The sequence below is a fragment of the Loxodonta africana genome, chromosome 7 (assembly GCF_030014295.1).
Source record: "Loxodonta africana isolate mLoxAfr1 chromosome 7, mLoxAfr1.hap2, whole genome shotgun sequence".
In the NCBI taxonomy this organism is placed as follows: domain Eukaryota; kingdom Metazoa; phylum Chordata; class Mammalia; order Proboscidea; family Elephantidae; genus Loxodonta; species Loxodonta africana.
The window spans coordinates 79,923,944-79,996,032 of NC_087348.1; the positions used below are offsets into that span (position 1 = coordinate 79,923,944).

General features: G+C 38.3%; 3 protein-coding genes and 1 pseudogene across 3 annotated transcripts; all 4 read left to right on the forward strand.

Annotated features, from left to right (window-relative positions):
* Window positions 1-4,342: 4,342 nt before the first annotated feature.
* LOC135231976 (olfactory receptor 52N2-like) lies at window positions 4,343-5,680 on the forward strand. The gene has a single exon (XM_064289219.1). The coding sequence runs from the start codon at window positions 4,343-4,345 to the stop codon at window positions 5,300-5,302; it is 960 nt and encodes a 319-aa protein (XP_064145289.1). The 3' UTR covers window positions 5,303-5,680.
* A 10,790-nt stretch (window positions 5,681-16,470) lies between these two features.
* On the forward strand, window positions 16,471-17,976 carry LOC100655415 (olfactory receptor 52N2-like). The gene has a single exon (XM_003422884.3). It carries the CDS (start codon window positions 16,863-16,865, stop codon window positions 17,820-17,822), a length of 960 nt encoding a protein of 319 aa, XP_003422932.1. The 5' UTR covers window positions 16,471-16,862; the 3' UTR covers window positions 17,823-17,976.
* Window positions 17,977-34,861: 16,885 nt separating this feature from the next.
* On the forward strand, window positions 34,862-36,186 carry LOC100664233 (olfactory receptor 52N2). The gene has a single exon (XM_010602120.3). It carries the CDS (start codon window positions 35,200-35,202, stop codon window positions 36,184-36,186), a length of 987 nt encoding a protein of 328 aa, XP_010600422.3. The 5' UTR covers window positions 34,862-35,199.
* Window positions 36,187-44,585: 8,399 nt separating this feature from the next.
* On the forward strand, window positions 44,586-45,628 carry LOC135231977 (olfactory receptor 52E8-like; annotated as a pseudogene).
* The last annotated feature ends 26,461 nt before the right edge of the window (window positions 45,629-72,089 follow it).

A 72,089-nucleotide genomic window follows, 5' to 3' on the forward strand; every position in this document is an offset into this window, starting at 1 on the left:
TCAATTCTTTACATATTTAGCCTCATTTCACTGGATGGAATTTCAACACAGCGTTGAATAGAAGTAAGAGTTAAATCTTAGGTTTGTTCTGATCTCAGAAAGGATGTTTTCAATATTTTACTAAGTTTAATGCTTCTTGTAGGTTTTTATATACCCTTTACTAAGCCAGGAAACCCCAGTGGGGTAGTGGTTAAGTGCTACAGCTACTAACCAAAAAAGTCGGCAGGTCGAATCCACCAGGCACTGCTTGGAAACCCTACTCTGTCCTATCAGGTCACTATGAGTCACAATCAACTCAAGGCAGGGGGTTTGGGGGTTTTTTTTGGTTTGTTTTTATTAGGCCAGTAGTTTTTGTTGCTGTTGTTATTGGGGTATAATTTACATACAATACAATGCTCAGCTTTCAAGTATTCACTTTAATAAGGTCTGACAATTGGATATGCCTATATAATGCCCCATAAGATAAAGAACATTTCTATCACCATGTAAATTCTCCTAGTGCTTCTATAAGTCGTTACCCTCCCAGAGGCTGTCATTTTATCATGTCTATATTGTTATCACCTTAGATTAGAATGGCCTATTTTTGGACTTCATATAAATGGAATCATAAAATATGTACGTTTTGTTTCTAGGTTCTTTGACTAATATAATATTTTTATATCCATTCATGTTGTTGCATATATAAATAGTTTGTTCCTTATTACTTATGAGTCATAAAGCATTGTATGAATATACCACATATCTTGTTCCATTCTTTGGTTCATTGACAGGTTATATAAGCAATCACGTACAAGTCTTTGTGTGGACAAATATTTTCATTTTTCTTTGCTAAAAACCTAAGAATGGAATTGTGCGTCATAGAGTTGGAGCACGTATAACCTAATAAGAAACTGTTTTACAAAGTGCTCAGACCATTTTATACTCCCAGTAACAAGGCGTTAGAGTTACAGTTCTTGGGGTGTTTTATAATACACTTTCAGTGACTATGTAAAGAATTCTGTTAACATTTGTTCTAAGTTTAGGAGAAATACTCCCAAGTTTGCTATCTGAAATAGCAGAAGCATTTCAAGCATTTTTTTCCCCCCAATCATTTCTGTGTCACACTTCACAGCAAAATATTAAGAAGGGAATATCAGGTAATAAAATATTTGTAAAAATCTATACAAAACTGCTTTGCCACCATCCCCAAACTATAAATAAAAATGTGTTTGTATGTGTGTGTGTGTGTGTGTGTGTTCTTTATTCACACCTGGGAGAAGACATGTAACGTTGTTACTACTACTGCTTTTCTCAAAAGGACCAAAGAATATTTATCCTCTAACCTGAGCCCTCTGGGATATCCATCTGTGGAGGCCCAATCAGCTGTAAGCACTCAAGCCTGGAGAATCCTCAAAGGGTACAGAAATGCTAGGTAGAGTTGAGACTCAATTGTTGTAGAATTCTTGGTGCTGCAGAGTCTCAGTCATGCACAGCAGTCTGGTCTTTGCTGATACTGAGGTAAGGGTGAGCAATTCCCAAAGACTCTTACTTTCCTAAAATGCAAAGCTTTTCTTACAAGAAATACAAGTGCTTGGGATGTAGTTGATGGGAAGCTCAGTATTTCTTTTCTTAACTCCAACCAGAAAAGAGGCCCATTTGTTTGGGGACTAAGAAGGGAAACAGAGTTTCCTTAATAGTGAAATAAATTTAAAACTACCTCATGCTTCACTGGAGATGGAGGAGTCCAGGCAAGAATGGGTGCCAGAGGGAGGATTACAAAAGTTTTTGCCATAATTAAGGGAGCCATGGTGGCACAGTGGTTAAAAGCAACAGTGAGTTACGGCTGCTAACCAAAAAGTCAGCAGTTCATAATCCACCAACCACTCCCTGGAAACTCTACGGGGCACTTCTACTCAGTTCAGTAGGTTCACTATGAGTCAGAATCAACTCGACGGCAATCAGTTGACTGGTTTGCTTAATCAGAGCTGGTTCCAGTAGGATTGTTCTTTGTGGGGAAGGGGAAATTAAGCCAAGGTTAGACTTGAATCCTAGAAGGTGTTGGAAAGAATTCCCAGAAAGAACTTTCCTATAGAAATCCTTCCATACAACTCCCCTGTTGTTGTTGTGTGCCCTAGAGTAGGTTCCTACTCAGAGAAACTCTATATGGCAGAGAATAGAACTGTTCCACAGGGTTTCGCAGGCTGTAATCTTTAGGGTAGCAGATCTCCAGGTCTTTTCTCATGTGTAGCATACAGGTGGGTTCAAACTGCTAAGCTTTCAGTTAGCAGCTGAATATTTAACCACTGTGTCACCAGGGCTCCTCAAAACTTTCCTACTAGCTGCCATACAGCACCTGTGTGAGCGAGTTCAGGGATAGTAATATGGCTATCTCTATAGATGTCTCTTGCTATATAAGGGCTCCCTTATATAAAGCTAAAGACCGACTTTCTTTAACTTTACTCATTTGTCCTATTTTGTTCCTCAGATACTCTTAAGAATAAGCTGTCTCTCCACTTCTTGAAAATTAGATTCTTCCTGTCGCATTGAGACTTGTTTAAGCTATTTATGCAACTATTCCTCAGGGTTAGGGTCAGTGAATGAGAACAACAGATATAGCTTGTGCACGTGGATTTGAAGTCAAAGAAACATGGATTTAAATGTTGGCTCTTGGATCTATCAATTTTTAATTTTTGTGGCCTTATGCATTTTATTGAGTGTTCCTGGGTTTTGATTTCCTATGTATAAAATGAGGACAATAACATATACCCAGAATGTCACTGTAAACTTCAGTACATAAATCAATCCCCAATGAAATATTAGGTTAACGAGGGGAGACAATTTTGTCTGTTTTGTTCACTATTTTATCCTAGAAACTGGAATGGTTCCCAGCACAGGAAAAACCATTAAGAAATACCTGTTAAGTAAATAATATATTATAATATATAACATGCATTGATTACTTAATAGATGGCAGGCATCACTTGAGGGAACTACTTCACATTTAACCATTCTAGCACCTGTAGGTGATATGCAGTATTGTTACTCCCCACTTGAAAGGTGACGAAAATTGTACCAAGAAAGTTTGATACTTGCACAAGCTCATCCAGCTACGTTAGCATTAGAAACAAGATTTAACCCATAAAGTCAGACTGCCCGATAAAACTCTGCTATTATATTTTCAGAGAGAAGGCACTTAGTCATCTAGTTTTCCTTCTTTTGAGTAAAATAAGGAAAGTTTACAAATAGCTTACCCAGTAGCAGAATATATTTGCATCCTTGAGGACCATCTGGGAGGAAAGGTGTAAAGAGAAATATTTTACTGAGGAGGTGAAGGAAAAACTAGTTTTGAGTTTGTTTCTGATTTAATGAGTGTGAACTGATCCTTCAGTTATGTAGTATCACTCTTGGGCCATCCTGAGAGTTTTCTGTAGTGGATGGCCAGATTTAGTTTTATAAGCCAGCTGGGCAGAACCAAGAATTCCTTCACCTCATGATATCCTCAAATTCTGGTCCTTTTCTTCCAGTTTTGTAGTTTGAGTACCCTCTGGCTACCTTAGCAGGAGCAGAACATTAGAAATCGCAGTCCATAGAAACCTGTTGTCTGTGTAGAAGTCAAAAAGCTTAGTTACCTAGAGTTGGAAGGAGGCTTGGAGGGATTAGCAGGATGAGATTTCCCTGAAATTCCTTCTAGAATTAAGGGACTTACACATTTTTTTTCTCTAAAAAATTAGAACATATTTTAACCTTAAAGGAGTCCTAGTGACTAGCATTTACATTCTAAAGTTCACTTCTACATTCTCTCAGTATGATTAGCATCTTCAAATATCATACTACATTTCCCACCTGAAAGTACACAATAGAACTTGAGTGAGAACCTTGCTGAGCAGCTCCATTTGAAATTACACAAACTACCCAAGATAAGTTTGGTGTCATGGGATGCTTTATATTGAAACAGGGTGTGATAGTAATAGCAATAGCAAACAACCACACCAATAATTTCTAATATTTATCAAGTATTCAGTGGATGCTATGCACAGTTCTAGAACTTTATATAATTATCTTATGAATAATTTGGACAACTTACTGAGGTTCACACAATTATTATCCTCACTTTAGATTGAGGAAACTGAGGCATAAGAGGTTAAATGACTTGCCAATTTCACAAACTAGGTAAGAAGCAGTGGCATATGCAGCTAGCAATCTGACTCCAATGACTTAGCCACTGCTCCTCATTTCAAAAGTCTTATGAAAACCACTTTCTCATATTTGGTTTCCAAGCTTTCTACTCATCTTTGAATTATTTTCCTGTCTAGAGATCCATCACTTTTAAAGAATACAATATGCTCTCCTCCTGTCAGCTATTATGTCTGGGGCCGACAGCTCCAGCCTGACCCCAGGGTTCTTTATCTTGAATGGCGTCCCTGGGCTGGAAGCTGCACACATCTGGATCTCCCTGCCATTCTGCTTCATGTACATCATCGCTGTGGTGGGGAACTGTGGGCTCATCTACCTCATCAGCCATGAGGAGGCTCTGCACAGGCCCATGTACTATTTCCTGGCCCTGCTGTCCTTCACTGATGTCACCTTGTGCACCACCACTGTACCCAATATGCTCTGCATATTTTGGTTTGACCTCAAGGAGATTGACTTTAATGCCTTCTTGGCCCAGATGTTTTTTGTACACATGTTGACTGCAATGGAGTCTGGAGTGCTTATGCTCATGGCACTGGACCGCTATGTGGCCATCTGTTACCCCTTGCATTATGCCACCATCCTCACCAACCATGTCATCGTCAAGGCTGGTCTTGCCACCTTTCTGAGGAGTGTGATGCTCATCATGCCATTTACCTTCCTCACCAAGCGCCTGCCCTACTGCTGGGGCAACTTCATTCCTCACACTTATTGTGACCACATGTCTGTGGCCAAAGTGTCCTGTGGCAATTACAAGGCCAATGCTATTTATGGTCTCTTGGCAGCTCTCCTGATTGGGGGTTTTGATATGTTTTGTATCTCAGTGTCTTACATGATGATCCTGAGGACGGTGGTGAGTTTGTCATCTGCAGATACTCGTCACAAGGCCTTCAGCACCTGTACCTCCCACATATGTGCTATTGTCATCACATATGTTCCAGCCTTATTCACTATTTTTACTCACCGTTTTGGGGGACAAAACATTCCCCACCATGTCCATATTATTATTGCTAATCTCTATTTGATGTTGCCTCCTACCCTGAACCCCATTGTTTATGGAGTCAAGACCAAGCAGATCCAGGAAGGAGTTATGAAATTATTTTTTAGGGAGGAAAATGTCTTAATGAAATAAATTGATGATTTAATACCAAAATACAAGGGAAGACAAAGAATACTTTAGAGAAAACTTGTGAGTGTGAAATTAAACCAAAGATGTCTCATTCCAGAAAGCAAGATTTATTGAATATTTTATATTAACTGGATTTTTTTAGTGGCACCCTATCAATGATAAGAAACAATTAAATAAAAGATATGCCACCTGTATTAGAGGAGTTCTCTCTTAAAAAGAATTCCACATTAGTGTAATTTCTAGGTTGTTAGGAAGCAATTGTATTGCTTAGGCTGCTAATATATTTTGCATGTCAAACAAATCTCAAACGTGATGTACATTAGAAAGAAAGTTAAGGATATCCTGATCCTTTGAAGACGTATTCTTGGAGTTAAGTAATTATAAATTAAGGCATCTCAGAGTCTGTGTAAAAAGGTCTTTAAAAGTCATTTGTTTTAGTGACTCCATTTACCACCACTATTCCTTTTGCTGCACAATTTTGTGCACCTTGTTTTAGTTACGTCTATCTAAGTTTTCTTGGCTTTTCAAAATCAAGAATTATATTCATATATTTACATCAGTGTGATCTAAATGAAGAATAGTGGTAAATAGAGTAATGAAAAAATTTTAACAAGTAATTACTCAAAGTTAATTCTGAGAGATTTTTTTAAGGAGATATGGACGATGTCTTATAAATCTTTGCTAAGTGGTGGTAAAAAATAGAAGACATTCACCAGCAAAATCTATGAACATTTTGGTTTGGCTGGCTTTACAGAATTAACCAATTGCTATCCCACTCTGGACAGGTGTAAGGGAAGTATATATTCAGTAAGAGAAGATGACTGAGGAATAAAAACTCAGTGTCATGGGCAGAGAAAGAGGAAAAAAAGGTGATGAACTTATTACCATGGAGTCAATTCCTGCATAGGAACCCTATAGGACAGAGTCGAAGTTCCCCATAGGGTTTCCGAGCTTGTAGTCTTTATGGAGGCAGATTGCCACATCTTTCTCCCACAGATCAGTTGGTGGGTTTCCAAAGGCCACCTTTCAGCTAGCAGTCCAGCATTTAACTACTGCCCACAAGGTTCCAAAAAGTGATAGGAATGGTGGATATATGAGGGAGGATGAGCTGTAGGAAAAGAGAAAGAACAGTTTACTATGCAAAGCTTTGCACCCTTGCAGTGATTTTAGTAGGAACAGGTCTTCTGTTTCTTGCCAAGGTAGCTGAAGTTCTGTGTTAGATGCTTTATAAAGTAAAGTCTTTCAGAGGACTTATTATCAGTGAGTAGTCCCTCTCCCTCTTAAAAAAAAAAAAAAAAAACACTTACTTATGGGTGGAATTTGCTCTTTCTCCAGGCAGAGACTGCACGTTTCCTTTCCTCCACCAGGAATGTCCCATCATTCACCATTCTTTCTTCTTCATCTTAATAATCTTTCTTATCCTTTAGTTGTTAGTTTAAAAGTCATTCATCTCCCCTTGTATTTTTACTGCAGATGATTGCCCACCACAATTCATGTAATGCCTGACTCCTATCTCTTCTGAGAGCAGGAAATAACACTTTTTTGTCTTTTGTTTTGTTCTACTCTAATTCCAATGCCCACAATAGGACCTGGGACTTAGTAGCTATACAATATGTGTTTGATACATGAATGAATGGGTGAATAATCTGCTTTTGTGCTTAGTCAATAAAAAAAAAAAAGTCAATAGGATCCTTAAAATTATTTCAGAAAAAAAATGCTAGACACAGTTGACAAAATTTCTCAACCACACCCCCAAATGCTAAGACAGTCTTATTTATTTCATTGTCCATTAAATCTTAGTTCAATTGTAGAGAAGAGATATTCTCTCCAAAAAGACATCTTTTGCTGTTAAGTAAGTGAAATGTTTATTTTTAAATTACATATTCCTCAAATCTACTCCAACCTTTTGACCATAATTAATCAGTGCAGTAAAATGATACTTTCTACAATAGCTAAAATAAAATAGAATATCTTATCAGCTTTGACAAATTTAGAAACAGAACAACTGGATAGTCACTGGTAAAAATGTAATTCATATATACGAAAATGAATTAGCCTGTATTTTCAAAGTAAGGCAGCCTCACATCACTATTAAAGGTGTCAACTTTTAATCCCCGCTACAAAGGTTTGGACAAGGACATCATGCTTGGTAAAGCAGAAGGTCAGCGAAAAAGAGGAAGACTCTCAATGAGATGGATTGACACAGTGGCTGCAACAATGGGCTCAAGCATAACAAGGATCGTAAGGATGCTGCAGAACTGGGCAATGTTTCGTTCTGTGGTACATAGGGTAGCTTAGTTGGAACAGGCTCGATGGCACCAAACGACAACAGCACAAAGCTTCGGTTCTCAAATTTCCCATTTCTTAGCCATATGACCATTGGCATATTATTTAACCTCTTTGTCTCTCTGGTCCCTAATCTATAAATCAGAGAAGATAATGGTATTTCTCTCATAAGGTGGTTGTGAGAATTACATGAGTAATCCATTTAAAGTTTTTAAAACAATGCCTGGCACATACCGGAACCCCCCCCCCGCCAAAAAAAAAACTAACAACAACTACTAGGTACTGTTATTCTATAAACACAAATTAGAGTTGTGAGTTGTCTAAGCCTCACCAGAAAACCCTGACGGCCTAGTGGTTAAGAGCTATGGCTGCTAACAAAAAAAGCCATAGTTTTGAATCCACCAGGAGCTCCTTGAAAGCTCTATGGGACAGTTCTTCTCTGTCCTGTAGGGTCGCTATGAGTCGGCAGCAATGTTTTTTTTTTTTTTTTTTTTTTTTTGAAGGCTCATCAAATAATTGCCAGAAATACTGTATAGAACTGACTGCCCATTTTTTTGACAGACAACTTTGGGTTTAGTATCATATGCCAACATTCAAGTCTTCTGTTACATTCTTCATATTGCATCTTTCCCATTCTTACACTCCAGTCAAACACCTAGTGTGTGCTGAACGTCCCAATATCGTTACACCCTGAGCTACAGTACAGAGATTTTAGCAGCGCTGTGGAGAATAATCGTCTCCAAACTACGTGCTGCTCTTTCTTTCATGAGCCCAGAATCAACTCTATTATATGCAGAATATAGCATATCTTATAGCAATCACAATCTTACAGCAATATTTGAAATTAAAGCCATTTAGAAAGTAAAAGGCCAGAGCTGACGAATAAGCAAAACAGTTCTACCTTTACTGGTAAACTCTTTTGCAGCTATCCGAGTTTAACTGTTCCTTTTTCTAAGCCTCTCTTCCCATTCCCTGCCAAATGCAAACTCTTCCCCTCTCATGATAACAAAAATGTAAAATCTCTATCAATTGGTTTGAAAAGTTTTTTAAAACAGAAGTGAAACAACTTGGGGAAGTGCATGCTGAGGTATTTTACATAATAGCAATAATATCTTTTTTTTTGAAGCACAGTGGAAAATTCCTTCTATAATTTGACTCCTAAGAGATGTTGATGGCTCAGAGCTAATTTACATTATCCCCAAGTCAGGCACAAGCATTGACCTTGTCCTCTGTAACCAGGCCCTGTTCCCATGCAGCAAAACATGAAGCAGCTAAGAAGCTACATTTGGATCTCTGCTGGGTCCCTATGTAGCCTGAATACTCTGTGCATGCTGATTTCCTATGCTGGTATTGAGGATGGGTTGTTGTTAGTTGCCACTGAATCTGTTCTGACTCATGGCAACCTCACATATAACAGATAATGTTGACAGATTTTATCTGTGACATCTTTATGGGCATTGATATGTTTGAATCCGTTGAAGATGGATAGAGAACTTAAAAAAAAAAAAGCAAGGTAGGGAAACCAGAAGGAAATGATGCTGTATCTGACAAAATAAAAAAATTTAATAGAATCTTTACTAAGATGTCATAAAACTTGCTAATGATGTAGAAATGTAATTTTTTTTCTTCTTTTCAAGAATGTCCTATGCATGATATAAGATAAACAGAGTTTGAGTACTAAAAATACCAAATCTTTATTAAATCAAACATGCATTACTTTCAGTTATTTTACTGAGCATCGAGAATGTATGATCTTTGTGTCTGTGTGGATGTTTGGGTGGTATTACACAATTTGTCCTTTCTGTGATTGCCGTATTTCACTTGACACGATGCCCTCCAGATTCATCTATGTTGTAAGATGTTTCACAGATTCATCATTGCCCTTTATCTCTGAGTAGTATGTCATTGTGTGTATGTACCATAGTTTGTTTATCCATTCATCTATTGATGGGCCAGGTTGTTTCCATCTTTTTGCTATTGTGAATACTGCTGCAATGAACATGGGTATGCATATGTTTATTCATGTTATGGCTCTTATTTCTCTAGAATATATTCCTAGGTGTGGGATTGCTGGATCATATGGTGTGTCTATTTCTAGCTTTTTAAGGAAGTACCATATCATTTTCCACAGTGATTGTACCATTTTACATTCTCACCAGTACTGCATAAATTCCCAATCTTCCTGCAATCTCTTCAATATTTGTTATTTTTTTTTTATTCGTGCCAGTAATGTTGGGGTGTGATGGTATCTCACAGTGGTTTTGATTTGCATTTCTCTAATTGCTAATTGTTAGAGGTCTTGAGTATTTCCTCATGTGGCTGTTAGCCACCTGAATGTCTTCTTTGGTAAAATATCTGTTCATATGCTTTGCCCGTTTTTAAGTTGGTTTGTCTTTTGGTTGTTCAGGTGTTGAAGTATTTTATAGATTTTAAAGATTAGACTCTTGTCAGATATGTCATAGCCAAATTTGTTTTCACGGTCTATAGGTTCTTTTTTTTACTCTTTTGGTGAAGTCTTTTGATGAGCATAAGTGTTTAATTTTGGGGACCTCCCAGTTATTTAGTTTCCCTTCTGGTGTTTGTGCATTGTTAAAAAAAAAAAAAATTAGTTATGGCTTATATACTGTTTATGCCATGTATTAAGGCCCTAGCATTGTCCCTATTTTTTCTTCCATGATCTATATCATTTTAGATTTTATATTCAGGTCTTTGATACATATTGAGTTTGTTTTTGCATACGATGTGAGGTAAGGATCTTGTTTCATTTTTTTACAGATGGACATCCAGCACCATTTGTTAAACAGACTGTCTTTTGCCCATTTAACAGACTTTGGGCCTTTGTCATATATCAACTGCCCATAGATGGATGGGTTTAGGTCTGGGTTCTCAGTTCCGTTCCCTTTGTGGATATGTCTGTTGTTGTACCAGTACCAGACTGTTTTGACAACTGTGGCTGTAAAATAGGTTCTAAGATCAGGTGCTGTGAGGCCTCCTACTTTGTTTTTCTTCTTCAATAATACTTTATTCATCTGGGACCTCTTCCCTTTCCATGCAAGTTGATTTTTTTCTCCATTTCGTTAAAGAAGGCCATTAATATTTGGACCAGGATTGCATTGTATCTGTAAATTGCTTCGGGTAGAATTGACATTTTTCACAATGTTGAGTCTTCCTATCCACGAGCATGGCATGTTTTTCCACTTATGTAGGTCTCTTTTGGTTTCTTGCAGCAGTGTTTTGTAGTTTTGTTTGTATAGGTCTTTTATGTCTCTTGTTAGATTTATTCCTAAGTACTTTATTTCTTGGGGGGTCTACTGTAAATGGTACTGATTTGCTGATTTCCTTTTTACAGTTCTTATTGTCGTTGTAGAGGAATCCTACTGATTTTTTGTATGTTAGTATTATATCCTTCTAATTGCTGAAATCTTCTATTAGTTCCAGTAGCTTTCCTGTGGATGCTTTGGGGTTTTCTGTGTATAAGATCATGTCTGCAAATGCAGATAGTTTAACCTCTTCATTAGCAATTTGGATGCTCTTTATTTCTTTTTCTTGCCTTATCTAAGACTTATAGCACAAGGTTGAATAAGAGTAGTGGTAGAGGGCGTCCTTGTCTGGTACCTGTTCTCAAGGGAAATGTTTTCAGTCTCTCTCCATTGAGAATGATGTTAGCTATTGGTTTCGTATAAAAAAAAAAAAATGGTTTTGTATAAATGCCATTAATTCTGTCAAGGGATTTCCTGTCTATTCCTAGTTTGCTGGGAGTTTTTATCAGGAATGGGTGTTGGACTTTTTCAAATGCCTTTTCTGTGTTGAGATGGTCGTGTGATTCTTTTGTTTTATCTATGTGGTGGATTACACTGATTGATTTGGTAGTCTTGAACTATCCCTGCATACTCAATTGGTCAGAATGTATTAATCTTTGATATGCTGTTGAATTCTACTGGCTAGAATTTTGCTGAAAATTTTTGTATCTATGTTCAGGAGGGATATTGGTCTGTAGTTACATTTTTTGGGGGTGTCTTTTCCTGGTTTTGGTGACAGGGTTATGGTGGCTTCAAAGAATGAACTTGGGAGTATTTCTTCCTTTTCTATGCTCTGAAATAGTTTGAGTAGCATTGGTGTAAGCTCTTATCTGAAAGATTGATAGAATTCTCCCGTGAAGCCATCTGGACCAGAGCTTTTTTGTTGTTGGTGTTGGGAGTTTTTTATTTCCTCTTAAATCTCATTATTTGTTATGGGTCTGTTTAGTTTTTCCACCTCAGTTTATATTAGTTTAGGTAGGTAGTGTGTTTCTAGAAACTTTTTCATTTCCGCTAGGTTTTCATGTTTGTTAGAGTACAATCTTTCATAATATTCTGTTATGATCCTTTTTATCTCAGTTGGATCTGTTGTGATATCACCCATCTCATTTCTTATTCATGTTATTTGCTTCTTCTCCAGTTTTTCTTTTTCATTGGTCAATGGTTTGTTGATTTTTTTTGTTTTCAAAGAACCAACCTTTGGTCTTGTTGATTCAACTGTTTTTCTGATCTCTATTTCATTTATTTCTGCTCAATAGTCTTTATTTTGTCCTTTCTTCTGGTGGTCGTGGGCATCTTTCACTGTTCTCTTTGTATTTGTTCGAGTTGTAGGATTAATGTTTTGATTTTGGCCCTTTCTTTTTTTTTTGATGTGTACATTTACTGCTACAAATTGACCTTTAAGGACTGCTTTTGCTGCCCCGTATGTTTTGGTAAGACGTGTATGCATTCTTATTTGATTCTGTGAATTTCTTTACTCCATCCTTGATTTCTTTTATTACCCAGTAGTTTTTAAGCAAGGTGTTGTTTAGTTTCCATGTATTTGCATTTTTTCTCTGCTATTTCTGTTATTGAGTTCTACTTTTATCGTATTATGATCAGAGAAGATACTTTGCATTATTTCAGTGTTTTGGATTTTGTTAAGGCTTGCTTTGTGGCCTAAAATGTGGTCTATTCTGGAGACTGTTCCGTGTATGTTGGAAATAAATGTATACTTTGCTGTTGTTGGGTGGGGTGTTCTGTATATGTCTATGAGGCTGTGTTGGTTGATTGTGGCATTTAGATCTTCTGTATCTTTATTGAGTTTCTTTCTAGATATTCTTTCCTTCACTGAAAGTGATGTGTTGAAGTCTCCTACTATTATTGTGGAGCTGTCTATTTCTCTTTTCAATGCTGTTAGAGTATGTTTTATGTATTTTGGAGTCCTGTCATTGGATGCATATATATTTATCATGGTTATGTCCTCCTGTGGTATTGACCCTTTAATTATTATATGGTGTCCTTCCATATTCTTTTTAGTGTATTTTGCATTAAAGTCTATTTTACTGGAGATTAATATTGCCACTCCTCTTTTTTGGTTATTGTTTGCTTGGTATATAATTTTTCCATCCTTTGGGTTTCAGTTTTTTTATGTCTCTGTGTCTAAAGTGTGTCTTCTGTAGATAGCATATACATACATCAAGATTTTTTATCGATTCTCCTACTCTCTGTCTCTTTACTGGTACATTTAGGCCATTTATATTCAGTGTAATTTTTGATAGGTATGAGTTTACTGCTGTCATTTGTGTGTGTGTGTGTGTGTGGTGTTAACAGTTTTTTTGTTCTGCTTACTCTTCTGTACTGAGTTCTTTTTGTTTATGTATTTTCTTTTCATCTCTTTCATTATCCTTGATTTTGTGTTTGCCGAATGTTTATCTTTTTTCCTTTTTTTGGTGGGTAGGTTTATTAGGTTTCTTTGTGGTTACCTTAAAATTTACATTTATTTTTCTAAGTTGAAGACAGGCTTTTATTTGTTCGGTATCAACTTGACTTTCTCTCCATACAGAAGCTCTATCTGTACACCATTTATTCCCTCTTTTTTGTTGTGACATTTTCATTTACATATTGACATCTCTAGTTCCCTATTTTCAGTCTTTTAGCTTTGTTTTGTTTCTGTGAATTCCCTATCTGGGTTGCTATCTGCTTGATCTGTCATGTGTCCTAGTCTTGGATTTTTGTTTGATGTTCACTGTTTGTCCAGAGTACTCCCTTTAATATTTCTTTTAATTTTGGTTTTTACATATTTTTAAAATTTGACCTAATTTCATCATCATATCTGATTTTTTGACTGTAAGATTCCCCCCCCCCCATAAGGGTTTTATATATGTCATCCAATTGCCATCTTGCCTGTATGGTTTCTGCTGAGTAATCATAGCTGAGTCTTTTTGGTTCTCCTTTGTAGGTGACTTTTTGTTTATCCCTAGCTGCTCCTAGATTTTTTGCCTTTGATTTTGACTAGTTTGATTATGACATGTCTTGGTGACTTTCTTTTGGAGTCTACCCTGCATGGAGTTTGTTGAGCTTCTTGGATAGATATCTTCTCATTTTTCCTGATATTAAGGAAGTTTTCTGCCAGCAAATCTTCAACAACTCTCTTTGTGTTTTCCATTATCCTCCCCTGTTCTGGAACTCTAATCACATGTAGGTTTTTCCTCTTGATAGTATCCCACATAATTCTTAGGATTTCTTCATTCTTTTTCTGATTTTTCCTCAGGAAGATTGGTGTCAAGGGATTTATCTTCAATCTCACTAATTTTGACTTCCATTGTCTCAGTTTTGCCCCTATGACCTTCTATTGAGTTGTCTAATTCTGAAATTTTATTGTTTGGATTTCTAGTTGTTGCTTTCAATTGGTTCTAGTAGCCTATTTATTCTGTCATTTTTTTCTTGTATTGTTTTCCTGAATTCTTCTATTGCTTTGTCTATGTGTTTCTGGGTTTTATCTTTGTTGTCCCTGATTGCCTTCTTGAACTCTTGGAAGGTTCTGTATAGCTTTTCTAGTTCTTTATCAGGAAACTCTACTGCCTTATCTTTCTCTGGAAAGTTTTCTGATTCTTTATTTTGGCCACTGGCTAGAACCATCTTGTCCTGCTTCTTTATGTGATTTGATATTGACTGTTGTCTCCAAGGCATCAAGAAGTTATTGCATTTATTTACTTTATTTTTGTTTATTTCATCCTGGATTGTTGTTTTGTTTCGATATGTCCAAGTAGGCTCGGTGTGTTTGCTACTCTGGTTGTTAATCTGGCCACATTGAAGCTCTCACTTCCTGTCTCCAGGTTTGGGGAGCAATTACTAGGTGTGTGAGCCCAGGACTCTGTTCACTGTTCTTATGGGGCTGCTGAGGATGTAGGTGGTGCTGTTGGTGAGATGATGTATGTGTCCTGCTGATCACCTGGCTGTGGGTTCTGGGGGTATTCTCCCTGGCCATTCATTGGTTGCTGTGTACACTCTCCCACTTGCTGAATGGTTGTGATAAAGAAGCCTGGGTCATTGCTCAACAAGTGCATGGTGTGGAGGCTCTCAACCTGGGTGGGCAGGGCTATGTGGGGGTGTTTGGAGCAGATACAGGTCTCTGGTTGCAGTCTGGTATAATGTGGAGGTGAGACCCTGTACTGTTGGCTGCCTCCATGTGCCTGGAACAAGTCATGCTCCTGTCTGCTAGAGCACAAAGAGGGGTTAGTGCAGCTAGTCCTTGGACACCCAGTGCTATTGGTTGGAGGGATTGGGGAGCACCACTGGTTCCTAGGCCCCCACTGTGGACAACTGGATGGACTGAGTGGTGACACTGCCCCCTAGGCCCATGGTGTGGGTGAGCAAGTTCCCTTCTTTGGGGACAGGGTGGTGTCAAATGCCACCGATCTGCAGCTTCTACTTGGCTGCTGCAGGTGAAAATGAGTTTAAACTGGAATTCCTGCCCACTTTGTCCTAAGGGTATGCTGTTCCAGGTCGGCAAGCAAAGCACTGGTACAGGTGATCAGCAGAGGTGAAGGACACTGCAAGTCTGTGAGCCCTTGCACCAGTGGCAGAGCTAAAGGGCAGGCATCTCAGACCAGGATGAGAGCTACAGGCTTAGGGAATGGGGCAGTGTCAAATGTCAAAGATCAGAAGCTCCTACTTGGCTGCTGATGGTGAAAATGGGCTTCAGCTGGAAACTCTGCCTGCCTAGTGCCAGTGTGGGTGTGCTGTGTGCAGAAATGGCCAGCAAGGCACTGGCAGGTGTGATCAGAATGGTGGAGGGTGCTTCAAGCCCATGGACCCCTGTGCCAGTGTCTGGGTGAAGGGGTATGCACCTCAAGACCAGGGCTGTGAGTTCCTGACTTAGGGGATGTGGAGGTGTTCAATGCCACTGAACTGAGCTGGAGGGAGAGGGAGGTGAATGAGAGAGAGAGAGAGCTCCTTAGCCTGTGGAGCTCTGTTGGAGGTGTGGGGCTGTGGTACACATGATGGGTTGGCAGCATGCACTTAATTTTCATAGGTCTGGAATCATTCCTGTTTGATTCTGGAGTTGAGTGTTGAGTTGCTCCTTGCTTAGCTGCACCAGGTGGGGTGGGTTTCTGCTTGGGATGCTACTGCTTGTGTCAATATGTCTGCACTGTACAGGTTTGGCCAGCAGGACGGTGGTGATTCAGCAACCTGTAATTCTCCATTTCTGCTGTTTTTGAATTGCCTCTCCTTCCACCTATCACTCAGTCCAATTCTTCAGATTTGTCTTTGTTGCTTAGAGTTTCTAGATTGTCATATGTATCCAATTCTCATTTTTTATTTTTACGTTCTTTGTTGTAAGGGGGACTACAGGAAGCATTAGACTACTCCACCATCTTGGCCCTGCCTCGTAGAATATATGCTCTTGAGCAAGTTATATGAGATATTATTGTCATAGTTTATATGAAACATAAACTTTCTTCATAATCTTTAAAGCAGTACAAAAGTATTAATTTGTGGGTTGCCACTTAAACTGCTGATAATGAGTGGTCATATTCTGGCAATACTCTAATCATATTCATGTGATTTTAGTGACAAGACTTGGGTACAAATATCTGGGGAAAATCTAAGAGGAGAGAGTAGGATTGGCTTATTGGAAGGAAGAAGAAAATTGCAGCCCCAGGCATGTCTTGTTATTGGGATGTGGTGAGTATAAGAGGAATGCTGGGTAGAGGTGTGAAAAGTGAGGATAGTTACTTAGACAAAGTATAAAAGGAGACAACTAGTAGTGTAAAACTCTACTGCTTACTTAATTTTAGAGATTATAGATCAAAGACTCACTTGCTAGAGCTGGAAAAAATCTTAATATCAAAATAAGATGAAAGTACATGACATTTATGAATCTTAATGTCTAAACCAATCCCTTTTACCTGGACTCTACTCTTATCTCTCTCTTTCCCTTCTATGCAGAAAAAAATTGCTGTTAAAGAATGTAAAATGCCCTTTTATCGGTCATTATGTCTGGTGCCAACAGCTCCAGCCTGACCCCAGGGTTCTTTATCTTGAATGGCATCCCTGGACTGGAAACTGCACACATCTGGATCTCCCTGCCATTCTGCTTCATGTACATCATCGCTGTGGTGGGGAACTGTGGGCTCATCTACCTCATCAGCCATGAGGAGGCTCTGCACAGGCCCAGGTACTATTTTTTGGTCCTGCTATCCTTTACTGATGTTACTTCATGCACTACCACTGTACCCAATATGCTCTGCATATTCTGGTTCAACCTCAAGGAGATTGACTTTAACACCTGCTTGGCCCAGATGTTTTTTGTGCACATGTTGACTGGGATGGAGTCTGGGGTGCTCATGCTCATGGCACTGGACCGCTACTTAGCCATCTGCTACCCCTTGCGTTATGCCACCATCCTCACCAACCCTGTCATCGCCAAGGCTGGTCTTGCCACCTTTTTGAGAAGCGTGATATTCATTATGCCGTTCACCTTCCTCACCAAGCGCCTGCAATACTGCCAAGGCAACTTCATTCCTCACACTTACTGTGACCACATGTCTGTGGCCAAAGTGTCCTGTGGCAATTACAAGGCCAATGCTATTTATGGTCTCTTGGCAGCTCTCCTGATTGGGGGCTTTGATATGTGTTGTATCTCAGTGTCTTACACGATGATCCTGAAGACGGTGGTAAGTTTGTCATCAGCAGATGCTGGTCACAAGGCCTTCAGCACCTGTACCTCCCACATATGTGCTATTGTCATCACATATGTTCCAGCCTTATTCACTATTTTTACTCACCGTTTTGGGGGACAAAACATTCCCCACCATGTCCATATCATTATTGCTAATCTCTATTTGATGTTGCCTCCTACCCTGAACCCCATTGTTTATGGAGTCAAGACCAAGCAGATCCAGGAAGGAGTTATGAAATTATTTTTTAGGGAGGAAAATGTCTTGATGAAATAAATTGATGATTTAATACCAAAATACAAGGGAAGACAAAGAATACTTTAGAGAAAACTTGTGAGTGTAAAATTAAACCAAAGATGTCTCATTCCAGAAAGCAAGATTTATTGAATATTTTATATTAACTGGATTTTTTTAGTGGCACCCTATCAATGATAAGAAACAATTAAATAAAAGATATGCCACCTGTATTAGAGGAGTTCTCTTTTAAAAAGAATTCCACATTAGTGTAATTTCTAGGTTGTTAGGAAGCAATTGTATTGCTTAGGCTGCTAATATATTTTGCATGTCAAACAAATCTCAAACGGGATGTACATTAGAAAGAAAGTTAAGGATATCCTGATCCTTTGAAGACGTATTCTTGGAGTTAAGTAATAATAAATTAAGGCATCTCAGAGTCTGTGTAAAAAGGTCTTTAAAAGTCATTTGTTTTAGCGACTCCATTTACCACCACTATTCCCTTTGCTGCACAATTTTGTGCACCTTGTTTTAGTTACGTCTAAGTTTCATTGGCTTTTCAAAATCAAGAATTATATTCATATATTTACATCAGTGTGATCTAAATGAAGAATAGTGGTAAATAGAGTAATGAAAAATTTTTAACAAATAATTACTCAAAGTTAATTCTGAGAAAATTTTTTTAAGGAGATATGGAATAAGTCTTATAAATATTTGCTAAGTGGTGGTAAAAAATAGAAGACATTCACCAGCAAAATCTATGAACATTTTGGTTTGGCTGGCTTTACAGAATTAACCAATTGCTATCCCACTCTGGGCAGGTGTAAGGAAAGTATATATTCAGTAAGAGAAGATGACTGAGGAATAAAAACTCAGTGTCATGGGCAGAGAAAGAGGAAAAAAAGGTGATGAACGTACTACCATGGAGTCAATTCCTGCATAGGAACCCTATAGGACAGAGTCGAACTTCCCCGTAGGGTTTCCAAGGCTGTACTCTTTATGGAGGCAGACTGTCGTATCTTTCTCCTACAGATCAGTTGGTGGGTTTCCAAAGCCCACCTTTCAGTTAGCAGTCCAACATTTAACTACTGTTCCACAAGGTTCCAAAAAGTGATAGGAATGGTGGATATATGAGGGAGGATGAGCTGTAGCAGAAGAGAAAGAACAGTTTACTATGCAAAGCTTTGCACCCTTGCAGTGATTTTAGTAGGAACAGGTCTTCTGTTTCTTGCCAAGGTAGCTGAAGTTCTGCATTAGATGCTTTATAAATTAAAGCCTTTCAGAGGACTTATTATCAGTGAGTACTCCCTCTCCGTCTTAAAAAAAAAAAAAAAAAAAACACTTACTTATGGGTGGAATTTGCTCTTTCTCCAGCCAGAGACTACACGTTTCCTTTCCTCCACCTGGAATGTCCAATCATTCACCACTCTTTCTTCTTCATCTTAAAATCTTTCTTATCCTTTAGTTGTTAGTTTAAAAGTCGTTCATCTCCCTTGCATTTTTACTTCAGATTATTGTCCATCACAATTCATGTAATGCCTGACTCCTATCTCTTCTGAGAGCAGGAAATTATATTTTTTTGTCTTTTGTTTTGTTCTACTCTAATTCCAATGCCCACAATAGTACCTGGGACTTAGTAGCTATACAATATGTGTTTGACACATGAATGAATGGGTGAATAATCTGCTTTTGTGCTTAGTCAATAGGATCCTTAAAATTATTTCAGAAAAAAAATGCTAGACACAGTTAACAAAATTTCTCAACCACACCCCCAAATGCTAAGACAGTCTTATTTATTTCATTGTCCATTAAATCTTAGTTCAATTGTAGAGAAGAGATATTCTGTCCAAAAATCCATCTTTTGCTGTTAAGTAAGTGAAATGTTTATTTTTAAATTTCATATTCCTTATTATACTTCTTTTACACTCAAATCTACTCCAACCTTTTGACCATAATTAATCAGTGCAGTAAAATAATACTTTCTACAATAGCTAAAATAAAATAGGATATCTTACCAGCTTTGGCAAATTTAGAAACAGAACAACTGGGTAGTCACTGGTAAAAATGTAATTCATATATACTGAAATGAATTAGCCTGTATTTTCAAAGTAAGGCAGCCTCATATCACTATCAAAGGTGTCAACTTTTAATCCCCGCTACAAAGGTTCGGAGAAGGACATCATGCTTGGTAAAGTAGACGGTCAGCGAAAAAGAGGAAGACCCTCAATGAGATGGATTGACACAGTGGCTGCAGCAATGGGCTCAAGCATAACAAGGATGGTAAGGATGGTGCAGAACTGGGCAGTGTTTCGTTCTATGGTACATAGGGTCGCTGAGTCGGAACCAGCTTGACGGCACCAAACAACAACAGCACAAAGCTTCAGTTCTCAAATTTACCATTTCTTAGCCATATGACCGTTGGCATATTATTTAACCTTTTTGTCCCTCTGGTTCCTAATCTATAAATCAGAGAAGATAATGGTATTTCTCTCATAAGGTGGTTGTGAGAATTACGTGAGTAATCCATCTAAAGTTTTTAAAACACTGCCTGGCACATACCGGAACCCCCCCCCCAAAAAAAACTAACAACAACTAGGTACTGTTATTCTGTAAACACAAACTAGAGTTGTGAGTTGTCTAAGCCTCACCAGGAAACCCTGAGGTCCTAGTGGTTAAGAGCTTTGGCTGCTAAGAAAAATCCACCAGGCGCTCCTTGAAATCTCTATGGGACAGTTCTTCTCTGTCCTATAGGGTAGCTATGAGTCGGCAGCAATGGTTTTTTGTTTGTTTGTTTTTAAGGCTCATCAAATAATTGCCAGAAATTACTGTATAGAACTGACTGCCCATTTTTTTGACAGACAACTTTGGGTTTACTATCATATGCCAACATTCAAGTCTTCTGTTACATTCCTCATGTTGCATCTTTCCCATTCTTACACTCCAGTCAAACACCAGATGTGTGCTGAACATCCCAATATCGTTACACCCTGAGCTACAGTACAGAGATTTTAGCAGCGCTGTGGAGGATAATCGTCTCCAAACTATGTGCTGCTCTTTCTTTCCTGAGCCCAGAATCAACTCGATTATATGCAGAATATAGCATATCTTATAGCAATCACAATCTTACAGCAATATTTGAAATTAAAGCCATTTAGAAAGTAAAAGGCCAGAGCTGACGAATAAGCAAAACAGTTCTACCTTTACTGGTAAACTCTTGTGCAGCTATCTGAGTTTAACTGTTCCTTCTTCTAAGCCCTTCTTCCCATTCCCTGCCAAATGCAAACTCTCTCCCTCTCATGATAACAAAAATGTAAAATCTCTATCAATTGGTTTGAAAAGTTTTTTAAAACAGAAGTGAAACAACTTGGGGAAGTGCATGCTGAGGTGTTTTTACATAATAGCAATAATATTTTCTTTTTCAAGCACAGTGGAAAATTCCTTCCTATAATTTGACTCCAAAGAGTTGTTGACGGCTCAGAGCTAATTTACATTATCCCCAAGTCAGGCACAAGCATTGACCTTGTCCTCTGTAACCAGGCCCTGTTCCCATGCAGCAAAACATGAAGCAGCTAAGAAGCTACCTTTGGATCTCTGCTGGGTCCCTGTGTAGCCTGAATACTCTGTGCACACTGATTTCCGTGCCCTGTATTTTTCTATAGGATTAAGTAAATCTCATTCTGGATTAAAACCTACTGAATTTTGTGAATTTTTTCGCTAATTCAAACTTCATACCACTGTTGACAGTTATAAAATCTACATTTATAACTACTTAAGTACATCATTGAAAGACATTAGAAAAGTATGCAATTTTTTCTACTAGAAAGGTTGAAGACTGATATATAATGCAGAGCTTTCCGAAATTATGTTGTGATAAAAGTGCTAGCATAACTTAGAGTATCATTTTCTGGTTGCTACTGAGTTGATTTTGACTCCTGGTGACCCCTGTAGGTTGGGCTAGAACTGTGCTGCATAGGATTTTCAATGACTGATCATTTGAAAGCATATTGCCCGGCCTTTCTTCCAAGGTGCTTCTGAGGGGATTCCAACCACCAACCTTTCAGTTAGTGGTTGAGTGCTTATCTGTTTGCTCCACCCAGGGACTCCAAGTTATTATTAGGTCCTGCTCAACCGGTGATTTAGGGCTTTCAATCAGAATGTCAGCTTGAATACATATGTGTATAAAAACCCTACACTAAACACACAGAAACTCTGGTTAACTGTATTTTTGAAACTATAGAGAGCAAAACTAAAAGCAAGAATAGAATCTTGAGATTCTGGGAATAAAAGAGAGAAATCACAGAGGAAAGCAGGAGATGAGAACTCACTGAAGACCCTACTTAATCATATGCTTTCAACATTGGGAATTTATGTGAAATGCTGAGGCATAACATGAAACCTAGAATCTGGACTTATTGCATAGTTTTTGAATGAGAATGAAAATGCTTATGTCCATCAGCTCAAAGACACAGATAAAATTATTCTATTATGATGATTTAAGGAAAGACCAATGTAACACATCTTGCAAAACCAAAAACCAAACAAACAAAACCAAATGCTAAACTCATTGCCGTTGAGTCAATTCTGGCTCATGATGGCCTCATGTGTCACAAAGTAGAACCACACCATAAGGTTTTCTTGGCTGTAATCTTTAGAGAGGAAACCTTGGTTGCATAGTGGTTGAACTAACTTTTCTAACCAAAAGGTCAGCAGTTCAAATATACCACGTGCTCCTTGGAAACCCTATGGGGCAGTTCTACTCTGTCCTGTAGGATTGCTATGAGTTGGAATCAACTCAATGGCAATGGGTGAGGTAAGGTAATCTTTAGGCAACTCCCTGGGTGGTGCAAAGAGTTAAATTTTCAACTACTAGCCATAAGGTTGGCAGTTGAAACCCCCTAAAATTGCCTCAGAAAACAGTCCTGGTGATCTGATTCTAAAAAATCACAGCCTTGAAAAGCTTATGCGTTCTACTCTGGGTCAACTTGGTTCCAGTAACTAACAAAAACAGCACTGCGTCATTAACATAACAAGACAAAAGTTCTTGTTTCCAGACAGGGTCATCATATTCACAGGCACAGGGGTAAAGACTTCAAGATGTGTTTTTAGGGTACACAATTCAACCCATAACAAATAGTAGGTACACCATTAAGATTACAAAATATTTTCTGAATGTTTCAGCTGTTTTTCTCATTTTGGGTGGTACCACCTCAACAAGTGAAGATTCCCAAGCCTTACTCCATCCATGTCATTAAGGTCAACTTTACTTTGAGGAGGCAGTGCTTCCACTGCTGTATTTTGAGTGTCTTCCAACCCAAGGGGCTTATTTTCTGGCACTGTACCAAACAATGTTCCACTGCAATTCACAACGTTTTCACTGGCCAATTTTCTTCTTTGGAAGTAGATTGCCAGGTGCTTATTCCTAGTCTGTCTTAGTCTGGAAGCTCTGTTGAAACCTGTCTACCATAGGTGACCCTACTGGTATTTGAAATACCTGTGTCATAGCTTGCAGCAACACAGCAACACACAAGCCACCACAGTATGAGAAACTGACAGACAAGTGGAAGTAACAAATAGTACGTATATTACTAAGATTATAAGATGCTTTCTAAATGTTTATACCAATTTGTTAATATAGAAACTAAGAAAAGTTTTAGAAAAATAGACATTCTCAACTTCTGTGTCATTTTAGGACCATTTTGGTACTGAAGTCTTCAGCGTATATTTTATATATTATCTCCTGAAATAAGTTGCTTTTTCATTGTAATGAAAAGCTACAATATACATTACTTTGATTCTTGTGAATGTTAGGAGTCAGGAATCAAAATTTGTTTCTCTCATATGATATCCAGTTGACACAACACCACTAACTGAAATAAATGGTATTTCTTCACTGAATAACAGTGCCACTTTTGCAAATTTTCAGTGGATTTATTTTTGGTCACTCCATCCTGTTCCATGTGTCTATTTCCTTCCAGCGTTATACTGTCTTTATTACTATAATTTTATAATAAATGTTAATATTATAAAGTTATAAGATTTTATTTGTCCTTTTCAAAAAACAACACCAGGAGGCGGGGCCAAGATGGTGGACTAGGTGGACTCTACCCCGGATCCCTCTTGCAACAAAGACTCAGAAAAACAAGTGAAATGATCACATACATAACAATCTACAAACCCTGAACAACAAACACAGACTTAGAGATGGAGAACGAACAAATACGGGGAGGCAGCGATTGTTTTCAGAGCCTGGAGCCAGCGTACCAGTCAGGTGACCTTCAGGGCCCGATTTGGGGCAAAGCCCAGGGGGGCAAAGGGCACAAACAAGGGGCCTAGCCCAGGCCCCCGAACTCATTCCGGGAGGGGGCCCAGCCAGTTCTCCTGGGCGGCCTGGCGACGCAGCCGGTGGGAGATGTCCTCGGGAGACAGTGACGGGTCTTGGAGCAGGGAGAGTGGCGTCCCAGCCGGGACACGCGGTCGTGGCGCAGGCGCGGGGAGAGCTCCGCTCGCCTGAGCAGACCCCAGGGGGAGCCCAGCCAGTTCGCGGAGGTGGCGCGGCAACGCGGCAGGCGGGACGGGGAGCCCCCGGGAGGCAGCGACTGATTTTGGAGTCGGGAGTGCACCGTCCCAGGCTGGCAGCGGAGGATCTGACCGTGCCTCCAGCGGGCCAGACCCCCCGGCGGAAATCTCCACACAGCCAGCACACATAGGCGACACGCCCCGCGGAAATCTCAGATATAATAGTCATTCCAAGCAAGACAAGCAACTCTGGCTATATTCTGAGGTGCTACTCTCCTATCTCTCTGATCCCTCCCCCACCCTCCCCAGGTGGCTTCGTTAACATCAAAATAGCCTGAGTCAGAGGGAGAACTCTGATAGGGATCTGACTGCATTTTTTTTTAGTGGATTTTCTGGAAAAACTAGTTTCCCAGTGATGGCTCAGAGACAGCAGTCCATATCAAACCACATAAAGAAACAGACCATGACAGCTTCTCCAACCCCCCAAACAAAAGAATCAAAATCTTTCCCAAATGAAGATACAATCCTAGAATTATCAGATATAGAATATAAAAAACTAATTTACAGAATGCTTCAAGAGATCACAAATGAAATAAGGCAAACTGCAGAAAAAGCCAAGGAACACACTGATAAAACTGTTGAAGAACTCAAAAAGATTATTCAAGAACATAGGGGAAAAATTAATAAGTTGCAAGAATCCATAGAGAGACAGCATGTAGAAATCCAAAAGATTAACAATAAAATTACAGAATTAGACAACGCAATAGGAAGTCAGAGGAGCAGACTCGAGCAATTAGAATGCAGACTGGGACATCTGGAGGACCAGGGAATCAACACCAACATAGCTGAAAAAAAATCAGATAAAAGAATTAAAAGAAATGAAGAAACCCTAAGAATCATGTGGGACTCTATCAAGAAGGATAACCTGCGGGTGATTGGAGTCCCAGAACAGGGAGGGGGGACAGAAAACACAGAGAAAATAGTCGAAGAACTCCTGACACAAAACTTCCCTGACATCATGAAAGACGAAAGGATATCTATCCAAGATGCTCATCGAACCCCATTTAAGATTGATCCAAAAAGAAAAACACCAAGACATATTATCATCAAACTCACCAAAACCAAAGATAAACAGAAAATTTTAAAAGCAGCCAGGGAGAAAAGAAAGGTTTCCTTCAAGGGAGAATCAATAAGAATAAGTTCGGACTACTCAGCAGAAACCATGCAGACAAGAAGGGAATGGGATGACATATACAGAGCACTGAAGGAGAAAAGCTGCCAGCCAAGGATCATATATCCAGCAAAACTCTCTCTGAAATATGAAGGCGAAATTAAGATATTTACAGATAAACACAAGTTTAGAGAATTTGCAAAAACCAAACCAAAGCTACAAGAAATACTAAAGGATATTGTTTGGTCAGAAAACCGATAATATCAGATACCAGCACAATACAAGGTCACAAAACAGAACGTCCCGATATCAACTCAAATAGGGAAATCACAAAAATAAACAAATTAAGATTAATTAAAAAAAATAAAATAGTATACATAACAGGGAATCATGGAAGTCAATAGGTAAAAGATCACAATAATCAAAAAGAGGGACTAAATACAGGATGCATTGAACTGCCAGATGGAGAGTGATACAAGGCGATATAGAACGATACAAGTTAGGTTTTTACTTAGAAAAATAGGGGTAAATAATAAGGTAACCACAAAAAGGTATAATAACTCTATAACTCAAGATAAAAACCAAGAAAAACGTAACGACTCAACTAACATAAAGTCAAACACTATGAAAATGAGGATCTCACAATTTACTAAGAAAAACATCTCAGCACAAAAAAGTATGTGGAAAAATGAAATTGCCAACAACACACGTAAAAAGGCATCAAAATGACAGCACTAAAAACTTATTTATCTATAAGTACGCTGAATGTAAATGGACTAAATGCACCAATAAAGAGACAGAGAGTCACGGACTAGATAAAGAAACACGATCCATCTACATGCTGCCTACAAGGAACACTCCTTAGACTTAGAGGCACAAACAAACTAAAACTCAAAGGATGGAAAAAATATATCAAGCAAACCATAAGCAAAAAAGAAGAGGAGTAGCAATATTAATTTCTGACAAAATAGACTTTAGACTTAAATCCACCACAAAGGATAAAGAAGGACACTATATAATGGTAAAAGGGACAATTGATCAGGAAGACATAACCATATTAAATATTTATGCACCCAATGACAGGGCTGCAAGATACATAAATCAAATTTTAACAGAATTGAAAAGTGAGATAGACACCTCCACAATTATAGTAGGAGACTTCAACACACCACTTTCGGAGAAGGACAGGACATCCAGTAAGAAGCTCAATAGAGACACGGAAGACCTAATTACAACAATCAACCAAATTGACCTTATTGACTTATACGGAACTCTCCACCCAACTGCTGCAAAGGATACTGTTTTTTCTAGCGCACATGGAACATTCTCTAGAATAGACCACATATTAGGTCATAAAACAAACCTTTGCAGAGTCCAAAACATCGAAATATTACAAAGCATCTTCTCAGACCACAAGGCAATAAAACTAGAAATCAATAACAGAAAAACTAGGGAAAAGAAATCAAATACTTGGAAAATGAACAATATCCTCCTGAAAAAAGACTGGGGTATAGAAGACATTAAGGAGGGAATAAGGAAATTCACAGAATGCAACGAGAATGGAAATACTTCCTATCAAAACCTCTGGGACACAGCAAAAGCAGTGCTCAGAGGCCAATTTATATCGATAAATGCACACATACAAAAAGAAGAAATAGCCAAAAGCAGAGAACTTGAACAAATAGAAAGTGAGCAACAAAAGAACCCATCAGGCACCAGAAGAAAACAAATAATAAAAATTAGAGCTGAACTAAATGAAGTAGAGAACAGAAAAACAATTGAAAGAATTAACAAAGCCAAAAGCTGGTTCTTCGAAAAAATGAACAAAATTGATAAAACATTGGCTAGACTGACTAAAGAAATACAGGAAAGGAAACAAATAACCCGAATAAGAAACGAGAAGGACCACATCACAACAGAACCAAATGAAATTAAAAGAATCATTTCAGATTACTACGAAAAATTGTACTCTAACAAATTTGCAAACCTAGAAGAAATGGATGAATTCCTGGAAAAACACTACCTACCTAAACTAACACAATCAGAAGTAGAACAACTAAATAGACCCATAACAAAAAAAGAGATTGAAACGGTAATCAAAAAACTTCCAACAAAAAAAAAGCCCTGGCCTGGACGGCTTCACTGCAGAGTTCTACCAAACTTTCAGAGAAGAGTTAACACCACTACTACTGAAGGTATTTCAAAGCATAGAAAATGACGGAATACTACCCAACTCATTCTATGAAGCCACCATCTCCCTGATACCAAAACCAGGTAAAGACATTACAAAAAAAGAAAATTATAGACCTATATCCCTCATGAACATAGATGCAAAAATCCTCAACAAAATTCTAGCCAATAGAATCCAACAACACATCAAAAAAATAATTCATCCTGATCAACTGGGATTTATACCAGGTATGCAAGGCTGGTTTAATATCAGAAAAACCATTAATGTAATACATCACATAAATAAAACAAAAGATAAAAACCACATGATCTTATCAATTGATGGAGAAAAGGCATTTGACAAAGTCCAACACCCATTCATGATAAAAACTCTTACCAAAATAGGAATTGAAGGAAAATTCCTGAACATAATAAAGGGCATCTATGCAAAGCCAACAGCCAATATCACTCTAAATGGAGAGAACCTGAAAGCATTTTCCTTGAGAACGGGAACCAGACAAGGATGCCCTTTATCACCGCTCTTATTCAACATCGTGCTTGAAGTCCTAGCCAGGGCAATTAGGCTAGACAAAGAAATAAAGGGCATCCGGATTGGCAAGGAGGAAGTAAAATTACCTCTATTTGCAGATGACATGATCTTATACACAGAAAACCCTAAGGAATCCTCCAGAAAACTACTGAAACTAATAGAAGAGTTTGGCAGAGTCTCAGGTTATAAGATAAACATACAAAAATCACTTGCATTCCTCTACATCAACAAAAAGAACACCGAAGAGGAAATAAACAAATCAATACCATTCACAGTAGCCCCCAAGAAGATAAAATACTTAGGAATAAATCTTACCAAGGATGTAAAAGACCTACACAAAGAAAACTACAAAGCTCTACTACAAGAAATTCAAAAGGACATACTTAAGTGGAAAAACATACCTTGCTCATGGATTGGAAGACTTAACATAGTAAAAATGTCTATTCTACCAAAAGCCATCTATACACATAACGCACTTCCGATCCAAATTCCAATGTCATATTTTAAGGGGATAGAGAAACAAATCACCAATTTCATATGGAAGGGAAAGAAGCCCCGGATAAGCAAAGCATTTCTGAAAAAGAAGAAGAAAGTGGGAGGCCTCACTCTACCTGATTTCAGAACCTATTATACAGCCACAGTAGTCAAAACAGCCTGGTACTGGTACAACAACAGGCACATAGATTAATGGAACAGAATTGGGAACCCAGATATAAATCCATCCACATATGAGCAGCTGATATTTGACGAAGGACCAGTGTCAGTTAATTGGGGAAAAGATAGTCTTTTTAACAAATGGTGCTGGCATAACTGGATATCCATTTGCAAAAGAATGAAACAGGACCCATACCTCACACCATGCACAAAAACTAACTCCAAGTGCATCAAAGACCTAAACATAAAGACTAAAATGATAAAGATCATGGAAGAAAAAATAGGGACAACCCTAGGAGCCCTAATACAAGGCATAAACAGAATGCAAAACATTACCAAAAATGATGAAGAGAAACCTGATAACTGGGAGCTCCTAAAAATCAAACATCTATGCTCATCTGAAGAATTCACCAAAAGAGTAGAAAGACCACCTACAGACTGGGAAAGAATTTTCAACTATGACATCTCCGACCAGTGCCTGATCTCTAAAATCTACATGATTCTGTCAAAACTCAACCACAAAAAGACAAACAACCCAATCAAGAAGTGGGCAAAGGATATGAACACACATTTCACTAAAGAAGATATTCGGGCAGCCAACAGATACATGAGAAAATGCTCCCGATCATTAGCCATTAGAGAAATGCAAATTAAAACTACGATGAGATTCCATCTCACACCAACAAGGCTGGCATTAATCCAAAAAACAGAAAATAATAAATGTTGGAGAGGTTGCGGAGAGATTGGAACTCTTATACACTGCTGGTGGGAATGTCAAATGGTACAGCCACTTTGGAAATCTATCTGGCGTTATCTTAAACAGTTAGAAATAGAACTACCATACAACCCAGAAATCCCACTCCTCGGAATATACCCTAGAGATTCTAGAGTCTTCACACAAACAGATATATGCACACCCATGTTTATTGCAGCTCTGTTTACAATAGCAAAAACTTGGAAGCAACCAAGGTGTCCATCAACGGATGAATGGGTAAATAAATTGTGGTATGTTCACACAATGGAATACTACGCATAGATAAAGAACAGTGACGAACCTGTGAAACATTTCATAACATGGAGGAACCTGGAAGGCATTATGCTGAGCGAAATGAGTCAGAGGCAAAAGGACAAATATTGTATAAGACCACTATTATAAGATCTTGAGAAATAGTAAAAACTGAGAAGAGCACATACTTTTGTGGTTAAGAAGAGGGGAGGGAGGGAGGGAGGGAGAGGGTTTTTTACTGATTAGTTAGTAGATAAGAACTGCTTTAGGTGAAGGGAAAGACAACACTCAATACATGGAAGGTCAGCTCTATTGGACTGGACCAAAAGCAAAGAAGTTTCCGGGATAAAATGAGTGCTTCAAAGGTCAGCGGAGCAGGGGCGGGGGTCTGGGGAACATGGTTTGAGGGGACTTCTAAGTCAATTGGCAAAATAATTCTATTATGAAAACATTCTGCATCCCACTTTGAAATGTGGCGTCTGGGGTCTTAAATGCTAACAAGCGGCCATCTAAGATGCATCAATTGGTCTCAACCCACCTGGAGCAAAGGAGAATGAAGAATACCAAGGTCACACGACAACTAAAGCCCAAGAGACAGAAAGGGCCACATGAACCAGAGACCTACATCATCCTGAGACCAGAAGAACTAGTTGGTGCCCGGCCACAATCCATGACTGCCCTCACAGGGAGCACAACAGAGAACTCCTGAGAGAACAGGAGATCAGTGGGATGCAGACCCCAAATTCTCATAAAAAGACCATACTTAATGGTCTGACTGAGACTGGAGGAATCCCAGCGGCCATGGTCCCCAGAACTTCTGTCGGCACAGGGCAGGAACCATCCCCGAAGACAACTCATCAGACATGAAAGGGACTGGTCAGCGGGTGGGAGAGAGACGCTGATGAAGAGTGAGCTAATTATATCAGGTGGACACTTGAGGGTGTGTTGGCAGCTCTTGTCTGGAGGGGGGATGGGAGGATAGAGAGAGAGGGAAGCTGGCAAAATTGTCACGAAACGAGAGACTGAAAGGGCTGACTCAAAAAGGGAAGAGCAGGTGGGAGTACAGAGTAAGATGTATGTAAACTTATATGTGACAGACTGATTGGATTTGTAAACGTTCACTTGTAGCTTAATAAAAGTTACTAAAAAAAAAAAAAAAAACACCAAAATATGTGGAATAAAACACACAAACAAGAGAAGCATTACTTTTATCCATAAAAGAATGGCTAAATTGTGGTATTCTCCTGCAATTGTCTGGCCTATAGCCATGATCTTTTGTTTGTTTGCATTGCTCTAAAAGTATTGCATAGGCTATTGCTGGCGTGTTGCACTTCCAAATAAATTATAGTATCAGCTTTTTATTTTTAAAAACCAAAAAAAGGCCAGTACTTTTTCTTGTGGCTGTTATTGAGATAAAATTTACATACAATAAAATGCACAGCTTTCCAGTACCCAGTTTAATAAGTTTTGACAATCATATGTCTATATAATGCCCTATAAAACAAGATAAGAATATTTCCATCACTACATAAATTCTCCAAGTGCTGCTTTGAGTCATTACCCTTCCCAGAGGCTATCACTTTCTCATGTCTATCACCTTAGTTTAGTGTTGCCTATTTTTGGACTTCCTATAAATGGAAGCATAAAATATGTGTGTTTTGTGTCTAGGCTCTTTGGCTAATGTAATATTTTTGATATTCATTTTAGTCGTTGCATGTATAAATAGTTTGTTTCTTATTACTCATGAGCCATAAATCATTGAATGAATACACCACACATCCTTGTTCCATTCTTTGTTTTATTGGTAGTGAGGTTGTATGAGCATTTGTGTACAAGTCTTTGTGTGGACAAATGTTTTCATTTATCTTCATTAGAAATCTAGTAATAGAATTGGTGGGTCACAAATGTGGAGCATATATAACTTAATAAGAAACTCTTCTGCAAGATGGTCAGGCCATTTTACACTCCCATCAACAATGTGTTAGAATTACAGTTTCTAGGGTATTTTGTGATACACTCTCAGTGACTAGTTTAAGAGCTCTTTTAACATTTGTTCTAAGTTTAGGAGAAAGGCTTCTAAGTTCACCATCTGAAATAACAAAAAGTATTTTGATTTTTTTCCAGTTCTTTCAGGATCAGCCTTCATAGTAAAATATTAAGGAGGGAATAGCAGGTAACAAAATATTTGTAAAAATCTATGCAAAGCAGTTTTGCCATCATCCCCAAACTACAAATAAACACATAAGTGTTTGCATGCACATGTGTGTGGTTTATCCATTCATTTATCCAATAAACTCAGGACTAACCATAAGCCAAATTCTCACTCTCTGTTTTGAGAGAGAGAAAGATTTCATATATTATCTTCTATGGTGACGTTGGTATTGTGGATGTTTTCACAGATTTTAATGTTTTTTTTGAACTTTCTGATTACATATCTAGACAATTATTTTATAAATCAGTATAAAGGAAAAAACAAGTAATTTTTTTATGACTATCAGACCTCTTGGTCAGAATCCACACTTGGGAGATGATATTTAACCTTGATATCTTACTATTTTTCTCAGAAGGTCGAAAGGATCTTTTTCCTCTAACCAGAGCCCTCTGGGATATCCAACTGTGGGGACCCAAACAGCTATAAATACTCAAGTCTGGAGAATGCTGAAAGGGTGCAGAAATGCTAGGTAGAGTTGAGACTCAATTGTTGTAGAACTCTTGGTGCTACAGAGTCTCAGTCATGCATAGAAGTCTGGTCTTTGCTGATACTGAGGTAAGGGTGAGCAATTCCCAAAGACTCTTACTTTCCTAAAATGCAAAGCTTTTCTTACAAGAAACACAAGTGCTTGGGATGTAGTTGATGGGAAGTTCAGTATTTCTCTTCTTAACTCCAGCCAGAAAAGAGGTCCATTTGTTTGAGGACTAAGAAGGGAAGCAGAGTTTCCTTAATAGTGAAATAAATTTAAAACTACCTCATACTTCACTGGAGATGAAGGAGTCTAGGCAAGAGTGGGTTCAATGAGAGGATTACGAAATTTTTGCCTTCATTAAGGGAGACATATACTCAATCACAGCTGCTTCCAGTACGAATGTTCTTTGTGGGGAAGTGGAAACTAAGCCAACATTAGACTTCAATTCTAAAAAAAAGTTACCAGAAGGAACTATAGAAATCCTTCCATACAACGCCCCTGTTATTGTTATTGTTGTGTGTTCTGGCTTTGATTCCAACTCATATCAATCCTGTATGACAGAGAGTAGAACTGACTCACAGGGTTTCTTAGGCTGTAATCTTTATAGGAGCAGATCACCAGCTCTTTTCTCCTCTGAAGCATATAAGTGGGTTCGAACTGCTAACCTTTTATGTAACAGTTGAGCACTTAACCATTGCATCACCAGGGCTCCTTATAAGTTCCCTACCAAGTGCCTACACCATCTGTCTGAGCACTTCCAGGAACAGGGATTTGGCTGTCTTCACAGATGGCTGTTGCTGTGTGGAAGGCTCCTTTATACAAAACTAAAGATGACTTTCTTTAAATGTATACATTTGTCTTATTTTCTTCCTCAGATACTATTTAGGAATAAGTTTTCTCTCTACCTCTTGAAAATTAGATACTTCCTGTCTCATCGTGACTTGCTTAAGCAATTTATGCAACTATTCCTAGGGGTTGGGGTCAGTGAATAAGGACAACAGATGCAGATTGAGCACGTGGATTTGAAGTCAAACAAACATGGATTTAAATGTTGGCTCTTGCTTCTATCAGTTTTTAATTTTGTGGCCTTATGCATTTTATTAAGTCTTCCTGGGCTTCCGTTTCCTCAACTATAAAATGAGGAATATAATTTACCCATAATATTACTGTAAACTTGAATACATAAATCAACCCCCAGTGTAATATTAGCTTCATAAATGGAGAAAATTTTGTCTGTTTTGCTCACTAATGTATCCCTAGAAACTGAAATGGTACCTAACATAGGAAGAACCACTAATAAACATCTGTGAAGTAAATAATATATTATAATAGATAACATACAGTGATTGCTTAATAGATGGCAGGCGTCACTTAGGGGAATTCTCATTTAACCATTCTAGCACCTCCAGGTGGTACGCAGTATTATTACTCCCGACTTTAAAGGTAATGAAAATTGTATCAAGAAAGTTTGTTACTTGCACAAGCTCATCCAGCTAAATTAGCATTAGAAACAAGATTTGACCCTTGCAGTCTGACTGCCTGGTAAAACTTAAGTCATCTAGTTTTTCTTCTTTTGAATAAAATAAGGAAAGTTTATAAATAGCTCACCCAGTAGCAGAATATATTTGCATCCTTGAGGATCCTCTGGAAGGAAGGGTGTAGAGAGAATTTTTTTACTGAGCAGGTGGAAGAAAAAACTGGTTCTAAGTTTGTTCCTGATTTAATGAATGTGGATTGATTGTTAATTCACCTACCATCAATCTTAGATGATCCTGCGAGTTTTCTGTAGTGGGTGACCAGTGTTAGTTTTACGAGCTAGTTGGGCAGAACCAATATAATTCCTCCTCCTCCCGATATCCTCAAATTCTGGTCCCTTCCTTCCAGTTTTGTGGTTTGGGAGCCCTCTGGCTACCTTAGAAGGAAAAAAGCATTGGAAATGGCATCCCATAGAGAACAGTTCTCTGTGCAAAAGTCAAAATGCTTAATAACCTAGAGTTGGTAGGAGGCTTGGAAGGGTTTAGCAGGAGGAGACTTCCCTGAATTTCATTCCAGAATTAAGGGACTTTTACCATTTTTTCTCTCTAAAACATTAGAACATTATCTTAACCTTATAGGAGTCCTAGTAAGTAGCATTTATATTCTAAAGTTCACTTCACACTCTCTCAATATGATTTTTTTTCCTACCCAAAAGTACACAATGGAACTTGAGTGAGAGCATTGCTGAGTAGCTCCATTTGAAATTACCCAAATGACCCCAGATAAATATGATGTCCTGGAATGCTTTACCTTGAAACAGGGAATGATAGCAACAGCAAACAACCACAACAATTATTTCTGATATTTACCAAGTATTCACTGGCTACTATGCACAGTTTTAGCATTTTATATACATTATCTTACTGAATAATTTGGACAACTTACTGAGGATAAAAAATTATTTTCCTCACATTAGATTGAGGAAATTGAGGCATAAGAGGTTAAATAACTTGCCAATATCACAAGCTAGGTAAGAAGTGGTGGAATATGCAGCTGGCCAATCTGACTCCAATGACTTAGTCACTACTCCTCATTTTAAATGTCTTATGAAAACCACTTTCTCACATTTGGTTTCCAAGCTTTCTGCTCATCTTTGAATTATTTCCTGTCTAGAGATCTACCACTTTTAAAGAATGCAGTATGCTCTCCTCCTGTCAGCTATTACGTCTGGAGCCAACAGCTCCAGCCTGACCCCAGGGTTTTTTATCTTGAACGGCGTCCCTGGACTGGAAGCTGCACACATCTGGATCTCCCTGCCATTTTGCTTCATGTACATCATCGCTGTAGTAGGGAACTGTGGGCTCATCTACCTCATCAGCCATGAGGAGGCTCTGCACAGGCCCATGTACTATTTTCTGGCCCTGCTGTCCTTCACTGATGTCACCTTGTGCACCACCACTGTACCCAATATGCTCTGCATATTCTGGTTCGACCTCAAGGAGATTGACTTTAATGCCTGCCTAGTCCAGATGTTTTTTGTACACATGTTGACTGGGATGGAGTCTGGGGTGCTCATGCTCATGGCACTGGACCGCTATATGGCCATCTGTTACCCCTTGCATTATGCCAGCATCCTCACCAACCGTGTCATCATCAAGGCTGGTCTTGCCACCTTTCTGAGGAGTGTGATGCTCATCATGCCATTTACCTTCCTCACCAAGCACCTGCCCTACTGCCAGGGTAACTTCATTCCTCACACTTACTGTGACCACATGTTTGTGGCCAAAGTGTCCTGTGGAAGTTTCAAGGTTAATGCTATTTATGGTTTGATGGTCTCTCTCCTAATCGGTGTATTTGATATCTGCTGTATCTCTGTGTCTTACACAATGATCTTGCAGGCTGTAATGAGCTTGTCATCAGCAGATGCTCGTCACAAAGCCTTCAGCACCTGTACATCTCATATCTGTGCCATTGTCATCACGTATGTCCCTGCCTTTTTTACTTTTTTCACCCACTGCTTTGGGGGGCACCTTATCCCCCACCACGTACACATCATTGTGGCCAACCTTTATCTGCTACTGCCCCCTACAATGAACCCAATTGTTTATGGAGTAAAGACCAAGCAGATTCGGGAAGGTGTGATCAGATTTTTACTTGGAGAGAAAATTGTCTTTACTTAAGACAAATGGATAATAAAATACATTTATTTCTTAGGGGAAAAAAAGTTAAGAAGAAACTTGTAAAAGGTGCAGAAGAAATGGTATTAAAACCAATTGTTCTTACACATAGATTTTCTGAAGGCTTCGAAAGTATGATTCAAAGCCTTCGCAGGCATTTCTCTCATGAAATGTTTCTTGTCATCAAAAATCTGATGGAGATGAGAACATAGAATAAAAAAGTAACATACCTATTCCGTGTGTAACTTATGTTTTACATTAGAGTTTTTAGATTCACATGTCTAGTGAGATAAGACAGGTAAGAAAATAAGGAAGTCTGGCCTGGCATCGATGTATATGTTCACTGCGTAAGAAGAGGAGGCCGTGGTGACATGGAGCAAGCATATCCCTTCCGTAAAGGACAGATTCTATCCAGATCAAGCATGTTCTTGCCCTAGGGTAGTGTGGGCCCAGTATTGCAATATCGTCCAGTATTTTTCAGGCAATTATATTTAGACGTTTTATGGAATCTCCCAATTTTTATTGTTGGTTAGATATCTTTAAAAATATAGTTCATACAAGACATGTCTGAGAGTTCTGTTTTTCTATATCATCAGTTTTTGACCTCTATTTAAAATGGACCCAAAAACATAATTGTCACGTTATCAGCCAAACCGGCAAAAGCATTAAGTTACAACTGTCTGTCATAATCCATTCATTTATTCACCCATTTATTTGCCCACTCATTCTTTCTTTTCCAGGCACTTATTTAAGTCTTATTATTAGCCTCTCTAGAGTTAACCTGTGGAAAGATGCTGAGGTTGAATTCATGACAAAGAAAGATAATTTCATAGAAATGTATACATAGCCTGCTATACTAAACATGAGGAGCTTACTAGGCTAAAAAGTCAAACCCATGGTAAATCTTTTAGCCTTTAATTTTCACTAACAACTGTGTTATGTAGCTTTAGGATTGTCCCAGTGGAAAACCTCTTTTCTACCCTGCCTGATGTGCAAAGAAGTTTCTAAAAATATGTTTTTTTCTGAACTTTCCTCATTCACACAAGCTGCTCTGTTTTTCGTTGCTGCCAACCTGGGACTACAGAATCTTGCTTCGCCAGCCTCTGTATCCCATCTCCCTTTCCAGTGCAAGGAATTGCTGTTTTCTCTTCTCATGTTGTTGCTAATTTTTTTCTGTGATTCTTTTCCAATCTCCCTATTTATGGGCATATTCTCTCCTGGTCTACCTGCACTGTTTTTTTGATCTTTAACAAATTTTCTAAGCCTTCCTCTTGTTATTTGGCTTGTGACTACCAATGCTTCTGCTGTTTGCGATTAGAGATGCTTTGCACTTTTTGTATGGATATATTTCACATCTCTATTTCTTATTTTTCTAGCTTTTTTTTTGTGTATGTGACTCAAAACCTTCAATGGTATTTAAATCAGATATCTAAGGCATAATTTCAAGGTTTAGAATTTTAAAAGTAATAAATACTTGTTTTAAAAGTCATCAAAATGTATAGATTCAAATGAAAATATTACTACATGCTACCCCTTCTACTTTACAGGAGTCATTGATTGACCCTTCCAAATACATTCAGTGACTATGCTCCTGTTAAGGGTCTCTAGGTGGTGCAAAGGCTTTGCTCTCAACTGCTAGCTGAAAGGTTAGTGGTTAGAACCCATCCAGAGGTACTGTGGAAGAAAAGGCCTGGCAATCTGATTATGTTAAGATTACAGCCAGGAAAAGCCCACGGAACAGTCTTACTCTGCAACATATAGCTCTGCCCTGAGCCCCAATCCACTCAACAGCAACTAACGACAATAATAAATGCTTCTGTGAATAAATTATTCATAGCCAAGTCAAAGCACTCCCTCCAATGGTGTGGTACATTTCATACATTCTTGACTACATATATTTTTGAAAACATTAAACTAGTATCTCCCTCCTGCTTCTATTTCCCCTTCGTCCAGATCATTCTCTTCAACATATAATATTCCTGCAATCAAACCCAAACCCGTTGCTGTCCAATCAATTCCGACTCATAATGACCCTACAGGATAGAGTAGAACTGCGCCATAGGGTTTCCAAGGACTGGCTGGTGGATTTGAACTGCTGACCATTTGGTTAGCAGGCATAGCCCTCAACCACTGCACCGCCACTGCAATAGCTCCTATTAAAACAACAAAAGGAACAATAATAAAATCTAAATCTCACTTCCTCCTCCAGATTGACATATAACTCTGTTTCCTTTTCAAAGAAAATTCACAAAAAGATTTTCACTTCTTAAAATCTATACTTACTCTCCATTCATTTTTTCTGAGCCCACTCTACTCAGGCTCTCATCCCACACTTCTCCAAAACATCTCTTTTAAGTCACTGTTACCTCCAAGCTATTGAAGATGGTCAAATTGCATTTTTTATCCAATGGCAGCATTTAATGGAGTTAATTTCTTCATCCTTACTAAATAATTATTTTCATTTAGATCCTAATGTCTTTTAAAACTCCTACCTCACTGGCCACTATTGATCATCATATTTTGCATTTTTCTACTCCTCTCTTTGTTTTTTGAGTACCCTGCGCTCAGTCAAAGTACTTCTCTTTGTATATACCTGCTTGCTGCTTATGGGATCTCATCCAATCCCATCACCTTAAATATCACCTGTAACTCTTTCGTATCTCCAGCATGCAGCCTTCCTCAGAACTCACTACTTGCATATAGAGCTACTTACTCCACGTGACTATTTATCTGTTGATTTAATACTTGACATATTTAAAATTAACTCCTTATTTCCAACAAAACTGCTCTTTGTGTTGTTCCTCATCTCAGTAAATTGTAACTCCAAATTTCTTGTTGACAGGTCAAAATTGTGGAGTTGTTTTTGATTTTTTTTGTTTGTTTATTTCTCATACTCACAATCATTCAACAAATTGTGTTAGCTCTATCTTCAATATATACAGATTCGGACCAGTTCTCAACACCTCCACCATGGCCATTACAGGCTATCAGAACTTGCAATTGCAATACCTTCTAACTGGTCTTGCTCCCCCACCTTTTCTTGCAAAGCAGCTAAAATGATTCTTTTAAAGTATGAGTCAGATACGTTGCTCCTCAGCCCCAATTGCTCCAATGCTTTCTCAGTTCATTTAGAATGAAAGGAAAATCCTTACCATGCGCCACAGGATCTGAACCCTGGTTTTCTCTCTGATATTATCTACTACAGCTCTCCTTTTTCCTTACTCTATCAAGTCACTTGGATGTGAACTTTATTTTTCAAACATGACAAGTACGTTCTTTCTTTGGTAATTTTCATTAGGCATTCCCATCTGTCTACCTGAAATGGACCTCTCTTTATGTCTTCCTCAATAGTTTCTTTCAAGACTTTACTTAAAATACCACTTATTACAGAAATCTTCCCTGAGTCTACAGCTTTCAGTAATAATTAATAACGACATGTCCTATTCCTCTTATCCAATTTATTTTCTTCATAATTAATGCCATTGAATGCTACATGTGATTTTTCTTAAATCGGTACAGATATTAGCTTTTTAAAAATAGTTAAAATATCATTGAAGTTCATAATGTAATATAATAATTATCTGTGGTTGAACAAAAAATTGCTCCAGAGACCATGGTCTCAGGGAACAACTAGCTCAATTAGCATAACAGTTTATAAAGAAAATGTTCTACATTCTACTTTGGTGAGTAGTGTCTGGGGTCTTAAAATCTTGTGAGTGGCCATCTAAGATATTCCACAGGTCTCACCCTGTTGAGAGCAAGGAAGGATGAAAACCAAAAACAGAAGGGAAAGATTAGTCTAAAGGACTAATGGACCACAACTACCACAGCCTCCACCAGACTGAGTCCAGCACAACTAGATGGTGCCCGGCTACCACCTCTGATTGCTTTGACAGGGATCACAATAAAGGATCCTGGATAGAGATAGAGAAAAATGTAGAACAAAATTCTAACTCAAAAAAAGACCAGACTTACTGGCCTCATGGAGACTGGTCTGGCCAGAGTGTGTGCCCCCTGGATACACTTTTAACTCAGTAATGAAGTCACTTCTGAGGTTTACCCTTCAGCCAAAGATTGGACAGGCCCATAAACCAAATGTGACTAAAGGGGCACACCAGCCCAGGGACAAGGACTAGAAGGCAGGTGGGGTCAGGACAGCTGGTGATTGGGAACCCAAGATCTAGAAGGGAGAGTGTTGACATGTTGTGGGGTTGGTAACCAATTTCACAAACACAATATGTGTACTAATTGTTTAATCAGAAGCTAGTTTCTTCTGTAAACCTTCATCTATAATACAATTAAAAAAAAATACCTAGAATTTAACAGCTTAAAACAGCAAACATTTATTAGCATGCACAGACAAAGTCTAGGCCTGAATAAGGAGGCTGGTCAACAAATGTTCATAGTGACTTATATTTTTTTCCATTGGTGGGTCTTGCATAAACAAGAAGAGTATCCCATAGTTGTTATTAATGGCCTTAGAAGGAGTTGGCCAGGAGGGAATAAATTCTACTGCAGACACTCTTGAAATGGGGTTGGAGTTAAAAAAAAAAAAAGGGAGGCTAACTCAGCACCTCAGTGTTAAAGAAGGAGATAGACTCCATTGTGCATATGGCTCAACTGGTACTGCAGTAGAAAATATAATTTAAAATTTCAAATGCACAAGAAAGACACCTGATGAAATGCACCCATATCTGTGTCATACTGTCTTAGTTATATAGTGCTTCTCTAACAGGAATACCACAAGTGGGTGGCTTTAACAAACAGAAATTTATTTTCTCACAGGTAGGAGGCTAGAAGTCCTAATTCAGGATCCCAGCTCTAGGGGAAGGGTTTCTCTCTCTGTCAGCTTTGGAACAAGGTCCTTGTCTCTTTTCAGCTTCTGTTCCTCGGTGGTCTTCTTATAGTTTAGCATCTATCTTCCCCCATCTGTCGTTGCTTGCTTAATCCGCTCTTTTATATCTCAAAAGAGATTAATTTAAGACACACTCTGCACTAATACTGCCTCGTTAACACAATAAAGAGAACCTAGTAGAACTGGGTTGATTCCCAAATGGGGTTGTAACCACAGATATGGGGATTAGGACTGACAACACATATTTGGTGGGGGGGGGGTCTCAATTTAATTCACAACATATAGCAATGTGGAACAAATAAGTGAATTTCCTGACTCTCATTCTGAGCTGGGAAGGATCACTTTTAGCCGGCACACTATTGCTGGAATGATATTCAACCTTGTTAAGTGGGAGTGAAGGGGGGAGGCTTAAATTGTAGGGTACATGTGACACCTGATTGTGACCTCCCAGCCTTCCCTCCCTCATCGTAAAGTTAATAAGTTCAAGGTGGACCAAGCAAGATCACTGAACTAACGGGGGGGGGGGGGTTCCCTGATTAAGGGAACAAATGTGATGAGGTTTATTGTATTCCAAACCTATTTTTATGAGACAAAACACTGGGATGCAGAGACTCTCCCCATAATTGTTGAAGGGTTTGACACTCATGTACTGATCACTTAATAGCTTACATAAAGACGATATTAAGGAAGATAGGGACAATGAGGATTACACAATTGTACTCCTCCCTATGAGATTACGATAGCCAAAGAGTTACTCCACAGGCATAAGCCAAGGGACCCCTGGCACTCTGAAGTCATCTGATGACTTGTATGCCAAGTCAGAGACTTTGAATTCCAATTGTAGTCATCCTTGCATACCAATTTGAGCATTACAAGGAAAATTCTTTACTATTAGGATATCAGATGTCATCTAAATATTAAATTCATGCTTTGCATCTTCCACAGATACTGGGAACAAGAGAATACTGAAAAAGCTGACACAAAGACAAATTTTAGGTGCCTAGCACCTGCTTTCATTGAAAGTTTGAATGACCAACTTGCCTAAGGATACACCCACCCTGACTAAAACTATCCCTTCTATATTTTACCATGGAAGTGCCCACCATTCCATTCTTAAGCACCCACTAGTATCATCTCTAATAATGTCCATGATATGGCTCTTAGGCTTATGAATTTAAAAGGTCTGGGTTCCTGATGGAGGCCACTCCTTGGGATAGTGGTGAGACTGATAAATAAGGGTTAACCTTTAAGATTTCCTGCAGGTTGGACACTTAGAGAAGTAGTTGGTTTCCTGCAGAATACCATCAAAACTGGCTATAAATAAGTAATAAGTCCAATCAACACTGGAAGACTGCTGAGAAAGTGGACCGTGCTACCAGTTCATCACATCACATATGTTAGTAAATGGTTAAGTGCTCCTTCTTCCCTTTGTTTTATTCTCCTACTTCTCACTGACTTCTCAAGTTTCTACAATATATTTAATAACCTGTGTCAACTGCATATGGAAGGATTTCCAGCCTCTTTATACCAATCACTCTGTTATGCTGCTTTGGTATACCTGCTCATCTGTGGTGTTCTCTAGACCACAAAAACCTAATCTATGTTGGTCTGAACAAAAAGTACATGAGAAGAAATATCTGAGCTCTGAATATTGACACGGTAGAGTAGGGCTGTTTCTGCCAGGTCACATTGTTGTTGGATCTTAGAAGAGAGGATACTAGACTCTCTGTATGGTTTCAGAATGCAGTACATAGTAGAGACCGGGAAATCTGCTACTTCTCCAGTCTCTGTGAATTTGTACTAATTAGCAGGTTCTAGAAGCCTCAACATGTGTGATATCTGTCCATTTCCCCTTACTTAACTCAGAGTGTTAATGCCTTGGAGTCCTTAAACTCACTGCTATCCAGCACTGCTTACATATGCCATTAATTTTATACTCATTATTTTATATTCATTATTTCTCCAGACTATATCATATGATTCCAATTATATTCTCTTGCTTCTCTTATTATTACTCAAAGCCAACATCTTCTTGAGATCTTAATTCTATTGGGCAAAATCGAAACTCAGGGGTAGGTCTGTGGGGATGATCAGAGAAGAGGTTAGTGGAAGATGGTAGCCATAGATCCATCCCATGGTTCAGAATATAGTCACAGGAGGATTAACAATTTTCTTCCAGGAAGAGGAATCTTCCAGACCCTAGAGATTAATGGTCCTGTGGGAGCTGGGCTGGAGGTGGAAAGCCTGCTGCAGTACAAGTATAAACTTTTCTTTGTAGGGCTGACAAATAGAATGAAGTCAGAAGGGGAGATGCTGCAGTAGTCTGATCATGACTAAGTCTAGCGATACTGTTCAAGACTGGGCTCTGGAATGGAGGCACCAGAAATGAATGATAGGAGATTTGAGACATTGTGACATATCAAGACACCCCTAGAATAAAGTTGGAGCTGAAATGTGCAGAAGAGTTTTAGACCATGTAGCAGAAGCATAAGGTATGTGTTTGAATGTTTTTGGTAGAGATAAAGTTTCCTGTTGTGTTTCTTCTTAATTTCAGGTGTATTAAAATCACAGATCAAAGAGGGTATTTACTACAGTGTACATTTTTTCCTAGGGAGAATTTTTAGAGTAAATGTCTATAAAAATTTCAATCAATACCTCTACAAAGCCTTTGGAAATGAGTAATTCCCTGATTTGTCTACCTTACCCAAGTCTCTCTTAGTCTAGGTGCTCAGGGCACCTCCTGAGCAGAGAGCTGCAACTTACCATACCAGCCAATTAGTAGGAAAGGAGAAAATAACATAAGGACGAAGAGTTCCATAGCTTCCTGTACTCCTTCTCACGATCCTGCTTCCTGATTCCCCAGAGAGAGGGTGACTGACTTCTCTAAAGCCCTGTTTCATAGCATTAATAAATCCACTACCATTGAGTCAATTCTGACTCATAGCCATCCCATAGGGTTTCCTAGGCTGTAAATTTCTACAGAGGCAGACTGCCACATTCTTCTCCTCTGGAGTAGCTGAGTTTCAAACCTGACTTTTCAGTTAGCAGTCAATCACTTTAACCACTGCACCACAAGGGCTTCTTACTAGAGAATAGCAATTGTCACTACTTTCAGTTTATGTTGGAATGAAAGAGTATTCTTTCAAGAATGTAAACCTAAGTGTCATTCTATATCTTAAACATATTTAATTTTCATTATTAAGTTTAAAACAAATCATCTCCACACTGCATTCATGTTTCTGCTTAAATATCATTTTGTTAGAAAGGACTTCCCTCACAACCGTATTTAAAATGGCACCGATTTCAGAATCGTTATCCAATTGTCATGATTTATTTTACTTCAAAGCATAGAGAATATATATAAATGTATATATGTATACTTTTTTTGTTTAGTTTGTCTCACCTTAAAATAATATGAAATTAAATCAGAAACTTTACCTGATTTATTTGATGTACTTTAGAAGAACTAAATTAATATTTTTGAGTGTTTGAATAAATCCATCATTCAAATACTGACATATAATCTTCTTCACGATTTCCTGCTGATTGTTGCTATAAATTTATTGTACTTTCTTTATTTGATGTCATTTGAATTTTTAAAGTGTTTGTTAACCTGTTTGTTGTCTCTCAGATTCCAAAAGAACAGAGAGAGGATGTCCCGCTCAAATGATACCGAATTCCACCCCTCGTCTTTCCTCCTGCTGGGTGTTCCAGGTCTTGAAGAGATGCACATTTGGATCGGGTTCCCTTTTTGCTCTGTATATTTGGTTGCCCTTGTAGGGAACATCACTATCTTGTTTGTAATCCAGACTGAAAACAGCCTTCATCAGCCCATGTTTTATTTTTTGGCCATGTTAGCCTCCATTGATCTGGGCCTGTCCACATCCACTATCCCCAAGATGCTGGGCATCTTCTGGTTTAAGTGAGAGAGATTAGCTTTGGGAGCTGTGTCACACAGATGTTCTTCATTCATATGCTGACTGCTATGGAGACTGTTGTGTTGGTTGCTATGGCCTTCGATCGCTATGTAGCCATCTGCAACCCTCTCCAGTACAGCCTGATTCTCACGAGCAGAACCATTGGTCTCCTCCTGGTGGTGGTATTTGTTGTCAATTTCCTTTTGGTTATCCCCTTGGTGTTTCTTATCTTGAGGCTTCCCTTCTGTGGACACCATATAATCCCCCACACATACTGTGAGCACATGGGAATCGCTCGGCTGGCCTGTGCCAACATAAAGGTAAACATGATATTTGGATTAACTCTTATATCACTGGTGCTTGTCGATGTGATTCTGATTGTCATCTCCTATGTGAGAATACTCCGGCTGTCTTCTGCCTTCCTTCTCGAGATGCCAGACTCAAGGCACTTAATACGTGTGGCTCCCACATCTGTGTAATCCTAGTCTTCTTCACACCAGTTTTTTTTTCCTTCATGACCCACCGGTTTGGCAGGAATGTTCCCAGATACATTCACATCCTTCTGGCCAATTTGTATGTTGTTGTTCCACCTGCCCTTAATCCTGTGATCTATGGGGTCAGGACTAAGCAAATTCGGGAGAGGATTTCAAGCACCTTTTGGAAAAAAGACTAACATAAACCTTCTCAAAAATATGCATTTCAACCAAGGGAAAACAAGTTGTGTTTCTCCAGTACAGACTCTTGGCAACAGCAAAAAAGACCCTGACCTTAGTATTATGCCATTCATAATTTCTTCAGACACCCACTACAAAGCACATAATGTAATTAATGTCAGAAAAATCACTGTGAACATTTCTAGAATTCCAAAGGTCTGGGGTAACTTGTTTACAAGGTTTTTATTACTGTTATTAATCTTTTTAACCTCTACAGAGCAAAGTCTGGTAGAAAGGATTACGTGGAACAAAATGCTTCTTTTCCTTTGCAGATTATTGACTCTGTTGGCTACATTTTTAAATTGATATATATCCCTGCATCAAAGAGTACAGGTCTTTAATACTTGTGACAGATTCTTTCATTCCTTTCTTAATTGCTTAATTATTCTTATCCATACATTTTTTAGTGATACTTTATTGCATGCCAGAAACTGATAGGTCCTAAAGATATAAGAGGGAGAGAAGAATTTGGAGAAATTTCCCCATGATGATGTAGCACTGTATGGAGTGTTTCTAGGCTCATCATATCTACGCAGATCTTCCCATAAGTGAATTTGTTTGTCTGTAGATGTGTGTGTGTGTGTGGAGAGAGAGACTAAAAAATTCATAGAAACATCAATAACACAGGGAACTTAAAGTGCTGAAGACACCCCCAAATGGGTGAATTGCTGTAAGTGTCAATCATATTCTCAAAGGCCAACTGTAATGTTCTAGCATTGCTCTCAGGCTCACATACTACTTCTCTGTTCACTCATTCACCATGTATTAAACATCTTGTAATGTCCAGCCTTTACTCAAATTGCTCTTCTTCCTTGTGACTTATCAGATGAAAGTCAACATCATATCCACTTTGTTACATTTTTTTAATCAATGGTATATATTTGGTTAGTGTTTACCTCATGGTATCTTGTTACTCATAGTGTAGGTGCTTAATAATTGATTATTTTTACTTTCTTAAAATTCAAATATAGGACATATAGAGAAGTAAAAGAATCTTACATATACCACTTAATAAACTTACAAATGTATAAGCCTATGCAATACCAGCAAACAGGATCCTGCACTTTGGAACACCTTTTTTTAAATTTTCTAATTTTTTTTTCACGGTGGCTGGGACTGGCTCATGAAGTCAGTGCTAACTTAAGCTTGAGCAGGGTGCTCTGAGCCCAGGCAGAGACTTGCTTGGTCCTTGTCCCTGTCTGTTCCCTTTAGAATTCTCCTCGGGATGCTCCCCACCCCTCTACCCTGCATTCATGTGGTTGAACAGATACCCCAAAGAGCTCTAGGACTTGCATATATGGAGTTATCCAGGGCCTTTTGGCTGGTCCCAATTCTAGGATAGTAGCCTGAAAAGCTGAGTGCTCCACTGGCTAGTACAGTATTTATTTCATGGACTTGTTAAAGATAAAGATTGAGCTGTCAGATAGTGCTGGCATACTGATTTTGTGTTACTAAAATTTATGTAGGCAAAGATCCCACAAAGAATATTTGCCTGGGGACCTGCACACTTTATGGACGGCCCTGAACCTATGTAATCATCACCCAGACAAACTATGTGGCACCACCAAAGAAGAGTTGATGCGTTTGAATTGTGGTGTTGGTGAAGAATATTGAATATACCATGGACTGCCAAAAGAACGAACAAATCTGTCTTAGAAGAAGTACAACCAGAATGCCCCTTAGAAGCAAGGATGGCAAGACTGCGTCTTGCACACTTTGGACATGTTGTCAGGAGGGATGAGTCCCTGGAAGAGGACATCATGCTTGGCAGAGTACAGGGTCAGTGGAAAAGAGGAAGACCCTCAACGAGGTGGATTGACACAGTGGCTGCAACAATGAGCTCAAGCATAACAACGATTGTAAGGATGGCCCAGGACTGGGCAGTATTTCGTCCTGTTGTGCATAGGGTCACTATGAGTCGGAACTGACTCGACGGCACCTAACAACAACAACACCAACAATCCAGAAGAGGCCTCCATGCCTCTAAGATCAATACCTCCCCAAATTCATCATTTTCCTGATTTTATTACTGTAGATTAGTTAGTTTGTGTGTTTCATATAAATTAAATTATGTAATATGTCCCTTTTGTGACTGATTTCTTTCACTCAAAATTAACGCCTTTGAGAATCACTCATGTGGTTGTATAAGGAGCAGTTTGTTACTTTTTTTTTGCCCAGTACTTCATTGTATAGATATACCAAATTTGATTATCTGTTCTGGATGAGAATTTAGGTTTTATCCAATATTAGGCTATTATGAATAAAGCTGTTGTAAATATTCTTGTACATGTCATCTGGAAGACATTTGTAGTCAGTCATAACCCTTAAGGACAAAATTGCTGGGTGAGAGCAACGGTGCATTTTAAAGCTTTAGTAGAAAGTGCCAGTTTTCCAAAACTGTATACTTTTCTCCATTTCTACCAGTTACATACAAGCATTCCAATTGCTGTACAACCTCACTAGCACTATTAGTTTTGTGTATATGTTGTGTGTGTTTGCTTGTGTTGGGATGTGTGTGTTTGATTATTCGTTTCTATTATGGTTGGAATGTCATGTTAGCTTGCTGCGGTTTTAATATGTAGTTCCCTGATACTAATGATGTTGTGAACCTATCAGCCACGTGGATGTCATCTTTAGTAGAGCACAAATTTCTTCAAAATTGTGTTATCTGTCTTTTTTTTTTTAACCAAGCTCTAAAAGTTATTTTGTAGTCTGTGTATGAGTCCTTTCTCAGATACATGGCTTGCAAATATCATCTTCCACAATGTGGATTGCATTTTCGCTCTTTTAATGGTGTCTTCTAATGAATTCAAGCTCCTACTTTTAATGAAATCCATTTTATTAATATTTCTCATTAAAGTTAATATTCTTTGTGTCCTATTGAAGAAATCTATGCTTAACACAATAGCATGAAAACATTCTCCTATATTACCTTCAACGTTTTTTATTATTTCATTTTCTTTATTTGGGTCTATGTTCTACTCAGAATTGATTTTTTTGTCTGATATGAAATAGGGTAAACTTTCATATGTGAACATTCAATTGATCTAGTGCCATTTATTGCATGACACCTTTTTGTAAATCAAATATTGGTATATAAGTAGTCTGTTTCTAGATTCACTCTTCTGTTCCACTCATTTCTTTTTCTATCCATATGCCAATACTATGCCATCCTAATTAGCATAGCTTTATAATAATGAATATTGATATCTGGTAGGGCCTACAAATCATATCCAAGAGTTAATACAACATATAGATGAAGATTCCAGATCTATGATGCATGACCAGATCTATCAGAGCAGCAAAAGAAGAGATCAATGGAGAGAAATGAGAAATCATTCTGGATGTTTATGGACATGTGTGAACAGATCCACTGAAGGAGCATGAAAGAGAATGAGAAAGAGGAGACTGGGGAAAGAGAAAGACTGGACAGCAGTCTAAATGCCTTGCTGTCTGATCAAGGGTCTAATTCTTGGAGCTCTTTAAGGCAGGAATTTGGTTCCCAATTCTGTTTCATGGCCTCAGGGTTCAGCGATGGAGGGACCTCACCTCCTCTCTGCCAGAAGTCCAAACAAATCACTTACAGTTTATATGAGATGATAAATCACTGGCTTGATCCACCATTTCATCATCTTACCAAAACCAATTGCCTTCAGCATTTATCGATATCCAGTTCTTACAGATCTGTGCTGGAGACCAACTCCATTTCTTGGAGGACACCCTGAAGGGATCAGTCCAATTGACACTACCTTCGTACCCATAATACATTTGAGAAGGTTTCTCAAGCTTCCGTTAGGAACTTATTTTAGAATCTATGATACAACAAATCTGTCCTTCAATGCCTTCAAAATTTTCAATCTGAACCACACATTTTGTTGACCCTTAACCATCCACTCACTCATCCATACATCCATTTGTCATTGCTAAACGTGCCAGACAATGTTCCAGGCACTGAATAAACAATTCTCCTACACTTGTTGGCTGCTTGCTGTGGACCACGTTCAGCGCTAGGTGCAGAAATTCCCGTGCTCGGTGACTCTCAAATGTCTTCTTAAGGATACTAAGTTACCTGTTTGAACCTGGATGCCTTTATTTTATCATGTTTATTAGCAAAAACTAGACATAGCTTAGAAGCCTGGATTTGGGGGGAAAATCAACAATATTATTATAAGTCAATAAAATGTAAAAATAAACAACTGTTGAAAGGAATGAAGGAATATGCCTTAAATAGCTCTAGAAGGAAATAAAAGCAGCAAGTGTCAGAGTTGGTCTTTGAGGAGAAGAACCAGAAAAACTGAAGTCAGTGGGATGAGGTTTTTTTGTTTTAAATCTCTATACTCTCCCATGAAATTTTTTAAGTGGTGCACAAATTCTTTTCAAACATAGTTAAAAATATTTATAGTAGTTGTTTTTGTCTTCTCTCATTAAGAAGGGCAGGTGCCATTTTTATTTATTTGGAATCGTTTTATTTTTTGTTTGTTTTATTCAGATGGCACTACAAAAAGGAGACAACCAAGTAAATATATATGGTAAAATTCCAATCTATAGGCCCAACTTCTAGGTAAAGATTCGTATTAATGACCTAGAATAGGACATTGTCGCTATCCAAACACCTAGAAAAATACAGCTTTACATACTAAATATAAACTTCCAAGTCATATTCAGTGGATAAATTTATATTTAAATATCTTTAGATTATAATATTCCACACACCCATTTAGAATATTTTAGGAATTATAGTTAATGATCTAACAAAGTGACTGTTATTTTTACTTAAATGACATTATTGATTTGCTTCAGTACTCACTTCTTTTGCACCATCTTGCCTTCTGCTTTTAGTTCATTTCTTGAGAAGTTGTATCAGATAACACATGTAGTATATTGAAGGATGCATTGCATATTAAAAGATGTTTTCTCTTCTGTTATTGTGTTAAAAATCTGAGACCTAGAATTTTCTGTAAGCACAGATTTTTCTTCCTAGCATTTAATGTTTAATGTTGGAAAGTAGAACGTTTGAGGGCCACTTAATATTTTTAGATATGGAAAAAATCATGAAGGACAAACAGTAAACACCATCATCCTACCACATAATGTGGAATTAAACATGACTCTGTTGTCCACACTCAGCTTCAGAATGGTTATTTGGGAAGTAATTTGTGGGTCCTATTATTCTTCATAGGGTTGTAAGTGCTGGGATATGTATAAATGTAGAATATTTATTAAAAAACAAAAAACGACCTACTGCTATCGAGTCGACTTCCACTCATAGTGACCCCATGGGTTTCTAAGGCTGTACATCTCTACGGAAGCAGACTGCCACATCTTCCTCCTGGGAGCAGCTGCTAGTTTTGGACCGCCAACTTTTCAGGTAGCAGTCGATTGCTTTAACCACTGTACCACCAGGGCTCCTTAGAATACTTATAATATATTTTATATATGTTGTGGCAGAGAGACCTTTGGTTGTTCTCCATGTTAACACCTTGCAACATCTCTTTCTCTTGATTGTGGCTGGGACCAGTGACTTCCCTCTAACAGTAGAATATGGCAAAGGTGATAAAATGTCACTTCCATAATTATTCTATGAGATATGTGTGTATGTGTTAAATGTCCTTGCCTAGATATATTTAAGTTTTTAATAAGTAAGCTAATAATAGCATTATGACTAATACTACCATGTATTGTGTGTATTGTGTGTGTATATATGTTTCTGTGTGTGTGTGTGTGACTGTGTATGTATCACTGTGTGTTAAAACATATATATAACATGTCCCCTGGTTGGCACAAATGATTTGCGTTCAGCTGATAAGCAAAAGGTTCACAGTCCTAACTCACCATCAGCACAACAGAACACAATGCATAGTGAGCCACTTCCATAAAGAGTACAGCAAAAAAAAAAAAAAAAATAGAAAAACCTATGGAGCAATTCTACTTTGTAACACATCAGAATCAACTCTATGGCACAAGACAGCAACAACATGTATATAACATTTTATATATATGTACATATATATAACATTACATATGACATATATATACATATACACACACACATACATGTAGTATTAGCACTTGGTAGCATGCACTAGAGATCCTCCCTGCCGGCTTCAAGTAAGTAGTCACATTAAGGAATTCAATGACAAGAAAATGTAGATGGAACTATGATAGGTCTCTAGTACCTGAGAGTGGCCTCCAGTCTACAACTTGTAAATATGTGGGATACTAATTAATACAGACACAAGTAAATGAGTTCTGACAACAATCAGAATGAGCATGGAAGCAGATTCTTCCCCAGTCAAGCCTCCAGATGAAAATGCAGCCCATGTGACACATTGTTTACAGTCTTTGAGTTCCTGAGCAGAAGACATAGCTAAGATGTACACGAAATCCTGGCCCATAAGAACTCTGAGATAATAAATCTTGCTGTTTCAATTCAGTAAGTTCTTTGCTACAATGAAATATATAATATCCCACTACAAACAATATAAAAAAGAAACCATCCATATCTTAAAAAAAAAAAAAAAAATTCAGCTACATCTCAAATGATGTGGCTGATACTTTTAAATAACTCCATAAAAGGACAGGGCATAAAATAATAAAAAAGCATTGTGGCAAAAACATCATAATTATTGAAATAATATAATGATATAAAAAGTGTTTTTCACAGTTGAGAATGATTTATAAAATTAACATTTATGTAAGAGAGGTGTTCTTAGCACCTCTACTAATAGGATAAAGTAGCTTGCGGCCCCACCGATCGTCAGTTTGTTGTACTATGGTGGCTTGCATGTTGCAGTGATGCTGGAAGCTATGCGACCAGTATTTCAAATACCAGTACTACCTTGAGTATATCCCACCTGAATTTAGAGACCATCTCAAGAACAAATTTGATGCATTGAGCCTAATGATTGATGGCCATGGAATGACACCAAAGACATCACCCATGAAGAAAGCAAAAGGTCACTAAAAAGACAGAAAAGAAAAAAAGACCAAAATGGATGTCAGCAGAGACTCTGAAATGTGCTCTTGAATGCAGCTTAGCCAAAGCAAACAGAAGAAATGATGAAGTAAAAGAGCTGAAGAGAAGATTTCAAAGGGTGGCTCGAGAAGACCAAGAGAAGTATTATAATGAAATGTCCAAAGACCTGGAGTTAGAAAATCAGAAGGGGAGAACACTCTTGGAATTTCTCAAGTTGAAAGAAGTGAAGAGAACAATCAAGCCTCCAGCTGCAATATTGAAGGATTCTATGGACAAAATATTGAAAAATGCAGGAAGAATCAAAAGAATACAGAAGGAATGCACAGAGCCACTGTATCAAAAAAGAATTAGTTAGTGTTCAACATCTTCAGGAGGTAACATATTGATCAAGAACAGATGGTACTGAATGAAGAAGTCCAAGATGCATTGAAGGCATTGGTAAGAAAACAAGGATCCAGGAATTGACAGAATACCAATTGAGATGTTTCAACAAATGGATGCAACACTGGAAGTGCTCCCTTGTTTACATCAAGAAATTTGGAAGGCAGCTACCTGGGTAATGAGCTAGAAGAGATCTATATTTGTGTCCTTCTGAAAGAAAAGTGATCAAGCGGACTGTGGAAATTATGGAACAGTATAATTAACATCACATAGAAGTAAAATTATGCTGAAGATAATTCAAAAATCGTTGCAACAGTACATCCACAGGAAACTGCCAGAAATTCAAGCAAGATTCAGAAGAGGACATGGAACAACAAATATCATTTTGGATGTCAGATGGGTCTTGGCTGAAAGCAGAGAATACCAGAAAGATGTTTCCCTTTGTTTTATTGACTCTGCAAAGGCATTCAACCCTGTAGATCATAACAAATTATGGATAACATTGAGAAGGGGAATCCCAGAACACTTAATTGTGCTCATGTGGAACTTGTACACAGACCAAAAGGCAGTTGTCTGAACACAAGGGGATATAGCATGGTTTAAAATCAGGAAAGGTGTGTGTCAGGGTTATATTCCTTCACCATACTTTTTCAATCTGCATACTGAGCAAATAATTCGAGAAGGTGGACCGTAAGAAGAAGAATGCACCATCAGGATTGACAGAAGACTAATTAACAACCTGTGATACATAAAAGACACAAGTTTCCTCGCTGAGAGTGAAGAAGACTTGAAGCACGTACTATTGAAGATCAAAGACTACAGACTTAAGTATGGATTACACCTTAACATAAAGAAAACAAAAATCCTCACAACTGGACTAATGAGCAACAACACTATAAATGGAGAAACGACTGATGTTGTTAAGGATTTCGTTTTACTTGGGTCCACAGTCAACACCCATGGAAGAAGCTGTCAAGAAATCAAACAATGGAGAGGCAGGGAGAAAACCCTGAGAATCTCATTATTTCCACTCCTGCAGCTATTGTGAAGGAGTACTCATGCTGAGATGATCAAGGGTGCAGCAGACTGCATGGAGAAGAGCTGTCCTTGAGAGTTTCCCAGACTTCCATAATTTAAGAATAATATATCAGGAGGCAGAGTCAACATGGTGTAATAGACAGAAGCACCACACCATCTCTCTACAGAGAAGACCCTAAAAACAGTAAAACAGTTACAATCGTCAATCCTGGAACCCTAAGCAGCAAATGAGGGAATAAAGAATTCAGCCAAGCACCAAACGGAACAGGAGACTGACAGAGAAAAGAGAGCTGCAGAATGGAGGTCCTCTGCCAGCTGGCACAGCATGGCCACACCATCTTGGACCTCTCAGCCATCAAGAGCGGTAGACAGGGAATAGGGGGAGGCAACCTCACGGAGCTCTCAGCAGGAGACAGAGCACCCATTAACCAGAGATATACACATTCCCAGCTCCCACCCTTCCTTCTGCACAGCCTTCAATGCTTTGCAGTGTGCCAAGGGTGGCTTATCCAGAGAGACGTTGGTTCCTTGCTGCTTGGATTTGCCCTGTACCCACCAGCCAGTTCCTTCAGTGCAATTTTGTTATTGTTGTTTGGCTTCTTTTTTGTTTTCTCTCTCTTGCTCACCTCCTTCCTTTCCTTTCTCTCATCTAACTAGCACTGTGTGCCATCTCCAACACTTTTTGACAGGCTGTGCCTTCTTCTCCATCTGTGCTACCATGCTGGTGGACTCCCTCAGGGCATTTTCTTTTTCTTGGTTTCTTGACTCTCTCTAACTTCCTTCCTTTCCTTTCGCCATGTGCTGTCTCCACCACTTTTTGAAGGACTGTGCCACACCACTGGGCTAGGGAACCTCCAGCACTTGGTTTACCCAGTCTCCACTGCCACACCAGTGGGCACTCTGAAGGCATTTTTTTTCATGGTTTCTTATCTCTCTCTACCTTTCTTCCCTTCTTTTGTCCCAACAATCTGTTCGTATGTGCCATCTCTGCTAGGCTGTTCCACATTGCTAGGCTGGGGAGCTGCAGGCACTTGGCTTCACACGTCCCTGCTGCCACACCAGTGGGCTCCCTCAGGACATTTATGTGTGTGTGTGTGTGTGTGTATATATATATATATATATGTATGTATCTTTCTTAGTTTCCTGTCTCTCTCTACCTTCCTTACTTTCCCTTCTCCCAACCAACAGGCCGCATGTGCCATCTCCACCACTTTGTGACAGGCTGTGCCACACCACTTGCCTGGAGAGCCTCTGGTGCACAGCTGCTCCAGTTCACGCCAACATTCCTGTGAGCTCCTATAGGGCATTTATTTATTTACTTTTCCTCCTAGTTTCTTAAACCTTTTTTCCTTTCCTTTCTTCTGAATACCTGGCCTCGTGTGCCATCTCTGCTACTTTTTTTTTTAATCATGCCTTAAGTGAAAGTTTAAAATTTAACAATACACATATTGTTATGTGACCATAGTTGCTCTCTCCACAATGTGACGGCACACTGCATCTTTCCACCCTGTATCTTCTGTGTCCATTCAACCAGGCCCTGTCCTACTCTGCCTTCTCTTCTCGGCTCCAGACAGGAGCTGCCCACGTAGCCTCATGTGCCTACTTGGGCTAAGAAGCACACTCCTTACCAGTATCATTTTATGTCTTATAGTCCAGTCTAATATTTGTCTGAAGAGTTGGCTTTGGGAATGGTTTTAGTTTTGGACTAACAGAGAGGCCAGGGGCCATGACCTCTGGGGTCTCCCTAGTCTCAGTCATACCATTAATGAGCAAGGTGTTGTTCAGTTTCAGTTTCCATGTGTTTGATTTTTTTCCTTGCTTTTTCTGTTATTGATTTCTACTTTCATGGCTTTATGGTCAGCAAAGATGCTTTGTAATATTTCAGTATTTTCGATTCTGTTAAGGCTTGCTTTATGACCTAATATGTGGTCTATTCTGGAGAATGTTCCATGTGTGTTGGAAAAGAAAGTATATTTGGCTGCTGTTGGGTAGAGTGCTCTGTATATGGCTATGAGAACAAGTTGGTTGATTGTGCAAATAGATCTTCCGTGTTTTTATTGAGCTTCTTTCTGAATGTTCTGTCCTTCACCAAAGGGTGTGTTGCGGAGCCTTCTATCTCACCTTTCAATGCTGTTAGAGTTTGTTTTATGTATTTTGGAGCCCTGTCATTGGGTGCATTAATATTTAGTATGGTTATATCCTCCTGGTGTATTGGCAGTTTAATCTTTATATAGTGTCCTTCCTTACCCTTTGTGGTGGATTTTACTTTAAAGTCTATTTTGTCAGAATTTAATATTGCCATTCCTGCTTTTTTTTGATTTTTTCCCCATCCTTTGAGTTTTAGTTTGTTTGCATTTTTAAGTCTAAGGTGTGTCTCTTGTAGGCAGCATATAGACAGATTGTGTTTTTTTTTTTATCCATCTACCACTCTCTGTCTCTTTATTAATGCATTTAGTCCATTTACATCCAGTGTAATTATTGATATGTATGAGTTCAGTGCTGTCATTTTGATCTCTTTTTTGTGTGTGTGTGTTGTTGACAGTTTCTTCCACTTAATTTTCTGTGCTGTGCCATTTTTCTTTATATATTTTCTTTTCCTCTTTTTCATTGTTGTTGCTTTCGTATTTGCTGAGTCTTATGTTTTTCTTGTTTTTTGTTTTGATGTGTAGGGTTCTTACTTTCCTTTGTGGTTACCTTATTATTTACCCCTATTTTTCTAAATCTAAAACAAACTTTTATTTTTTTTATATTGCCTTAACTTCCTCTCCATATGAAAGTTCTATGACTACATTTTTTAGTCCCTCTTTTTTGTTTTAATGGTGTCATCTTTTACATAATGACATCTCTGTTTCCCTGTTCTGAGCATTTTAGCTTTGATTTATTTTTGTGATTTCCCTATCTGAGTTCATATCTGGTTGCTGTGTCCTGTGTTCTAGTCTTGGGTTATCTGATGTTATTGACTTTCTAACTAGGCAACTCCTTTTAGTATTTCTTGTAATTTTGGTCTGGATTTTGCAAATTTCCTAAACTTCTGTTGATCTGGAAATGTCCTAACTTCACCATCATATTTGAGAGACAGTTTTGCTGTATATATAATTCTTGACTGGCAATTTTTTTTTTCCTTCAAGGCTTTATGTATGTCACCCCATTGCCTTCTTTCCTGCATGGTTTGTGCTGAATAGTCCAAGATTAGTCTTATTGACTCTCCTTTGTAGGTGATTTTTTGTTTATCTGTAGCCACTCTTAAAAGTCTCTTTGTCTTTAGTTTTGGCAAGTTTGATTATAATATGTCTTGGTGACTTTCTTTTGGGATCAACCTTGTGTAGAGTTCGAAAAGCATCTTGGATAGATATGTCTTCAACTTTCTTGATATCAGGGAACTTTTCTGCCAACAAATCTTCAACAATTTTCTCTGTATTTTCTGTTATCCCTTCCTGTTCTGTTACTCCAAGCACTTGTATGTTATTTCCCTTGATAAAGGCCCACATAGTTCTTAGGGTTTTATTATTATTATTTTTTATATGATTTTTCTCAAATGTGTTATTGTCATGTGCTTTATCTTCAATCTCACTAACTCTGACTTCTATTTCCTCAATTCTCCTATGGCTTTCTATTGAGTTGTCTAATTGTGACATTTTATTGTTAATCTTCTGAATTTCTGTTTGCTGTCTCTTTATAGATTCTTGCAGCCTATGAAATTAGTCAATATGCTCTTCTCTAACCTTCTTAAATTCCTCTAATACTATGTCTGTGTGTTCCTTGGCTTATCCTGCATTTTGCCTGATCTCCTTCCAAATCTCTTGAAGTTCTGTATATTAATCTTTTGTATTCTACTTCTGTTAGTTCCAGGAAGTTATCTTCATCCAGAAGATTTCTTGATTCTTTGTTTTGGGAGCTTGCTGAAGCCATCATGGTGTGCCTCTTTATGTGATTTGATATTGACTGTTGTCTCTGAGCCACCAATAAGCTATTGTATTTATTTATTTTATGCCTGTTTACTGTGCCCTAGCTTCTTGTTTTGTTGTGCTGTGATATGCCTAAATAGCTGCTCAAGAGAGCTAGTTTGATTATTGATGACTTTGAAACTCTAATATCCTGTCACCAGGTGGTTAGAGCCATTACTAAATATATGAGCCCAGGGGTCTATTTACATTTCTTGTATGGATTCAGCTCAGGTTTCCAGGTAATCCGTCACCAAGTGTGTAGTGCAGGCTCTCAGTTACATCTTAGACGAGCAGGGGTGATTGGTGTAAGCACAGGTATATGGCTGCAGTAGGGGGTCATGTGCTGAGCAACGCAGGGGACTGACAACTGCCCCTGAGTTTTTGTGAGGAAAGTGTGTCCCTGTTCCTAAGGGCACCTAGGTGGGTGAGTTTTGCAGCCAGACTACGCAGACCCAATGCTGTTTGCTGCAAGGACTGGGAAGCATCACTTATCCTTGGACCCCTGTCACAGGTGGCTAGGTGGTATGGGTGAAATCAGCAGTCCTCAGGCCCTTGATGTGGGTGAGGACCCTATTTAATAGGCAGAGTGGTATCACATGTCACAGACCTACCTCTCTACCATATAGCTGAAACTGTTGAAGTTAGACTTCAGGTATATAACCTGTTGTACTGTGCTAATGACGGCCTAGGCTGTTGAAATGGGCTCACAAGTCTATGCAAGGCTGAAAGGCATTCAAAGCCCATGAACTGCTTATGCCTGTGCCTAGGCACAGGAGCTGTTTCTGCTCAGAGTTCCAGCTTAGGGGAACCAGGAGACTATTTTTCCCCTTGTTTGTTAACTTGTTCCATCTCCAAGGCTGGGAGGATGGCTCAGGGTGCATGATGGGTCCGCCATCTAGGTCAGGACAAGTGACTACCACTGAAGCCAGCTCAGAACCCAGTGCAGAGCATGGAGGGGTTAGTTAAATGGGAGAGAGGGTTCCCCCCCAAAAAACGGTGTTTTTGTCCATGTGGTAGATTACACACAAAGACTTATCTTTTGCCGAGAGCTCCTACCACTTTTCGCTGATTTGGGAGGCGTGAGTGAACTTTTCACTGCTCTGTCACACTTGATGTCAAAAACACATCCCAAATGCCACTGCTTGCCTCACTGCACTAGAGACAGCTGAGCTGACCTGCAGGGTGCTGGTTCCCACTGGGTCATGTCTGCAACTCCTCACTGCTTCCTCCCCCTGCCACTGAGTTCAGTTCCTCAACTTTGCCTTTGATGTTCAGGGCTCCTAGATTGCCATATATAATCAGTTCACTTGGCTTTTTGGGTCTTTGTTGTTAGGGGGACCATCAGAAAAGTCTGACTGCTCTGCAATCTTGGCCAGCCTCTCCCTGCCACTTTTTGATGGGCTGTGCTACACTGCTCAGCTGGGGAAGCACCAGCACATGGCTTTCCTGGTCCACACCACTGCACCAGTGGGCTCTCTTGGGGCCTTTTTTTTTTTTCTTTCTCAGTTTCTTGTCTCTCTCTACCTTCCTTTCTTTCCATTCTCCCAGCCATCTGGCTGCATATGCCATCTCTGTCACTTTTTGATGGACTGTGCCTCACACTTGTCTATGAAGCCATTGGTACACTGCTTACCCTGTCTGCACTGCCATGCCAGTGGGCTCCCTTGGGGCATTTACTTATTTTATTTTTTTCTTTAATTTTTTTGTCTTCTGTTTCTCCTCTCTCTTCTTTCCCACACCCACTTAGCTCCACGCATCACATCCTCCTCAGTCCCTCTTGCCTAACTGCACTGCATGCTGGGTGCCACATCACCTGAGTGACACAGATATGTCCTGAACTTCCCCTGGCCCTGCCCCTTAGGCTGCAGTATGTGCCACTAACGACCCACCCCTATCCTTTTTACTCCACTGGTCCTGTCCTGCTGCACCGTATTTGAGCGATCTCCCCTGCCCACCTGAACAAAGTTATCAGAATTATCGCCTACAGACGAGCAAACAGCAAAGAGTGCCCAGCCCACCTGCCCAGACACAACCAAATAAAAGAAAAAAAGCAGGAATGAGCAAACATATCTACAGTCAATAAAACAAGAAAATAATTCCTGAATGTCTCAAAGACAGCAGAGAGTATCAAGGCATATTAAAAAAAAAAAAAGACAGGGTAACTCAAGGAAGTTTCTAAAATAAAACACCAGATGACCTTCCAGTAGAAGAAGAGATACTGGAACTTCCTGATAGGGAACTCAAAACTCATATTGAGCACTCTCCAGGAGGTAAAGGAAAACACAGACAAAAATTAAGAAAAAATAGACAAAATCATGGAAAAGACAAGCAAAATAGTAAAAGAATTCAAGAAAATAATACAGGAAGAAAATGTCAAAATAAACAAACAACTAGAAATCATATGAAAACAGCAATTACAAAACCAAAAGATAAACAACAAAATTTCAGAAATGGACACTGTCGTAGATGATATAGGAGCAATTCTGAAACAATGGAAGACAGAATCAGTGAAATTGAAGATAAATCCTTGTAAACTACTTTGAGGAAAAATCAGAGAAATGAAAAAACTCTGAAAACAATGTGGGATACAATCAAAAGCAAAAGTTTGCATGTGATTGGAGTTTGAGAACAGGGAAAGAGAACAGAAAACTTAGAGAAGATCATTGAAGATTTACTGACAGAAAATTTTGCTCATATCATGAAAGACAAAAAGCTGAACTTCCAAGAAGCTCAACGAACCAAATATAGGAGGGGCCCCAATAGAAAATCACCACGACATATCATAATCACACTTGTCAAATCAAAGACAAAGAAAGAATCCTGAGAGCAGTTTAAGAAAGACAAAAAGCCACATACAGAGGGAAAGTGTGATGGTTAAGATTGTGTGTCACCTTGGCTGGGCTGTGATTCTCAGCGTTTATATGTGATCACTCCCATGAGTGCATCTGCAGTGATTAGCCAATCAGTTGAAAGGGAGTTTCCTTGAGGTGTGGCCTGTATCCAAATATAATCAGATACTTTGGCTTTATTGCTCACTCTGGATCCCGCACTGCCTCCTGTTTTTCTGATGTAGGGCTCTTGGGACTTGAGCTATCAGTTCATCTGTAGATCTTGGAATTCACTGAACTTTACAGCCTGAGAGCTGAAGCCCTGCTGTCTGACCTGCCAGTCCTGAGTTTGCAAGCCCCTGCAGCTACATGAACAGAGAGAAGCCTCTATTCTGATACACATACTTAGGACATTTCTGCCTCTACAATCACGTGAGCCATTTCCTTGACAGAAATCTCTCTTTATATATATACATTTATATGCTTTACTTGTTTTGCTTCTCTAGAGAGCCCAGCCTAAGACAGGAAGTAATAAGATTAAGCTCTGATTATTCTGCAGAAACCATGCAGGCAAGAAGGCAATGAAATTACATATATAAAGCCCTGAAAGAAAAAAAAAAAATTGCCAAACAAGAATAATATACTGTCTCTCAAATATGATAGCAAAATTAAGACATTTCCAGATAAATGGAAATTAAGAGAATATGTAAAAACCAAATGAAACTTACATGAATTACTAAAGGGAACTCTGTCATTAAAGAACCACCTAACATCACACAACAGCCTACTCTAGGATGCAAGATTGCATCTTCTAGATATCAACCTAGGTAATAAACTCTCAAGGACAAAATAAAACTAAAATTTTACAATAGGGAAACAGAAAAGGCAATGTGTAAATGACAACAAAGTCAGAAAAATAAAAGATGGAAAAGACAGTGTAGGTCTAGAACTTTCAAATGGAGAGGAAGTCAAGCTGATATCTAGCAATAAATGACGGGCTCAAACTTTGGAAGACGGGGTAAATTTCAAGGTAACCACAAAGAAAGTTAACAAACCTACCCATCAAAAAAAAGAAAAACAAAGTCTCAGTAAACACAAAATCTACAAAAATAAAAGAAATGGAAAAAAAAAAACCCACAAACAAAAGAAATTCAGCACAGGAGAGTAAGAAGAACAAAGACAACATCAGTACCACATTAAAAAAGCACTACAAAATGACAGCAATAAACTCACACCTATTAGTAATCACAAGGAATGTAAATGGATTAAATGCACCCATGAAGCGACAGAAAGTGACAGAATGGATAAAAAAAAAAAAACAGGATCCATCAATATGGTGTCTACAAGAGACACACCTTACAAACAAAGGCATAAATATATTAAAAATCAAAGGGTGTAAAAAAATATACCAAACAAACAGCAACCAAAAAAGAGCAGGAGTGGAAAACTAATCTCAGACAAAATATACTTTAAAACAAAATCCACATGAAAGACAAAGAAGTACATTATATGATGATTAAAGGGACAACTCACCATGAAGACATAACCGTAATATCTACACATCAAATAACAGAGCTCCAAAATACATAAAACAAACTCTAACAGCACTGAAAAGAGAAATTGACAGCTCCATAATAATAGTAGGAGACTTCAACACACCACTCTCGGTAAAGGGCAGAACATCTAGAAAGAAGCTCAGCAAAGATATAGAAGATCAAAAGGCCACAGTCAATCAACTTGACCTCGTAGACATAGATAGAACAGTCCACTCAACAGCAGCAAAGTACATATTCTTTTCCAATGCACTTGGACCGTTTTTCAGAATAGACCACATCTTAGACCACAAAGCAACCCTCAGCAAAATCTAAAACACTGAGAGAATATAAAATATCTTCTCTGACCACAATTCCATAAAAGTAGGAATTAAAAAAAGGAAGAGCAAGGAGAAAAAAAAAAAAAATCAAATACATGGAAACTGAATAACATCTTGCTTAAAAACCACTGGGTAATAGAAGAAATCAAAGATGGAATAAAAAAATTCCTAAAATCAAACAAGAATTAAAACACATACCAAAACCTATGGGACACAGCAAAGGCAGTGCTCAGAGGTCAATTTATAGCAATAGATGCACACATCGAAAGGAAGAAAAGGACAAAGTCAAAACATTAGCTACACAACCGGCACAAACAGAAGCCCATAGCCACCAAAAGAAAGGAAATAATAAATATCAGAGCAGAAATAAATGAAACAGAGAACAGAAAAGCAATAGAAGGAATCAACAAAATCAAAAGTTGGCTCTTTGAAAATATCAACAAAATCAACAAACCCTTGGCCAAACTCACAAAAGAAAAACTGGAGAGGATGCAAATAACCCAAATAAGAAATGAAATGAGGGACATTATAACAGACCCAACTGAAATAAAAAGGATCATAATAGAATATTATCAAAAACTATACTACAACAAATTTGAAAACCTAGACGCAATGGACAAATTTCTAGAAACACACTACCTACCCAAACTAACACAAACTGAAGTTGAAAATGAACAGATCCATAACAAGAGAAGAGATTGAAAAGGTAATTTTTAAAAAAAACTCCCTAGAAAAAAAGAGCCCTGACCCAGATGCCTTCGCTGAAAAATTTTACCAAACATTTAAAGAGCTTACACCAGTACTACTCAAAATATTTCAGGATATGGAAAATGAAGGGATAATTCCAAATTTGTTCTATGAAGCAAGCATAATCCTGATACCAAAGCCAGGTAAAGGCACTACAAAAAAAAAAAAAAAAATTATAGACCAATAGCTGTCATGAATATAAATGCAAAAATTCTCAATAAAATTCTAGCCATTAGAATTCAGCATCATATCAAAAAAAAAAAAAAATACACCACCACCAAGTGGGATTCATACTAGCTATGCAGGCAAGGAATCATTTCGTACTTTGTCAAAGGCCTTTTTTGCATTGATTGAGATGACCATGTGATTCTTTTCTTTCCTTTTATTTAAGTAGTGGGTTACATTTATTGATTATCTAATGTTAAACGGAATCCATTAGAAAATCGATACATGTAACCCACCACATAAATAAAAGGAAAGAAAAGAATCACATGGTCATCTCAATCAATGCAAAAAAGGCCTTTGACAAAGTACAACACGCATTCCTGGTAAAAACTCTCAATGAAATAAATATAGAAGGGAAATTCCTCAACATAATAAAGGGCAACATCATTCTTAATGGTAAGAGACTGAAAACATTCCCCTTGAGAATTGTCTTTTATCACTACTCCTATTTAACATTGTAATGGGAATCCTAGCTAGAGCAATAAGGCAAAATAAAAGAAATAAAGAGCATCCAAACTGATAAGGAAGAAGCAAAACTCCCTATTTGTGGATGATATGAAAAATTTTTTTTTTTTTTCATGATATTATATGTAGGAAACCCAAAAGACTCCATGAGAAAATTACTGGAACTAATAGATTCAGCAGCATGGTAAGATACAAGATAAACATATATAAACCAACTGAATTCCTATAAGCTAATAAACAGAACTAAAAAAAGGAAATTGGGAAAACAATATCATTTATAATAGCCCCTAAAAAAATAAAATACTTAGGAATAAATCTAACCAGGGACATAAAAGTCTTATACAAAGATAGCCACAAAACACTACTGCAAGAGACATACACAAATGGAAAAATATATCATCCTCATGGATAGGTAGACTCAACATTGTGAAAGTGTCAATTCTACTCAAAGCAATCTACAAATACAACCCAATCTCGATCCAAATATCAACAGCATTCTTTAAAGACATGGAAAGACTAACCCTTAACTGTATATGGAAAGTGAAGAAAATGTGGGTAAGTAAAGCACTGTTGAAGAAGAATAAGTAGGAGGACACTCACTACCTGACCTCAGATGATACTATACAGCCACTGTAGTCAAAACAGCTTGTTACTGGTACAGCAAAAGACACATTGGTTAATGGAACAAATTTGGAACCCTGATGTAAATCCATTCATCTATGGTCACCTGATCTTTAAAAAAGGCCCAAAATCCACCAAATGGGGAAAAGACAGTCTTTTTAACAAATAATACTGGCAAAACTGGATGTCCATCTGTAAAAGAATGAAACAGGACTCATACCTCACACCATACACAAAAACTGATTCAAAATGGATCAATGACCTAAATATAAGCCAAAAACAACAAAGATCATGGAAGAAAAAAATAAGGTCAATGTTAGAGGTCCTAATACATGGCATAAATAGGATGCAAATCATAACTAGCAACACACAAACACCAGAGTTAAGCTAGATAACTGAGATCTTACAAAAAATTAAATACTTATGCTTCACCAAAAGAGTAAAAAGAGAACCTGCAGACTGGGAAAGAACAGACATTTCACCAAAGGAAACATTCAGGTGGCTAACAGACACGTGAGGAAACACTTGAGATCACTAGACATTGGAGAAATGCAAACCAAAACCACAGTGAGATACCATCTCACCCCAACATTACTGGCAAGAATCAAGAAATGAAGACAATAACAGATGTTGAAGAGCCTGTTGGGGATTGGAACTCTTATGCACTACTGGTGGAAATACAAAATGGTACAATCATTCTGTAAAATGACATGGCACTTCCTTAAAAAGCTAGAAATAGAAATACCATATGATCCAGCAATCCCACTCATGGGAATGTATGCTAGAGAAATAAGAGTCATCACAGGAACAGAAATATGCACACCCATATTCATTGCAGCATTATTCCCAATACCAAAGAGATGGAAAAAAACCTAAGTGCCCATCAGTAGACGAATGGCTAAGCAAACTATGGTACAAATACACAATGGAATGCTAGAAAATGATAAAGAACAATGATGAATCTGTGAAACATCTCATAAAATGGATGAATCTGGAGGGCTTATGCTGAGTGAAATAAGTCAATCGCAAGACAACACATATTGTATGAGACCACTATTATAAAAAACTCATGAAAATTTTTCCACACAGAAAGAAACAATCTTTGATGGTTATGAGGGAGAGGACGAGTGAGGAGCGAAAAACTCTAAGTAGGCAACAGATAAGTGGTAACTATGGTGAAGGGTGAGACAGTATACAATATTGGGAAGCCAGCACAACTTGTCCAAGTCAAGGTCATGGAAGCTCCGTAGACATATCCAAACTTCCGGGGGGACCAAATTACTGGGCTGAAGGCTGGGGATCATGGTCTTGGGTAACATCTAGCTGAAGTGGCATAACATAGGTTATAAAGAAAATGTTCTACATCCTACTTTGGTGAGTAGTGTCTGGGATCTTAAAAGCTAATGAGTGGCCATCTAAGATACTCCACTGGTATCATCCTGTCTGGAGAAAAAGAGAATGAAGAAACCAAAGACACAAGAGAAAGATTAGTACAAAGGACTAATGGATGACTACCACAGCCTCTACAAGACTGAGTCCAGCACAACTAGATGATACGCAGATACTGCCACCGACTGCTCTGACAGGGATCATAGTAGAAGGTCCCAAGCAGAGATGGAGAAAAACATAGAACAAAATTCTAACTTACCAAAAAAAAAAAAAAAAAAAAAGACATACTGGTCTGACAGAGACTGGAGAAACCCCAAGAGTATGGGCCCTGGAGATCCTTTTAACTCAGTACTGAAGTCACTCCTGAGGTTCACCTTTCAGGCAAAGATTACACAGGTCCATAAAACAAAATGAGACTAAATGGGCACACCAGCACAGAGGCAAGGACAAGAAGGCAGGAGGGGACAGAAAAGCTGGTAATGGGAACCCAATGTCAAGAAGGGGAGAATGTTGATATGTCATGGGGGTGGCAACCAATGTCACAAAACAATATGTGTATTAATTGTTTAATGATAAACCAATTTGCTCTGTAAACAGTTATCTAAAATACAATTTTAGGGTAGGCTCCATAAGGAAGTCACCAAGACAGATCATAATCAAACTTGCCAAAACCAAAGACAAAGATAGAATCTTGAGAGCAGATACAGATAAACAAAACGTCACCTACAAAGGAGAGTCATTAACTAGTTGGCAGAAACCATTCAGGCAAGAAAGCAATGGGATGACATATATAAAGCCTTGAAGGAAAAAAACTGCTGGCCAAGAATTATATACCCAGAAAAACTGTCTCTCAAATACAATGGTTCGCCATTGTATTAGGTCATTTCCAGATAAATGAAGTTAAGAGAATTTGTAAAAACTAAACCAAACTTACAAGAAATATTAAAGGGAGTCATTCAGGTAGAAAACCAACAATTTCAGCCAACCATCCAGACTAGAACACAGGACAGATCAACCAGTTATCAACCCAGATAGAGAATTTACAAAAACAAATCAAAGCTAAAAGACGGAAAATAGGGAACCAGAGATGTCAATAAGTAAATGATGACAAAGTCAAACAAGAGACAATAAAAAGTGTACTTAGGGAATTTCCATACTAAAAGGAAGTTAAGGTGATACCAAGAAATAAAAGATTGGTTTAAACTTAGAAAAATGAAGGCAAATTTCAAGATTACCAACAAGGAAGCTAAGAAACCTACCCATCAAAATAAATAGGAATAAAAACATAGAGACTCTGCAAACCCAAAATTAACAATAATGAAAAAGATGAAGAGAAAATACATAAAGAATAAGAACTTAGCATAGAAAATTAAGGGGAACAAAGAAACTGTTAACACTACAAAAAAAAAAAAAAAGACAGCAGTAAATTCACACCTATCAATAATTACACTGAATGAAAATGGCTTCAATATACCAATAAAGACACGGAGAGAAGCAGAATGGCTTAAAAAAAAAAACACCATTTGCCTCTATGCTATCTATAAGAGACACACCTTAGACACAAACACAAAAACAAACTAAAACTCAAAGGATGGGGGAAAAAAATGCATTAAGCAAACAATTGAAAAGGAGCAGGAGTGCCAATATTAATGTTCGACAAAATAGATTTTAAAGAAAAAACCACAAAAAAGTATATGAAATGACACTATATAATGATTAAAGGGTCAACACACCACAATAACATAACCATAATAAATATATATGCACCCATTGACAGGGCCAAAATACATAAACCAAACTCTAAAAGCATGGAAGAGAGAAATAGACAGCTAGATAATGAAAGTAGGAGACTTCAAGGCACCGCTTTCAATGAAGGACAGAACACCTATAAAGGTACTCAATAAAGATATGGAAGATCTAAATGCTACGATCAATCAATTTGACCTCATTGACATATACAGAATACTCCACCCAACAGCAGCAAAGAATACATTCTTTTCCAATGCACTTGTAACATTCTTCAGAAAAGACCACATTTTAGGCCACAAAGCAAGCCTTACCAGAATCCAAAGCATAAAAATATAACAAAGGATCTTTTCTGTCTACAATGTCATACAAGCAGAAATCAATAACAGAAACAGCAAAGAAAAAAAAAGTCAAATACATGGCAACTGAACGTCAGCTTGTTTAAAAACTATTGGGTTATAGAAGAAATCAAGAATGGAATAAAGAATCAAATGAGAATGAAAATACATTACCAAAAGTTTGGGACACAGCAAAAGCAGTGCTTAGAGGTCAATTTACAGCAATAAATGCACATGTCAAAAAAAAAGAAAGAACCAAAATCAAAACATTTACCCTACAACTTGAACAAATAGAGAGCAGCAAAAGAAGCCTTCAGGCACCAGAAGAAAGGAAATAATAAAGATTAGAGCAGAAATAAATGAAATAAGGAATAGAAAAAAATTGAGTCAACAAGACCAAAAGTTGATTCTTTGAAAAGATCAACAAAATCCACAAACCACTGGCCAAAGTGACAAAAGAAAAATAGAAGAGGAAGCAAATTACCTGAATAAGAAATGAGACGGGTGATATCACAAAAGATCCAACTGAAATAAAAATGATAGTAACAGAATGCTATGAAAAACTGTACTCCGACAAATTTGAAAACATGGAGGAACTGGACAAATTTCTAGAAAAAACACTACCTACTTAAACTAACAGAAACCAAGGTAAAAAAAAAAAAAAAACTAAACTAAATAAACCCATAACAAAAGAAGAGATTAAAGAGCTAATAAAAAAACTTCCAACAAAGAAAAAAGTCCTGGCCTGTATGGCTTCACTGGAGAATGCCACCAACTAGTCAGAGAAGGGTTAACACCAAGACCACTGAAGGTACTTCAGACCACATAAAAGGAAGGAATACTCATGAAATCATTCTATGAAGCAAGCATAACCCTGACACCAAAGCCAGCCAAAGACACAACAAAAAAAAAAACAAAAGAAGAAAGAAAATTACAGACCAATGTCCCTCATGAACATAGACAAAAAATCCTCAACAAAATTCTAGCCAGTAGAATTCAACAGCATATCAAAAAAAATAAGTCATCATGACCAAGTGGGATTCATGCCAGGTATGCAGGGATGGCTCAACATTAGAAAATCAATCAACATAATCCATCACATAAATAAAACAAAAGATAAGAGCCACTCAATCTTATCAATCAATGCAGAAAAGGCATTTGACAATATCCAATACCCATTCCTGATAAAAAATTCTCAGCATAATAGGAATAGAAGGGAAATTCCTTGACATAATAAAAGGCATTTATACAAAGCCAACAGAAACATCATTCTAAATGGAGAGGGACTGAAAGCATTTCCCCTGAGAAAGGGAACCAGACAAGGATGCCGTTTATCACCACTTATTCAACATTGTGCAGGAGGTCCTAGCCAGATCAATAAGGCAAGAAAAAGAAAAAAAGGGCATCCAGATTGATAAGAAAGAAGTAAAAGTAACCCTATTCACAGATTATACGATCTTATTACACAGAAAACCCCAAAGACTCCACAAGAAAACTACTGAAAGTAATAGATTTCAGCAAAGTAGCGGTATACAAGATAAACATACAGAAATCAGTTGGATTCCTCTACGACAACAAAGAGAGCTTTGAAAAGGAAATCACCAAATCAATGCCATTTACAATAGGCCCCAAGAATATAAAGTACTTAGGAATAAATCTAACCAGAGATGTAAAAGACTTATACAAAGAAAACTACAAATGCTACTGCAAGAAACCAAATGAGACCTACATACGTGGAAAAACATACTATGCTCATGGATATGAAGACTTAACATTGTGAAAATGTCAGTTCTACCCAAAAAGATCTACAGATACAATGTAATCCCAAGCCAAATTCCAAAGGCATTTTTTAAAGAGATGAAGAATCAAATCACCAGCTTTATATGGAAAGGGAAGAGGTCTCAGATAAGTAAAGCTTTACTGAAGAAGAACAAAGTGTGAGGCCTCACACTACCAGATTTTAGAGACTATTATACTGCTACAGTAGTCAAAACAGCCTGGTACTGGTACAACAACAGACACTTTGATCAATGGAACAGAATTGAGAGAAAAGGATTGAGAACCCAGATGTAAATCCATCCATCTACGAGGAGCTGATATTTGGCAAAGGCCCAAAGTCCATTAAATGGGGAAAAGACAGTCTCTTTAACAAATGGTGCTGGCATAACTGGATATCTATGTGCAAAAAATGAAACAGGACCCATACCTCACACCACATACAAAAGCTAACACAAAATGGATCAAAGAACTAAAATTGAAAATCTAAAACGATAAAGATCATGGAAGAAAAAATAGAGACTCTCTAGGGGCCCTAATACATGGCATAAATAGTATATAAACCATAACTAACAATGCACAAACACCAGAAGAGAAACTAGACAACTGGGAGCCCCCAAAAATCAAAACTTGTGCTCATCAAAAAACTTCACCAAAAGAGTAAAAAGAGAACCTACAAACAGGGAAAAAATAATTTTGGCTACAACATACCCAATTAGGCACTAATCTCTAAAATCTACAAGATACAGCAACACCTCAACAACAAAAAGACAAACAATCTGATTTTAAAAAATAGGCAAAGGATATGAACAGACTTCATCAAAGAAGACATTCAGGCGGCTAACAGACACATAAAGAAATGTTTATGATCATTAGCTATTAGAGAAATGCAAATCAAAACTACAATGAGATACCATCTCACCCTAACAAGGCTGGCACTAATCCAAAAAACACAAAATAACAAATGTTGGGGACGGTGTGGGGAGACTGGAACTCTTACCTGCTGCTGGTGGGAATGTAAAATGTTACAACCACTTTGGAAAATGATATGTCACTTTCTTAAAAAGCTAGAAATAGAAATGCCATATGATCCAGCAATCTCACTCTTAAGAATATACCCAAGAGAAATAAGAGCTGTCCCACAAATAGACATAGGCACACCCATGTTCATTGCAGCACTATTCACAACAGTAAAAAATGGAAACAACCTAAATGCCCATCAACAGATGAATGGATATACAAATTATGGTGCATACACAAAAATGAATATTATGCAATGACAAAGAATAGTGATGAGTCTGTGAAACATTTCACAACATGGATGAATCTGGAGGGCATTACGCTGAGTGAAATGTCAGTCATAAAATGACAAATATTTACAAGACCATTATTATAAGAATTCAAGAAAAGTTTTAAACACAGGAAAAAGCATTCTTTGATGGCTATGGGAGTGGGGAGGAAGGGAGAGGGGAAATCGCTAACTAGAAAGTAGACAAGGATCAACTTTGGTTAAGGGAAGGACCACACACAATACAGGGGAAGTCAGCACAACTGGATCAAAGCAAAAGCAAAGAAGTTTCCTAGACACATCCAAACACTCTGAGGGACAGAGTAGCTGAGACTGGGCCCTGGGAACCATAGTTTCAGGGGACATCTAGGTAAACTGGCATAACACAGTTTATAAAGAAAATGTTCTACATTCCACTTTGGTGAGTGGCGTCTGGGATATTAAAAGCTTATGAGGAGCCATCTAAGATACATCTACTGGTCCCATCCCACTTGGAGCAAAGGAGAATGAAGAAAACCAAAGACACAAGGAAAGTACTAGCCCAAAGGACTAAAGGACCAAATGAACTGGAGACTTCACCAGCCTGAAACCTGAAGAACTAGACGATGTCCGGCTACCACAAATGAGTGCCCTGACAGGGAACACAACAGAGAGTAATGGACAGAGCAGGAGAAAAATAAAGAACAGAATTCAAATTCACGTAAAAACCAAACTCAATGGTCTGACAGAGACTGGAGGAACCCCTGAAACTACAGGCTCTGGACTCTGTTTACCCAGAACTGAAAC

Excerpts from the sequence above, each read along its gene's own strand:
- LOC135231976 (XM_064289219.1), top strand. The coding sequence starts at position 4,343 with ATGTCTGGGGCCGACAGCTCCAGCCTGACCCCAGGGTTCTTTATCTTG.
- LOC100655415 (XM_003422884.3), top strand. The coding sequence starts at position 16,863 with ATGTCTGGTGCCAACAGCTCCAGCCTGACCCCAGGGTTCTTTATCTTG.
- LOC100664233 (XM_010602120.3), top strand. The coding sequence starts at position 35,200 with ATGCAGTATGCTCTCCTCCTGTCAGCTATTACGTCTGGAGCCAACAGC.